General features: G+C 37.5%; 4 protein-coding genes and 6 non-coding genes across 19 annotated transcripts; 7 read left to right on the top strand and 3 right to left on the bottom strand.

Annotated features, from left to right (window-relative positions):
- Positions 1 to 11845: 11845 nt before the first annotated feature.
- LOC148928539 (small nucleolar RNA R71) lies at positions 11846 to 11952 on the top strand. Its single transcript, XR_016129710.1, has one exon. It is a non-coding gene; the product is annotated as a small nucleolar RNA R71 (small nucleolar RNA).
- Positions 11953 to 14883: 2931 nt separating this feature from the next.
- Positions 14884 to 15813, bottom strand: LOC148928538 (uncharacterized). Its single transcript, XM_089056705.1, has 2 exons — positions 15486 to 15813; positions 14884 to 15272 (listed from the first exon to the last, which is right to left on the bottom strand). Exons 1-2 carry the CDS (start codon positions 15811 to 15813, stop codon positions 14884 to 14886), a joined length of 717 nt encoding a protein of 238 aa, XP_088912831.1.
- A 4365-nt stretch (positions 15814 to 20178) lies between these two features.
- Positions 20179 to 23409, top strand: LOC125197407 (CBS domain-containing protein CBSCBSPB5-like). Its single transcript, XM_048096144.2, has 14 exons — positions 20179 to 20366; positions 20653 to 20827; positions 20905 to 21037; positions 21116 to 21286; positions 21356 to 21431; positions 21534 to 21647; positions 21737 to 21803; positions 21876 to 21981; positions 22048 to 22106; positions 22166 to 22269; positions 22338 to 22471; positions 22564 to 22649; positions 22911 to 23000; positions 23109 to 23409. The coding sequence occupies exons 1-14, from the start codon at positions 20188 to 20190 to the stop codon at positions 23283 to 23285; spliced, it is 1671 nt and encodes a 556-aa protein (XP_047952101.2). The 5' UTR covers positions 20179 to 20187; the 3' UTR covers positions 23286 to 23409.
- A 69-nt stretch (positions 23410 to 23478) lies between these two features.
- Positions 23479 to 23560, bottom strand: TRNAS-UGA (transfer RNA serine (anticodon UGA)). The gene has a single exon. It is a non-coding gene; the product is annotated as a tRNA-Ser (tRNA).
- A 1614-nt stretch (positions 23561 to 25174) lies between these two features.
- On the top strand, positions 25175 to 25294 carry LOC125197705 (U5 spliceosomal RNA). The gene has a single exon (XR_007172232.1). It is a non-coding gene; the product is annotated as a U5 spliceosomal RNA (small nuclear RNA).
- Positions 25295 to 25437: 143 nt separating this feature from the next.
- On the top strand, positions 25438 to 25557 carry LOC125197708 (U5 spliceosomal RNA). The gene has a single exon (XR_007172234.1). It is a non-coding gene; the product is annotated as a U5 spliceosomal RNA (small nuclear RNA).
- Positions 25558 to 25701: 144 nt separating this feature from the next.
- LOC125197709 (U5 spliceosomal RNA) lies at positions 25702 to 25821 on the top strand. The gene has a single exon (XR_007172235.1). It is a non-coding gene; the product is annotated as a U5 spliceosomal RNA (small nuclear RNA).
- A 3106-nt stretch (positions 25822 to 28927) lies between these two features.
- Positions 28928 to 31905, top strand: LOC125197020 (nuclear transcription factor Y subunit C-1-like). 2 transcript variants are annotated; one of them, XM_048095710.2, is made up of 2 exons: positions 28928 to 29668; positions 31631 to 31905. In XM_048095710.2, exon 1 carries the CDS (start codon positions 29061 to 29063, stop codon positions 29664 to 29666), a length of 606 nt encoding a protein of 201 aa, XP_047951667.1. In that variant the 5' UTR covers positions 28928 to 29060; the 3' UTR covers positions 29667 to 29668; positions 31631 to 31905. The 2 variants fall into 2 exon arrangements, with proteins under 2 accessions (XP_047951667.1, XP_047951666.1); XM_048095709.2 differs by having other exon boundaries at positions 28931 to 29668; positions 31662 to 31905.
- A 521-nt stretch (positions 31906 to 32426) lies between these two features.
- Positions 32427 to 32500, bottom strand: TRNAI-AAU (transfer RNA isoleucine (anticodon AAU)). The gene has a single exon. It is a non-coding gene; the product is annotated as a tRNA-Ile (tRNA).
- Positions 32501 to 39014: 6514 nt separating this feature from the next.
- LOC125192295 (peroxisomal ATPase PEX6-like) lies at positions 39015 to 42745 on the top strand. Of its 9 annotated transcripts, none has more exons than XR_016129067.1 (7): positions 39019 to 39238; positions 39431 to 39501; positions 39620 to 39778; positions 40213 to 40363; positions 40450 to 40550; positions 40631 to 42056; positions 42161 to 42745. XR_016129067.1 is itself a non-coding variant. In XM_089057677.1 (6 exons), the coding sequence occupies exons 3-5, from the start codon at positions 39602 to 39604 to the stop codon at positions 40432 to 40434; spliced, it is 309 nt and encodes a 102-aa protein (XP_088913803.1). In that variant the 5' UTR covers positions 39044 to 39238; positions 39431 to 39501; positions 39598 to 39601; the 3' UTR covers positions 40435 to 42056; positions 42161 to 42745. The 9 variants fall into 9 exon arrangements, 1 of the variants encoding a protein (XP_088913803.1); XR_016129068.1 differs by having other exon boundaries at positions 39044 to 39238; positions 41942 to 42056; XR_007171357.2 differs by having other exon boundaries at positions 39020 to 39238; positions 40213 to 40550.
- The last annotated feature ends 8526 nt before the right edge of the window (positions 42746 to 51271 follow it).

Here is a 51271-nt window from a genome sequence, read left to right as displayed (position 1 = left end):
TAAAAAGACCAAATTGCCCAAACACCCCAAAACCCTCCAAAAGGGTATTTTCGTCACGAAACAGTGGAAAAGGACCATTTTCGAGATAAACACTTAGTGCAGGGTTGTCTGGGAATATTTTTAAAGTCCATGGTTCATTGGCGAGATAAACGCATAGTCCAGGGACTATTTTTATAGTTCACTCTAAAATTTAAGGAATCAGATTACTTTCTCAGACAGAATCCTGACAACCAAACATGACCAAAAAGATTTAATAATATCTAATCTTAACCAAAACGCGAATACCTCAACAATAATGAAACATAATAATAACAAAATAAAAGAGAGATCGACTAAATCTAACGCAAACTATAATCGCGGTAACAAGCGGGCCTCGATGTCTTCCTCTTCGGCCCTTCTTCTCTTGGGCCCGCGTCCTTGGCTGCTACCGTTTCAGGTTGACTCATAGGTGCAGTTGTCTCGGCATTGTGTCCGGGCCAATTGATTGCCGTCTCTGCCATAACCTTTGTAGTATGTACCTTGGAGTCCCTATCAGGGCGCTTCGAGTTCAATTAAATTATAGTAGTATTAATTTGTATAGAATTAAATGTTCATTTACAAATTAACTGCCCTTTGTTTGTATTATTTTTAGATGTTTGTATTTTTTGAAAATCGAAAGTAGTGGGCCCCTTGCCTCCATTGTCGTCATTGAGTGTACCGGCATGTATAGATGTTGGAGTGGAAATAAGTTGACATATTGTATAACAACTCCACCTAAGGTGCTTCACAATGAAATTCGAATTTACATTTCACTCGAATATGAAATGCACGAACACGTTCTACACGTAGAAATTATGTTGTACATTAGGTCTAGGACAATAAACAAAAACACACTGGCAACAGAAAGACTTCATGTGCTAGTCAACAACCGAGCAAAATCATGATCTTCTTGTTTATTTAATTTTTGTTGGATTTCTTTGATGTATTAATTGTGATACAAAGATACACTAACCGGGCGTAATACAACCCAAATGAAGAACGAAGATAAAAGTACAATAAACTGAATTGAAATAACAAAAACAATAATCAAAACTATAAACCGTAAAGATATAAGCCGAGTCGAGGAGTCCTCTTTCCGCAAGACGAGATACGCCCCGGTAGTGCTCTCGGATTGGTGCGTCGTCCCCAAAGATAAAACGGCTTCGTCTTGTTCGTTGCAGCACTGCAAACATAACAAGCTCCGGCGAACTGGATGATGGCGAGGGCAGAGCTTCAATGGAAGACTATGCAAAGAGAGGGAGAGAGCTATGCAAATGATATGTTTTCTTGTTGTGTCTAATGTTGTGTAGAGAATACAATGGATGCATGTCTATTTATAGGCCAAGTCCACTCATGTGCATTGATGGATTCAACGGCCATTATGTGTGCCATGATGGCTTTGACTGAACCGCCGGGGGGTTACTAGCCGTTACGGGAGCTAGATGAGACTGATGCATCACGACAGGGTTCATCATGAACCTTTTGGTAACACAATACATCGGGGTCCATGGGGACCTTTTGTCACCCGCTATGCGTCGGGGTCCGTCGTGGACCTCTTGGGACCCGCTATATGTCGGGGTACGTCGTGGAACTTTAGCACCCGTTGTGCACTTGGGTCCACTATAATTATTACACGTAATAATTCATCTTATTAAATCAATGTTTAATAACGTTCTCTCCACCAATGTGGGATAATTAAATCTTTTAATTAATCCCTTGGTTTATCTCATAGCTCCTTTATAGCACACCACTGTGACAAACTTTAATTCATAATTTCTCACTCACCGGGAATTGGTTTAGAGAGAATGAATATACCACGGACATCTAATTCAAAAGTAGATCGTCGCTATTGCATTTAATTTTATAAAATTAAATGTCTCGTCACATTTATATTGGTCAAAGTCCATTGACCAAACACGATTCCAACACTTTTAAACTTAAGTGATGAATATTTTAACCTAGTTATCTTTGTTACTTCAATTAATAAAATGAGTTAATGATATGATTAAGCTACTAGCTAATGGATTACATACCATATTTTAAATTTGAGGATAACAAGATTGATCTTTCAACGGCTCAAATAGAGAATGATAATATTACAGTTTATTACTTCAAATTTGTAGAGAGTTATATAAACTAAATAAGTTGGAATTTAAAATGTTAAAACTACAGTTAACAAAATATACTCCACATATTTGCTAATTTATCAAATATAACACAACCTAAAGTTTAAACCACTACAAAGTTCATATTAGAATCTTTTACTCTGGACTTAATCACTTAAAAATCGAATGATGAAGAAGGTGCAGCAATGACAAGTCGAAACATTGCGAATTGGGTAAATAAGAGGCCCAAGCATTTCGACACGTCTCTACAGTCTGAATGATTGATGGGATGTAGGATTGGATGTGTTGGAATATTTGACTCACTTCAAAAAAAAAATTACACTATAATTTTTTTATTTTTGTTGTGTAAATAAAGTCTGTTTGCACTTTGTCGTGAAGGGATGACAGGTTATACATGTACGGTTCTATTGAAATCATGGTCAGTCAATGCAATTAAACAGAGTTGTACAAGTGACAGATTATTTAATTTTGAAACAATTAAATAATTTATAATCGATCTACGCTCCGAGTAGATGGTTGTGGTATATTCATTTTTTCTAAACTGATTCCCGGTGAGTGAGAAATAATATATTAAAATATGTCACGATATATGGAGATATGAAATTAATTAATTAACTTATTAATTTATCTATTTTGGACACGTAGACAAAACAATGTGGCAAATTAGCACACGGACAAAGCTTCGCAGAATGCGTGCACATTGATCGTGTCATCCCGATACATTTCTGAAATGGACAACTGCGTGAGAGGTGTCTAGATACATCCGTCAAGGTTCATGCTCCATGATTGACGTTTGTAACGTCAGTAACGGCTTGTAACTACCGGCAGTTACAGATCATGTCACACATAATGGGTGTTGACTCCATCAATACCAATGAGTGGACTTGGCCTATAAATAGGCATGCATCCTTTACATTCCACAGAACCATATTGCAAACCAAGCATATTATTTGCATAGCTCTGTCCCTTTCTGCGCATAGTCTTCCGGCGAAGCTCTGCCCTTGCCATCATTAAGTTCACTAGAGCTTGTTCTGTTTGCGGTGCTGCAATGAACAAGACGAAGTTGTTTTATCTTTGGGGACGACACGCTAATCCGAGAGCACTACCGGAGCGTATCTCGTCTTGCGGAAAGAAGACTCCTCGACTCGGCTTACATCTTTATAGTTTACAGTTTCGATTATTGTTTTGTTATTTCAATTCAGTTTATTGTACTTTTATCTTCGTTCTTCATTTGGGTTGTATTATGCCCGGTTAGTGTAACTTTGTATCACAGTCAATAATTTCAAGAAAAACCAACAATCGCAAGACGAGATATACTTGCCGTTGAAGAAGGAGTTTGGACTTTAAGCTGAATCTAAAACTTTCGAAACTAATACCTTAACGTGGAGATGGATCACATCGCTGCTTTTCTCGACTCTAACACCGACGTGCCCACTGTTCCTCGTTGGGTCCCTGCTGTGTCCAAAAACCCCCGTCGGGTCTACGACGTTATCCTTGAACACACAAACGCCATGGGCACTAGCGAACCCATTTGGGTCGACTGGTGCATCCACCTTGGGTGGCACCGATGGTTCCACATTAAGTGGTTCCATGAGATCCTTGATAGGATCGAGTGTTGGACCCTTCAGGGTCAACACGGGTGGTAGGGCCTTCGGGGCCAACACAAAACTGACGGCTCCACTATTAGTGGTCCTGTGAGACCACCCTCCAATGGATCAAGTGTTGGCGCCTTAGGGGCCAACACAAGAACTTGTGGTTCCACGTTTAGTGCCTCCATAGAATCCTCTAATGGATTGAGTGTTAGAACCGTCGGGTCCAACACGAGAGTTGATGCATTTGGGATCAACACGACTGACTCCAATGTGGGGGAGAGACCTCATGAAGGTCAATGGACGGGAAGTCCTACTGGACATCTCTCGTCGTCCCATGGAAAAGGTCCTTGGGCGTGTCCCATTAGTCCCAAGGGACATCTACCGCTCATCGGGAGACATTTGGCTCTCGTCCGTTGATGCACTTTTTATTTGCACTATAAATACCTGCAAGTATACAGAGTAGGTATAGTATAGCAAAAGGTTAGTACCGGGTATCGAACACGGGGAAGATGTACACAAAGTGTCTATCTTCTACTAGAACTCAATTACTATCTGGAGAAACAAGAATTTTTGGAAACTTTTGAAAACAGTAAATATTAAAAACAGTAAACAACTAAATGCAAGCAAATCACGGAGAGAAAAGTATAGAGATAAGGGGAATTCCAGGGATGTGCGTTCACTTTTATGGTTATACAAATTCCAAACTACAATACCCTAGCACAGTTAATACTTTGAAAGGACGAGTCACCTAGCTTATGCTCATGCGATACAAACGTTGATTACTAACATTAGGGTTGTCAATCCTAACACGTAACTCCAAAAAGCTCCTAAGACCCTTGAAAAGTCCTCATTCTCAATTAACAGTGCCGTATTAAAGGAAGCTAACTGTAGTGTCTACTAAGTGGATCTAACTCGCTAGAACTCTGTCACAGTTATGAAGCAAGTTGTATTGAATCATACATAATTGTGTCACTCAATTATGAAGCATCATGATTAACTTAGGGAAGAAACAAAGTAAAAACAAAACGGATATTAAATAGAAAACGGAATTGTATAACCAAAGTTGCTACTAACACATCCCTAGAATCCTATGAGTTTAGTTACACATGACTGAATAAACTAAAAACATAGATTGAAGGGAAAGCAATCTGAACATAAAACTAAAGCAAATAAAATCCGTAGGTTGAATCCTTGTCGTTCTTGATGTTCTTGAAATCCTTCTTCAACTCCTTGCACAATTGAAGTACTCTAGCTTTTGATCTCTATGAATGTGTTCTTGTTGTGTGTCCAAAAAAAAAAACTTCTTTTTTGATGAAGCTTGAGGTCCTATTTGTAGGGGAAGATTATTCCTCATCATAGAAGGAAAAGAACTTCAAAATTTGGTAAATCTTGGAGCAAATCTAGGGCTGGTCGGATTCGCCGCCTTTCTCCGGCGGGCCGCCGCACCTTGGCCGGCGGTCGCCAGGCTGGAGTCCAGAGAATCTGACCCTTCGGTGGCGGACCGCCACATGTCCTCCGGCGGTCGCCGGGCGAGACTCTTCTCCTAGCGTAAATTTCCGAGACGGGCCGCCACATAACTCTGACCGCCGGGCGCCGGCGGTCGCCGTACAACTTCGCGGCGGTCGCTGGTCGCCGTCTGACTCCAGATTTCCAGACTATGCGTTTTTACTCCCCTTTTCGGCTCAAATATGCACATTTCTCACAAAACACGTCAAAATACCAAAATGTATAGAATATGCAAATAATGGACATGTAGAGTGATTTTGATAACAAAAACGGACCAAATAATGGCCTTAAAATAGTGCAAAATCCGTGCGTATCAACTCCCCCAAACTTACATTTTTGTTTGTCCTCGAACAAAACACTAAAGACACAAGAATAGACGCACGGAATGCACAAGGACTAGACGTCATAATTGCCTCAAAAGATGAAAGAATAGATTAAGCATGGATTAATACAATCAAATCAAGCAAGGCTTAATAGTGCACTTTCATTACTAACTCGTGGAACACCTTGAATTCAAGCACTCACATGTGGCAAACTTCCAAAGATGGGAAGTGTTCTTTCTCTCACTCTCAAAGTGTATAAAGGTAAAGTGTAAATCACTCAAATCATGCATCATGCAAAGTTTACCATAGGCTTGCTCAAAGTCTAATCCCTCCTCTACTCAATGTGATTAAGCATCAAAAGTCCGAAAGGTCTTTCTTTTCGGTTGTAACGTAGGCTCTTTGGTAGGTGAGGAATATTTGGCTAAAAAGTGACTCAAATATAAAAATATCCCAAGTAGAGTTAAGATGACTCCACTTTTCTAAAACTTAAGGCACTTCTAACACTTTATTTTTCTCCTTCAATTTACTTTCAATCCTTTGATTTTATTTTCTTTTCACAACCTTTCACACATTTTTTTCTCTCTGTTTTTTTTTTTTTTTTTTTGCACATCCTTTTTTTTTTTTTCTAAGATCAAGCACATATTTGGAATTTTTCTCAATTTCACAACTTGTACTTTCTTAATATTAAGCACACTACTTTTTATACTTTCCTCCTTATCTCTCCAATTCCTTTACAAAAGAAGATAACAAAAACTATACTAACCCAAGGAATTGTCCCCCCATTTATTTTGGCATCCAAAGAAAAGGCTTAAAAGCTCAAAATTGGCTCCAAAGGAAAAATTTGAGAGGGTCGAAAATTTTTGGATATAAAAGTAGCTAAGAAAAGACGGCCTAACATCCTCCTAAATCAACTTAAACACTATGTAAACTTAGGCAGACTAGGAGCAAGTTCTAGAAACATATACATGCATACAGATAAATCACACAAGAAGGAATTTAAGGCTCAAATCTCACAAGGTAGAAGCACGATTCAAGGCGAACAAGCAATTCACTAATTATGCACCTTTTCACCCAACCATCATATCAAAACGTTAAGCCACACTTAAACATAGATGGAATATAATATCATTGGCAACTCGGTCTAATGTGTCCCTAAGCATGCGTGTTTCTAAGTTCTTCATGTTATGTTCATGACATGGATTCAAGAAAACATTTTTAGAACACAAAAATCTCCTACGGGATTTTGGAAAAATTAAAGCAAAAACAAACAAAAAGAAAACCCTAAACTCACGGTCCACCACTTCATCCCTCCAAACTTATTTACAACAAAGTGTAAAATAAGTTTGTAGAGTCGGTAGGGACGTGAGTATACTACTGAAAAAAAACATACCCTGAAAAATTTCGCGTAGAGGTTGAGCGGGGCGAAAATTCGAAGAATTTCGAAAAATCGCGCTGGAAAATTGTGCCTAGGTGGCGGTCCGCCGCAGCTGTTCGGCGGTCGCCGCACGTCAAAGATGCTTTCCAGCGTTCAGGTGGCGGACCGCCGCAGAGTTTGCGGCGGTCGCCACGGAGAGGTCAGAACCTGCGAAAATTTTTGCAAAGCACAAAATTAAACCAAAACCAAAAATACTTAAAATTAAAGCAAAAATTGTTAAATCAAGGAAATAAATCGTCTCAAAAACATCCAAAAACATGGTACAAATGCTCATTTAAAGTCATCGAGCTTGACTTCTTCAATCTTGATGAGGTGGAGGGAAACGGGCGCTAAGATCCTCGAAAGCTCCAACGAGGTACGTGATATCACTCCTCATTGTCTCTCGTTCCTCTCTAGCTTCGGCGGCCATCCTTCGGAGCTCTTCATATTGTTGACGCCGATGAACGTCTTCCAAACGTTGTTGCTCCCAAAATCCTTGCTCCCCCGTGCGCCAATCGCCTTGAGCCGTCCACCCTTGGCGGTTGTAGGCATTCTCCGCTTGTTGCTCCGCCTATCGATTGTCCCAAGCGTTGGACATGTTTTGCATATAGGAGAAAATTTCTCCTAATTGGGCGGAGGTGTTGACTTGAAACTCCTCTTCCGGATTTGGCCTCCCGCGGCGGCGGTTCGCTCTTGTCCGGCGGCGATGTCCTTCCACTTCCTCTTCTTCTTCTTCCTCTTCTCGTCGTGGTTGGGATTGCGGTGGTGGCGGTGCTGCACTCCTTTGAGCTTGTGAATGCTCCGCGCCTTCTTCATAGTTATCAATGGCATCAAATGCGGAATCCTCATCGGGCTCAAATTGAGGAATGCGAGAGGGAATGTTCCTCTTTCTAAATTCCCCATTGACGGGGTTAGCCTCGATAGCTCTCGGTGGGCGGGTGTGTCGAGCTTCCAATTGGCTTGGTTTGCCCAAACATCGACCTTGGTCAATTGCGGGAGTGGAACGGGAAAGTGATCCCCCGCTACTTGCATAAAATACCCTTGACCCCAATGATCGGTCTTCAAAAGCCCCACCGAAAATAGCACCTCATAAGTGATAAACTTTTCTCCACCATCCTCCGTCATACCGGCAAAAGAGACCCCCAAATGTTCGCCAATTGTCGTAATCAATCCCCCACAACAAATGACGCCCCCGTCTTTCTTCGTGATCCTATCCACATAGTAAGTAAAGAGGGTCCCATAATCGATTCCCTTCTTGTTGAGTAGGCACCACATCACGTTGAGCTCCGTTTGGGAGACACTTCCCCCATCGATACGAGCAAACATAAGCTGAGTCATAGCACGATGGAGGTACCTCAAGACGGGGTTGCGAATTGATGAAGACTTGGCATAGCCCGCTGCATGCTCTTGCTCATTTGTCATCGCCCCCCAAACCTCTGAAAATTCATATTCATTGTCCTCTTCGGGGTTGGGATCGAAGCAATGAAAGACCCCACTAAGCTCTTCCATGGTGAGCGAGTGCCAACGGTTCCCTAGGCGGAAATCGATGCTAAGTGGAAAATTTTGGCGGCGATCCTTAGTAACCTTTAGCAAGCTTAGGAACTCGAGAGTATACTTTCGAAACGATGGCCACTTCCTTTGGAACATGTAGACGAGGCCATTCCCATCACCCACGTCGCACAACTTCCAAAAATCCTCCATGATCCCCAAAGTTTGGAGAGGGAAATCGTGGGGATATCTAGAAGGTGCCGTTTCTCGGGCCGACACTTTCTTCCACATAGCCTTTTGCTCTTCCGTGGCAAGACTAATGCCAAAGTTCTTTGCATTCTCCGGTTTCCCTTTTGATCCCATTATCCTACAAAAGAAATTACACTCTTAAAAGAGCATCAACAAGTGGGAGATCAAAAGTTCCCCCAAACTTGCATTCAACCAAGTAAAAATCAAGAGATAAGAACTTATATGCAAGCTTGAGTAAAATAGCATCCTAATTTTTAGCATAATAACATTTTAAGCAAAAACAACCAAATTAGGACACAAAAAATCATCCCCCAACGTGAATTCATCCCCCATGCAGAGACGTATCAACCAAATATCCATAAAAACCAACAATCTCTACAAAATCACAAATATTGCAATTCATGGAAGTAATAATAGCCTCACAATGCTATGAACATGATTGCTACTTTTAAACTCTAAAAACCAAGAGAGAATCATCATTCACAACTTAATAATCACCAACCAAGCAAATTTTTAAACCATAGAATTCAAAAATTCATACACATAATCATCCCCCATCATGAATTAAGAGATTCTACTGAACAATTCACCCAAAATAAAGCACAATCCATGGAAGAAGTAAAGAAAAACCCAGAAATTGAGTTAGGATTCATACCTTTTTGTGGAGAGAATTTGTAGAAGAAGAGCTCTAGACTTTGAGAGAATTGAGAGAATGATAGTGTGGGTGTGTGATTTGGTGATTTATATAGGTGGGGGTTGTGTGCAAGGAAGGAATTTGAGAAGGAATGTGAAAAGGAATGGAAAACATACCTTTTATGGTGGAAATCCCGTCTCTGGACTGCGTGTGGCGACCGCCGCGTCTCTCGTGGCGGGCCGCCACACGGGCCTTCGTAAACAGCAATCCTGGCGGGCCGCCGCGGCCCGTGCAGCGGTTACTCTGGCCCGCCCTAAGCCCGATCCTTCCTGCACATGTTAACACACGTGTGGCGACCGCCGTGCTTTAAGTGCGGCGACCGCCACCAAATTTTTTTTTTAATTTTTTTTTTGGCTTTTTTTTTTTAACAGAACAATAAAAAAACGAGAAAATAAAAAAAAATAAAAATAAAAATAAAAGAAAATTGGGTTGCCTCCCAATAAGCGCTTTTGTTAAAGTCGTTAGCTCGACTTGAAGTGGCCCACTAGTTGGGCGGATCAATAACTCGAGTGTTGAAAATTGGCATAGGGAGCAATTTGGTCCCTAGCTTCTTCCACCACTTGTACTTCCCCTCTTTCGTTTTGATGACGTATATCTCGGGGTCCTCTTTGGGTGTTTTCTTTCTCTTCTGTTTCTTCTTCTGTGGAGCAGATGTAGAAGAATTAGCATCACCCTTTTTAGAAGAGTGTCTTACCTCTTTGATAATGTAGATAGTGGAGGTAGAAGGATCCTCCGCTTCAAAGGGATCTTTGGACTTGGTCAAGTCGGTAGCCATGACTGCTCTGCACTGTTGTTCCATTTTTGCCCGCTTTGCCTCCTCAAACTTTAGCATCTCGCTCTCGATCTTATAGGTGGATTGACCATGATTATCACTGATTGTGATCTCGCCACGACCTACATCAATCAAAGCTTTGCAAGTGGCAAGAAAATCTCTCCCTAAGATTAGAGGGACGTTCTTGTCTACTTTCATGTCGAGCACAATAAAGTCGGCAGGAAAAATAAAATCATCGACTTTGACTAAGACATCCTCAATCATACCTACAGTCTTGATGGACGAGTTATCGGCCAATCTGAGTGTTACATCTGAAGATTTGAGTGGCCCGATGTTGAGCTTTTCGTAGTACTTCAGTGGCATGAGATTGATGGATGATCCTAAGTCGCACAGTGCTTTGTCAACCTTCCCTTCTCCAATTCGGCACCTAATGATGAACTGGCCCGGATCTCTTTGCTTCACTGTCCGTTCCTTTTGGATGATCTCGCTGCAATGATGCGGTAGCTTAAGGTCGGCTTTAGTCGGTTTTTTTTTCCTCATTACCGCCTCCCTTAGTAGCTTCGCATACTTTGGTATCTCCTGCAATGATTCAACAAGTGGAATGTTAGTATGGACTTTGCAAAACATGTTAAGGAATTGCTTGAACTGCTCTTCAAGCTTGAACTTCCTCTTTGGCTGAAAAGGGAGTACAATCCCGTTGTGCCGCACAAGCTCCTGCTTAGTGGACGATTCTGCCGTCTCAATGGCGGGCCGCCGCGGGGTGTGCGGCGGTCCGCCGGCGACTGGGCAGTCCTGCGTGGTTGACTCTGCCGTCTCAGTGGCGGGCCGCTGCGGGGTCTCCGGCGGTCCGCCGGCGACTGGGCAGTCCCCAGATTTCTGCTTTGCCACCCACTTCTTGTTAATATCATCCACTCTTGCTGCTGCCTTTGCTCTATCCTCATCTAACTTCTTCTGAATTTGCTCCATTTGAGTGGTAATATTGGTTACAGCTGCCGAGATTGTGTTCATTCCTTGCTCGAGGTTGTTTATCCTTGCTTCGACCACTCCGATCTTGGTGTCATTAATCTTCCTATCTTGCGTAATTACCTCCAAAATCTTCGTGATTCCTTGTTCATACTTGTCTTCCTTCTTCATCGGCTCAACCACTTCTCCTTTGCTAACATTAAATCCTGCAGGGGGTTGCAAGTAATTATTGTTAGAATAAGAAAGATTTGGGTCTGGACGGTTCCCATTATAATTATTGAAATTACCGCCCCCCTGATTAGGGCGATAATTGTTATTGTAGTTTCTGGGACCGCCTCCTTGCACGTAGTTGATTTCTTCCACAGTTGATATGGCAGTTTCGGGTGCATTGACCGCCACTATGGAAGTTGCCGGAATTGGATCTTCCTTCCTCGAGATGTCCATTTGATCAATCCTGACTCTAAGTTCTGCTAACTCCTTAGCAAAAGAACTTTCTTCGGCCTCTTCTATGGCTGCTACTCTTCTCGTGGCATGTCTTTCCTTAGAACACCCCCGACTGTTGGTGGTGAACTCCTCGATCACCGCCATGGCATCCTCTCTTGTCTTTCTTAGAAATCCTCCATTTGCCCCTGAATCAAGCATAGCACATATTTTCTCGTTAAATCCATTATAGAGGATTCCTACCTGATGGTCTATGGAAAAACCATGGTTTGGGCATTTTCGAAGAAGAGCTTTGAAACGAGCAAATGCCTCATAGAGGGGCTCGTCATGGCCTTGTGTGAACTGAAAGATCTCACTTTTGAGCTTCAAAATAGTGCCTGGCGGGTAGTATTTGTCGAGGAAGGTAGCTACGATGTCCTTCCATGTGGAGACCTTTTCTGGTGGCATACACTCAAACCACTCCTTAGCAGAATCAATCAATGAGAATGGAAAAAGTCTTACCCGTATGGCATCGTCGTCGACACCATTTAATTTCAGAGTGTTTGCGATTTCCACGAATTTGGAGAGATGGCGGTTAGCATCTTCAGTCGCCCTACCTGCAAAAGGAGTTTGCTCGACCCTTTGGATAAGGGGCATGCGTAACTCAAAATTGTTAGCATCAATACGAGGGCCGTTAGGAAAAGTGATCATATTCCCATGATTGAACATGTTCATCACAGGTAATGTTTCTCTGTTCTTCTTTTCCATGGCTTCTCGGGCTGCTCTCTCCGCATCTCTCTCATCCATCAGCAACTTCACCATCTCCTGCAGCTTCTCAATATTTATTCGGTCACCCATTGTTCCTGATCCTTTTTCACTTCTTATTATTCTACGAGTTCTTTCAAGTTCTAAATCAAGCGGCTCTAAGATGTACTTCCCAGAACGCGTTCGCATACAAAACCTGCAAGACTCGAAAATAAAAAAAACAAAAATTAAAACAAAAAGCAATAAAAATCCAAAGTAGTAAAATTATCGTTTGAAGATATCACTCCAAAGTGAATTGTCTTCCCCGGCAACGGCGCCAAAAACTTGATGGCCTTTTTATTTGCACTATAAATACCTGCAAGTATACAGAGTAGGTATAGTATAGCAAAAGGTTAGTACCAGGTATCGAACACGGGGAAGATGTACACAAAGTGTCTATCTTCTACTAGAACTCAATTACTATCTGGAGAAACAAGAATTTTTGGAAACTTTTGAAAACAGTAAATATTAAAAACAGTAAACAACTAAATGCAAGCAAATCACAGAGAGAAAAGTATAGAGATAAGGGGAATTCCAGGGATGTGCGTTCACTTTTATGGTTATACAAATTCCAAACTACAATACCCTAGCACAGTTAATACTTTGAAAGGACGAGTCACCTAGCTTATGCTCATGCGATACAAACGTTGATTACTAACATTAGGGTTGTCAATCCTAACACGTAACTCCAAAAAGCTCCTAAGACCCTTGAAAAGTCCTCATTCTCAATTAACAGTGCCGTATTAAAGGAAGCTAACTGTAGTGTCTACTAAGTGGATCTAACTCGCTAGAACTCTGTCACAGTTATGAAGCAAGTTGTATTGAATCATACATAATTGTGTCACTCAATTATGAAGCATCATGATTAACTTAGGGAAGAAACAAAGTAAAAACAAAACGGATATTAAATAGAAAACGGAATTGTATAACCAAAGTTGCTACTAACACATCCCTAGAATCCTATGAGTTTAGTTACACATGACTGAATAAACTAAAAACATAGATTGAAGGGAAAGCAATCTGAACATAAAACTAAAGCAAATAAAATCCGTAGGTTGAATCCTTGTCGTTCTTGATGTTCTTGAAATCCTTCTTCAACTCCTTGCACAATTGAAGTACTCTAGCTTTTGATCTCTATGAATGTGTTCTTGTTGTGTGTCCAAAAAAAAAAACTTCTTTTTTGATGAAGCTTGAGGTCCTATTTATAGGGGAAGATTATTCCTCATCATAGAAGGAAAAGAACTTCAAAATTTGGTAAATCTTGGAGCAAATCTAGGGCTGGTCGGATTCGCCGCCTTTCTCCGGCGGGCCGCCGCACCTTGGCCGGCGGTCGCCGGGCTGGAGTCCAGAGAATCTGACCCTTCGGTGGCGGACCGCCACATGTCCTCCGGCGGTCGCCGGGCGAGACTCTTCTCCTAGCGTAAATTTCCGAGACGGGCGTACAACTTCGCGGCGGTCGCTGGTCGCCGTCTGACTTCAGATTTCCAGACTATGCGTTTTTACTCCCCTTTTCGGCTCAAATATGCACATTTCTCACAAAACACGTCAAAATACCAAAATATATAGAATATGCAAATAATGGACATGTAGAGTGATTTTGATAACAAAAACGGACCAAATAATGGCCTTAAAATAGTGCAAAATCCGGGCGTATCATCCGTGCCTTAGAATATGTCGAGAGACATTTGACACACGCTAATCCCTTGGAAAATGTCAGGAGACATTTTGCACTCGCCCATTCCATGGGAGATGCGGAAGACATTTTGCACCCGTCCAGGTGTCGAGAGAAAAATGTCTTCAATATGAAGCCACCAGCCAAGAAGCTTGGTGGAGCCAACTTCATCAAACATGCTAAAGGCAACATGGTCATCGTGGTAACTGAAGAAGTCAACCACAACGAGAACAAAGGCTGTTGGCATATCGACACGTGCTCATGAATTGCTAGAAAGCCAGAATACATAAACAAAGCTAGCATGCTTGGGAGGCATAGCATACACAATCCCATTATACATAATCGTGACACGGTATGAACAAATTCCAAAAAAAAACTACAAAAGATTAGAGTTGTGTCGATTCATATACCATCATCGGATGTAAATGCATCGACAACTCAAGTAGTTCTAACCCTACAGATTAGTTCCCTCAATTGATATACATTAAGGTAAAACATCTAAAATAACAGCTTCATTTAGAACCACAAAAAGAAGAAACCGGGGAACAAGTGCTTGATGCTTTAAGCACGTAAAGCATCTCATCACCTTCCAAAAGGTCAAAAACAAATGCTGCACGAGCAACCTCAGGCAACCCTTGAGAGAGATCCATAAGCTCGGGCTCCATAACTAGCTTCTTAGAAGTATAGAATTGTTGTTTATGAGTTAAGCTCGCAATATCTTTCAGTTGATCAAACACTTCAGACCTCTTGGTACTGAGATCGAATTCGTACCCAATCCTAGTTGAAATCACTTTAAGTCGCTCATTTGTGTCGGTGTGGATCTGACTCATGAGATGAAGGACTCAGTCCATCTTGTCTTCTATTTTCCTTTTCTTCACAACTTTCTTTGCCACCTTCACCCCAGCCCGAGACCCAGACCCAGTCCCAGACCCTGCTTCAGCCCCAACCCCAGCAGCAGATCTTGCCCCAAAACCAGTAACGGACTGGCTCTCATCTATCATCTCCGGGAGAACACCATCTGGGAAGACTTCGCCAGGAAATAGCTCTTCGAACGTCATGGGGTGGGATGTACCAGCATCGTCAGGTTGGTACTCATTAGTACCGTAGATTCTTCCAATTGCATCCCCAACGTCTACCGTCTTTACATCCTCGGCACGGTCCTTGACGAATATCTCCTTCCAATCTTCTATTTGAGGCCATGACTTGTTCCTCATGTACTTTGCATGACTATCTTTGTATGGATATTAATAGTCCAACTTATAGACATTAGCAGATACAAGTAGCTAAGTATTTATCTTTAAATATGCAGAAACAAATAGTGAATACCAAATGCAAATAGATAAGTTATTGATAATCATTGTTTTCAAATATACAGATACAAATAACCGTAGAGGTAATGTCAGGTTAAGGGAAAAAATTTTATTTGACTACACGAAAGTATCACATACCTTAACAAATTGAGCCCACTGGTCATCATCACACTCAATTTCGTAATTACCATCCGAGTTGAAGCCAATACCATTGTGGTTAAGCATCACCATAAGCGACCCGCAATTCCTCTTCCAAGTTGTTATCTTCAAATAAATGTGGGGGTGAGGGAGGATGTCCGTTTTGGAAAATTCACGCTTTATCGCCTCCTTGATACGTGTTAGATAACCTGCTCGGTAATCATTATCTCCCCTCCACTCGTTCGCTGCCAAGTCCTTCAACGTAGCCATAAGGATCTTTTCCTCGTAAACTGACCAAATACGCTTGGACACGTCGGTTTTCATATTCTTTGTGGTGCCCAAGTCATTGCTGCCTGCAACCGGATTGCAACCCATTAACAAAATAACAAGCAATCGATGCGGGTGAAGTTTTGACCAACAAAATATAATGTAAAACAGCATTACCATCTAGTATAGGGCTACCATCTTCCTCGTTAACTCCTATCTCCTATCTTTTGAGATGCCATTTAAAAAACAAGCTTTGAAGAGATTCAACCCAGATACTGCAGCCAAAAAAAATATTCAAATAACACACCTCATCTTCGACAAAACTTGACAGTTGATTGGTATTATGAGTAATGAGTAATGACAGTTGAACCCAAATACTGCATTCAAAAAATTATTCAAATAACACATCTCATCTCAAATAACACATCTAACTCCCCATCTGTTTGGAATTATGAGTAATGAGTTTACATAGATGATGAAACTATTGCATTGTGCAACAAAACACCATTCAATTACCGGTTGCAATGACATCAAACACAACATAATTTCAGATAGGGTTTCACAGATGACAAATACACACGACATAAACCGAAATAATCCACCTATCTGAAGTGAGGTATGCTCGAAACTAATGAATAGAAAACTAACATGTGTAGATTCACACAAAGTACGTTATCGGAATTTGATTTGTGGTTATCGATCCCCAGCGGCGGTGTTGTGTGAAATTCAATCTGGGAGTGGCGCGCTCTTCAATTTGTGGGCGGGTGTTTTAATTTGGGATTGAAATGAAATAAGGTTGCTTAGGACAAAGTTTGCAATAAGCAATTTTAATGAGGACAGGTTTGTCCAATGAAGTTGCTATCAGAGGTTTGTATAAGCTGAATCAAAGCACGTATAAGTTATATTAGCTTGTGAATCAGGACAACCAAACCTCACATGAGATTTGGGTTTTAAACAACAATCATGGAAAGTCTGATTGAAAGAACCTTATCTGACCCAGCCCCATCATACCAATCAAATGAACCCTCACATTGGTAAAATTCATTTATTTTTATTCTACTAAGTACTACTCCAAGAGGATGGAATAGTGGGCTATTTTAATTAATAACCAAGAAACCAAGGCCCAAACTTGAAGTTCGATCAGAATATAGAAATAGGGTTTAGGGAGACATAGACTTGTATGGGAAATTTTTAATTAATATACCCTCCATTCAAAAAAAAATAGGCAAAGTTATAAATGACACGAATTTTAATGCATAATTGGTAAAACAAGAGAGAATGAGGAAAAATATAGTGGAAGTAGTGTTAGTAGATTGTAAGTTCACATTTCGAATGATGTGTATGATTAGTATTGGTTTAAAACTTTTCATTTTTAGAATTAGTCTAATTTTGGTAGACGGCCAAAAATGGTAAAACTTATCTATTTTTTGTGGACGGATGGAGTAATCAAGAAGTTGAGGCTCAAAATTTGAAGTCCTAGTAGAATAAAGACTAAAGTCCAAATTTGGTATTTACATTTGCTCTAGAAAACTCTTAGGTCATTTGCATTATGTTTGTTAACTTTTAGTCTCAAATAATATGCTTTGGTCTAAAGTTAACATTTTCCGTTAAGCTTCACGGTCAAACATGATTTGACCAAATTAGTGACTTAATTATAAATTTAATTTGTCAGATTAATCTAATCAATTTAATACTAAAATTTATAATATTTTTTCACCTATAATGTAAAGGACTAAATACAGACTTTAGTTCAGAATAAATCATAAACACGATGCTTCCTAAACATGAAAGAATCAACCCCGATGCTTGTGGATGGTGTGTGGTCGGCGGCCGGCTCCGCCGAACGGCGTTTCTCTGGAGCTGGCGGTGGGGTCGGCCAACCCAACTCCTTTAGCTCTGCCCTTAGTATATATATATATATATATATATATATATATATATATAGGTCCATGATCAATTGAGATTTTGTAGGGTAATTGATAAATGAGATGCAATATCAGTCACTCATTTTTATTAAATGAGTGGTCCAGATTTTGCCACACAAAAAATATTTTTAGATTAATTAATTATGAAAGGGTAGAATGGTAATTTCATATTTAAATTGGATTCTTCAGCTTGTGTACTCACTCTCCTTCCCAAATACTGTCGCTGATTTCCATCCCAGCGCCGCCCCCAAAATCTCTGCCACAATCTCCGTTGGTGACAAGCTCCCCAATGCCACCCTATCCTACCTCGACGCCTCCGACGAGCTCCAGACCGTCTCAATCACCGACCTCACCGCGAATAAGAAGGCAATTTTGGTCGCGTCCTCCGCCGCCGCCTCCTTCATCCGCGCCCTCAGCAACACCGCCATCGCCTCGCTCTCCTGCGTCACTCTCTGCCACGTCACGTTCTCCATCTCCATCCTCCTCACACACTCCTCCAGCTCCATTTTCCTCCTCCCTGCTCTCGAGATCTCGTCGTCTCTCTGCTTCAGCAGAGACTGGATCTTCGAATCGTAACTCCTCACCAGGAGCGCCGTCTGCCGCCGCTGCTCCTGTAGCACGATTCTCAATATGTCCGTTCTGTTTCGGTTGACTAAAATTGCAATTAGTAATTACTTCGTTTTCTCTTCAATTTGAAAGCAAAAAATGGTTGATTTGATTTGTGAATTCATTTGTTAATTATGTGGGTTCGATTTCTCTAAAATCGAAAGCAAATTACAATTAATTTGTGAAATATATGGATGCAGTTTTTAATTGATTGTGTTGCTGGAATTTTTAAGTTGCGTAGATAAGGTGTTTGTGATATTGCCTAAAATATTATTGTTGACATGAAAATGTTTATTTTTGGCATGAATTATATAGCTCGTTGATATAATAACGTTTGTGGTTGACATGAATTATATAGGGTGTTGGCATAAATTTTATGAAAAATGTTGTTGACATGAATTATATGTAAAACGTTGTTGTTAACATAAATAATATACGTCGTTGACATGAAAATATTTGTTGTTGACATTAATTATTTGTAAAATGTTATTGTTGATATCGTAGTTGACATAAATAAAGTTTGTTGTTGACATCGTAGTTGACATAAATAACGTTTGTTGTTGACATCGTAGTTGACATAATGTCTCTGTAGTTGACATCGTGCGAAAATGACAATTATACCCCCTAGTTGACATAATGTCTCAGTAGTTGATATTGCGCGAAAATTGTTAATGAGTGGCTGAAAATGCATCTTAGTTCTCAATTAGGCCCAAAAATCTCAACCTAACAAGACCCTATATATATATATATATAGGGGTGTGTTAGGGTCCTTACAGCATCTTAGCGTAAAACACAGCACAAATCACAGCCCTTGGATTATTAGATTGGATGGCTGTGATTTGTTACATTATGATACTAAAAATCTACATTATTAGGCGAGGTACATTATTAGACTAGAAATGTACATTGTAAGACTAAAACTGTACATTTCTAAACTAAAATGCTACATTATTAAACTAAAATGCTACATTATTATCCGAGCTACATTATTAGTCTAAAATTCTACATTATTAGATGACACGTGGCATTAATCTAACCATTAGATCATATGATCCAATGGACTGCAAGTGCTTTGAGTTTTACTTATACTTAGCGTTCTAACCTGAATACATCCCTATATATATATATATATATGCAAAATCCATAACTAAAATCAAATGTTATCCATATGTTTATAAATTCTATATTCATAATAAATTCTAGCACATGAAGATAGTGTTAGTTAACTAGATACACTTGGTATGAATTGTTAACAGTATTTACTTTTACAAGCTACAACTTGTACAAGCTACTTGTGATCATCTTTTAATTATCACTGTCCCATTTATAATTAATTGTCTGTATTACTACTATTGTTCATATTTCAATTTCACTATTTTAGCAAATGAAAATTTCATTTCTATTTCCATACATGTATATTATACTAGTACAACTAGTTATTAATGATTTATTCTTCCATTTAATAAGTTAAGTAGTGGAGTACTACATTTCTATTTAGCAGAGTTTTAGAAGAAAAAATCATTGTTTTAATAAAAAGAAAATCCTACTCCTTTGTATCCATGAAGAAACAAAACAATGCATGCCCCTCCCAAAGAAAGAAAAAATCATTCCAAGGCTTGAGTTTCTCCATTCCTTCTCCATCCCAACAAATTCCAACCCCATAAACAAAACAAATTTCCCAGAAAAAAAAAAAAAGAGAAAATAAAAGAAAAGGAATATTCAACATCAATCCTGCCTCTTTGGCTCGTAGCAATAGCCATTTTCACGGTTAATAGAGCTTGCTCACCCCTGGTAATTTCAATCCATTTTGCATGCATGCATCCGGATTTCATTTTTTATTTCTTTTTTCAATTTGATTTTATTAATCAATCAATACAGGAGGAGTTGTTAATCGGAGTAAATGATGACGAGTCAAGGGGGATTGCCATCGTCCACCAAGAGAACCTTGTCGACGTCCTTGACTATGCATCCACCTCCCCGCAAGAAATCCCTCGCCGCCTCTGAAGGCACCGGAGCCTTCTTGGGCTCTCCCTCTCACCGCAGATCTCAATCTCTTTCCCTATCCACTCCCCGCTCCATGTATCTTCTCTAATTATTTCTCTTTTTGCATGTTATTTGTGTTTTGCCACAAAATGCCAATTTATAAAATTTGTGAATGATGAAATAATTATGTGTTCATAATTGCAAACACGTACCACATCAGACAGTATCAAATTAATGTGTTGTTGACGGTCCTAGCAATAAGTTTAGAATATACTCAATTTTTTCTTCATCTCCCATTACAACTTTTTATGCTTTAGCTACAAATTGAAGAGAAGCAATAGTTTTAGTGCTAGTGAAAGTACTAAAGTATTGTGATTGACAGAAACAGGGCATTGTCAGGGGAGAGGACGGTGAAGAGGCTGCGTATGTCGAGAGCTGTGACAGTGCCTGAAACTACAAGTATCAAAGAAATCTGTCAGAGGATGGCTTCAAGAAGAGTTGATGCATTGTTGCTCACTGATTCCAATGCATTGCTCTGCGGAATCCTCACAGATACGGTATCAACGTTCGTTTATAATGTTATTAATGTTTCTTCTTATTTCCTTTCTTAATCGTAATGTTTGTGTCAATGAAGGATATAGCTAAAAAGGTCATCGCTCGAGACCTCAACTTGGAAGAAACACCGGCTTCCAAGGTTATGACCAAGAACCCCGTCTTTGTCCTCTCCGACACTCTTGCTGTCGAAGCCCTCCAAAAGATGGTTCAAGGTAGCTAGCTACTCTATGCATTGCCATTTGCAAAATCATGCTGCCTCAATATTCCTTTCTCCTGATGTTTGTTGACAGGAAAGTTTAGGCACTTACCTGTTGTGGAAAATGGCGAGGTGATTGCGCTGCTCGACATTACAAAATGCTTGTACGATGCCATTGCCCGCTTGGAGCGTGCAGCTGAGAAGGGGAAGGCCATTGCAGCAGCTGTTGAAGGTGTCGGGAAGCAATGGGGACCCTCAGCCTCTGGTTAGTCCTTCTTCTATGTCATCAACGAGATACGAGATTTTTTATTGATGTTGCTTCTGCAATTTGCAGCTCCCAACACGTTCGTTGACACACTTCGAGAGCGCTTTAAACCCTCCTTGTCTACCATAATTTCTGAGAATAGAAAGTAGGTAATATCTTCACTTGTAGTACTATTTGTTAATTCCTTATGTCAGTCTTATACTATATGTAACAAAGATAATTTTTCTACTTATTTTGTGATGTTTAGGATTGCTACAGTCGACTCAACTGACACGGTGGTAGCTGCTGCAAAAAGGATGCAGGAGCAACGAGCAGGCTGCGTTGTCGTATCAGTCGATAACAAACCTCAAGGAATACTAACGTGAGCTAATAATGAGATTAATTAACATAGAATATGCATTATAAACTATGTGGATTTTACTCTTTCTTGTACTTGGCATTTTCTCTTAGTTCAAGAGATATAGTGAGGAGAGTCGTCGCGCTCAATCTTCCGGTAGAAACCACTCTAGTTGAGCAGGTAAGACTTTAAATATTTCGCAACATTTGGATTTACCGACTAGCAATTTGAGTTGCTATTCTTGAGGTATAGGTGATGACTGCAAATCCAGAATGTTCATCAATTGATTCTACTATAGTTGAGGCTCTTCATAGCATGCATGATGGGAAGTATATGCACCTAATAGTAGTTGATAAAGGTAAATATCCAAATTAATCACCCAAAATTAACATTGTTTGTAGACTAAATAATCTCATTACTACAGATGGACTGCTTGTAACTGTGATTGATGTGCTCAATATAACTCATGCGGCCGTGACTCAGGTTTGAATTTTACTATTGCCAAAAACTACAACGAACTTGACACTTTTGCGTATTTTTAGGTTGGTAGTGCTGGATTTAACAATGAAGGTGCAAGCAGCATGATTCAGAGCTTCTGGGACTCTGCGATGGCGTTAGGCCCTGAGGACGATGATGAGATCCGGAGGTAGGTGCGTTGTATCATTCTTGCGGATTGATTATCTGTTGCTGATTTTTTCCTATGATTTTCGCAAGTGTGGCTTCGACGATGAGGCTGCAATCTGAGGGAGGTGAGACTGCTCTCTTCTTTCAGCAAAATTCTTCAGCGGCCAACGTTTTCGCTTTCAAGATCCAAGACAAGAAAGGAAGGATGCATAGGTTCATTTCCGGTGAGTTTTTCAAAACTAGAAAATGATTGCATGATGATGTATAGAGGATTCGGCTTAATGGCAAGTGAACTAGTCGGATCGTCGTCTTACAGATGATTCCCACATGTCGGAACTCATGACGGCTATCCTTCAGAGAGTTGGAGCTGAGATTAATCGCAACAACCTTCCACAGATTCTGGTAAACTCTTCATTTCTCGAGTGGTGTTTACTTTAAGTGACGGTTTTGATATTGGAGTATTCCTCAAAAGGCCTCATATGAATCGAGTTGGGGTAGCTGTTATATATGCTTGCAATTCTTAATCATTCTCCGATGTGGGATATATGGTTTGCAGTTTGCACCCCATTTCATTCACTATTTGAAGAATAAGATGGTCAAACGAATGAAAATTTAATCAATTCATCAAAATAAATAGTGTGTTACATTTCTCATCTATGGCAGTACGAGGATGAAGACAAGGACAAAATCGTCCTTGCATCCGACAGCGACCTCATTGCAGCCGTGCACCATGCAAGGCTACTCGGCTGGAAGGTAGCACCTTGTCACAAAAAGATAATTTAGCGACAACGCAGCTAAACTGTAGAGTGTATTTTTAGTAATATATACTGCTCCTAATGAACACCACATTGTTGATGGCAGGGATTGAGGCTATATTTAGACTACTCGGGAACACTGCAGAGGGCGTCCAAGTCAAGAAGCATGCAGTATACTCAACACGATGCATCGTCTCAATCATACACCGGCAGCCTTGCAGCCGGGGCAGTGCTAGTCACCGTTTTAGGCGTCTATGCGGTGTTGAAGCGAAATCGGAACTGATAAAATTGATTTGTTTTTGTATGAAGATATCTACTTGCTGGAAGCATAGATTTATATCTATATGTGATCAATTGATACATAATTTAAACCGAGCTTATATATGCAGCCTCATTGTAATTGAAAATTTGGACTTAGTTAGATGCATAATACTGTATAAAATGTGAAACAAACAAAATTGGATTAAAAATGAGGTCGTCGACAGCAGGGTTCGAACCTGCGCGGGCGAAGCCCAATAGATTTCAAGTCTGTCTCCTTAACCACTCGGACATATCGACTAATTTGACTTAGGAGTGCTGCACATTGTATTCCTTAATTCTTTAATACACATGCTCACAATTAGAAAATTTTGTGCCACAACTATAGTGATATTCCATATATGTTCTCAATCCACAAATCGATATTAACTTCACACAATATGATACATTTTTTTAATGAATACAATGATAGTATTCAAAACAAATTAGTTGTAGTTTTATAATGAATTGATATTTTTTTTTACGCGGGGTATCTTTTAAGTTGAAATGTAATGATTTAGTAATTTTCATTTGGAGTGAACGAGTTCAATTGATATATCAGTTGATGGTACAAACCATATCAGTTGTCAGTATAAAATATTTTAGTTCAATTAATATATTTTGAACTATCAATAGATAATTCTCAGAGTTCGATTTTAAGATATAGTAGTTATTAAATGAACCATATCCACCAAAATTAAGATTATTTAAATAGTAATGCACCTCCACAATGTATCCCTAGTTTGATCATTTTTCCTAGCATCTCTAGTCAAAATATTATTCACTCTAAACAGGGAATTGTGATAACTAGCTTCTCAATCATGAATCATTAAATGGACTTATGGGTATTGATTTCTTGCTCAGCCAATAAAACCCAATCGTGAAGATACAAATGCATCTATGCACTTTGAAAATGGAAATTTCGAATTTGATTTGATTACGTTGAAAACTAAAATATTCTAACTTATACCAATAAAAAGTTACTGAAAAGAAAGAAAATTAAATCGTTAGGCATCAAATTCCAATTATATAATCACACAGTGGACGACAGAATTTATTGGCGATGATTTGTGTACTCCTAGACTTTTATCTTTAAAAAGTTACGAAGTTGGGTGTTCGATTGATAAGACTAAATCTCATAATTAAATATGTATCATGTTTGGTTCATAAGATTGTCCTCCACAATTTAATCCTAGATGGATAGTCTCATGATAATTAGTCATACCCCTTCCCCCTCCAATTAAAATAATTCCAAAAGTTAATCTTAAATGGATTGTCTCATAATAATTAGTCATGGCAACCGAACGCCACATCAGGTACTAGCATTATACTATATTCTCCCACCATCTCAAAGACATGTACGAATTTTTATAAATAGTACACTACTAATAGAATCATTATGATATAGTATTTGTTTTCCGCTGTTTGCATTTACAAATTTTATTATCCACATACCACAATTAATGAAAATAATAATTTATCACATAACTTATCACATATTATTATTTATTAATTTAATACATGGATAATTGGATATAAAAAAATAAATAAGTCATTCTTTTACATTGTAGATATGTCGGTACACTGATGGTTATAGGAGATCTTTCAGTCGATACTTTAGTAGAAATAAGTTATAGATATTCTCAACCAATATAGGTGTAGAGTATCTGTAGCGGATTGTTGGAAGTATCGATTCGAAGTCACTTTCTATCTTAGAAAACTGCTGACAATAGACTGTGATAGCATTGAATGGATCATGTCGAAATAAGTATTGTTTGCTGGTTAAACCAAGAACGAGATTTTGATGTTCATTTATTTTTTAAATCTATACAAGTAACACTGAGCATACTGTGTCTGTGTTGGTCGTAAACATGCAGTTGCGCGTCGAGCAGATAACGAACTAATCTTTCGCCTTTTACTAAGGAATATCGTGTGCTTGTTGCTTATAAGCGGCATACGCCACTTTTTGGAGGGGTGTCTTCTTTCAAGGAGGCCGTCTAAAAATAGTGTCCTTGCTTTAACGGAATTACCATTATCTAAAAAAAAGTTCTAATCAAGACTAATTCGATTTATTTCAGTGCATTAAATCTATACAAGTAACACTGAGCATGCTGTGTCTATGTTGGTCGTAAACATGCAGTTGCGCGTCGAGCAGATAACGAACTAATCTTTCGCCTTTTACTAAGGAATATCGTGTGCTTGTTGCTTATAAGCGGCATACGCCACTTTTTGGAGGGGTGTCTTCTTTCAAGGAGTCCGTCTAAAAATAGTGTCCTTGCTTTGACGGAATTGCCATTATCTAAAAAAAATGTTCTAATCAAGTCTAATTCGATTTATTTCAGTGCATTAAATCTATACAACTAACACTGAGCATATTGTGTCTATGTTGGTCGTAAACATGCAGTTGCGCGTCGAGCAGATAACGAACTAATCTTTCGCCTTTTACTAAGGAATATCGTGTGCTTGTTGCTTATAAGCGGCAGACGCCACTTTTTGGAGGGGTGTCTTCTTTCAAGGAGGCCGTCTAAAAATAGTGTCCTTGCTTTGACGGAATTGCCATTATCTAAAAACAATGTTCTAATCAAGTCTAATTCGATTTATTTCAGTGCATTAAATATGGTCAAACAATAATATATTTGGAAAATAATTCATATAGAGATAACAAGAAGCTCAAATACTGGACATAGAATATAATATCTTAAACACAAAAAATAAATTCAAATTCAAAAGATGCCCGAATTTGATAATATAGATTAAATGTTAAAATCAATATTAATCACGATAGTGACCTTATTAATATTCTTTAAACACTTATTCAAATCTTTCTTATCTTATTAATATTCTTTAAAGACTTATTCAAATCTTTTTTAATCTTTTGTCAATGCCAACAAAAATCTATAAATATAAGAAGAAAATCAGTTCACAACTAATCAGCTCAAAAGGCTTGTCTAACAGTCACATTGTTAAATTTAAAATTTCAAAAATTAACAAGAAAATAACCTTTAAGTTCATCTTCCCATTCTTATGATATTTTCAGGAAGCACAATACCCACATTCATGCTCTTCCGCAAGGACAAGCTCATGGATCCCACCATTCTATTATTCAATGTAAATACTTCAATTACTAAAAACATTTCTACAATATAAAGATACATTAAAATATAAAAAATACATAATTAAATCCTAAAAAATAAAAATTGCGTAATTGAAATCCTAAAAAATAAAAATACATAATTAAAATCCTAGAAAATAAAAAAACACATAAGTAAAATCCTACAAATTAAAAATTACATAATTAAAGACTGAAAAATACCCCCGTGGAAGACTGGTCATCTATCTCCAATGTTCTTCGGAGACCCCGTATTGTTGCCACATGTGTTGCAAATTGGTCGGGAGTCATGTTAGACCTATCGGCCATATTGAGTTGACCCAAGAGGGTCCACAACGAGTTGGTCGGGGGTTGAGGTGGCACAAAGAGAGCGGGAGAGGGATCGGGGGCGGATGGAGTCGGGGCGCGACGGCGGTTGGCCGTCGCCTTCTTCCTTCCTTGCGGCCGGCGGGAACTGCTCGGGCCAGCGTCGGGGCTACCCAAGTTAGTTCCGACAAGCTGGGTAGCCACCTCATCGCAGGCGCCGTCGGATAAGACTACCGACCTCGACCGTTTGCTGGAGGAGCTGGAGGAGGATGTTACTACGCCGCTTCTATACTTCTCAAGTGCACCTCCTGCCAACAGATGATGTACTTGAACGGTTTGAAATTCAAGGATCGGTAGGTCGCCAAGGCGGGATGATGTCGAGCTCGCTCTTGCCGCTCCCCGCCGACCGCTCTTTCTGGAGGTGATACCCCTGGAACTTACAGATTGTGTCGTTGGCTCTGAAGATGGAATTGCGCACCATACTATCATTGCGATAGATGGTTCCCCTGTTCCCCCTGGCCTAATTTCATTGTACATACGAGTGGCGTGGAACCAAAATCTTTCCTCGCTTTGGTTCGTGCCAACCTCCGGATCTTCAGAGACTGCCAGGTAGGCTTTGAATAACTGACTCATCTCCGTCGGAGTGTATGGGGTGCGGGTATCACGAGTAAGAGAAGTAGAAGTAGGAGTAGGAGTAGAGCTGTCGCTCCCTCCCAAGCCGGATTTGGGTGCCCACTCGTATCGCCCATTGGGGGCATCTTGGTCGTCCACCGGGTAAGGCCGGTAGCCACCCGGAACTTGAGAACCTTGGGTTTGAAGAGGGGCTTTGAATTGCGTTTCCGGACTAGGGAATGGTTGTGAGCCGAACCATTCGTGGTTCCAACCGCGGGAGTCGAAGGGGTGATCGTCGGAGCTGGACATTGTTTTTGTAAGAGTGAAAGATTGAGAATTGATGAGAGAATTTAGATGAGAGAATAGATGAGAATTGTGTAGTGTGGTGGGAATTTTTTTGTGTTGAAGTGGAGGTATTTATAGATGAAAATGTGAATTTTTGGGAAAAAAATTTGAAAAATAAATTAAAATTGTGTAGATAACGGATATAATTTATTGGGAAGTGGAAAAATCTTTTTTTTTTTTTATTTAAAAATGATTTTTTTATATTAAATTTCAATTTTTTTAAAAAAAATATATAAATAAAAACCGAAAATGCCAACGGCTAAGCCGTTGGCTAATCGCAGCCCGCCACGTAAGCCTACTTAGCGGCACAGACGACAACGTGTAGCGGCGAGCAGCGTCGCCTTGCCAGCGGCACGGACGGCGTCCGTCGGCAAGGACGACCGCTGTGGCTGCTCTTATCTTCCATTGTTATGCATCTCGATTGATTTAGTTTGTCAATTGTATTGATGATCCCTTATTTTCTGTTTCTGTATTTACCTTCATGTCTCTTCAATTTGAATTTTCATACCATATTTCGTGCTCCTTGCACTCTCATGTGATCACCAACTTCATTCACTTATGCAATGCACACAGCCTTGCTTCCATCTTGAACTTGATCTTTGCAACGTCGTCAGTGGCAATGACGAGAGGTTTGGACGGTTTCAACGAGTCCAATGGGAGGTCCAAATTCAGTGGTACAACTGGCAAATCCACAGGGTCGCGATACTGGCAAATTTCGCCGTCAGCCAATCAGAGTGTCCAATGCCAAAAAGTCTGAAAGGTCACGCCTCGGGCTATAACATTCTTGACTTGATCTTTGATGTTGGAAAAGTGTTATATTTTACTTCTTCCATTAACTCATCACACTTATATTTTATTAATTACTATAAAATTAATAATATATAAAAATATAAAATCATTATACTACTTTTTCTATTTATTTTTCACTATATTTATTAAAACTTGTGGCACTAAAAACAATATCAATTAATGGGGTTACGCATGGAGTACTACGAGGGCATCCCAGTAAACTCCTACCAATCATACTCCACCTTCATAGATAAGGTATAAACCATTGGCTCACATTTTTCTCTTTTTTTATTGCATATAACAAAAAGTAAAAAAATTAAAATATTGGGACTAAAGAATCTAACAGTTGAATTTTAAACAATATCTAAATACATAACCTGACAAAAATCGAATTTAAATATACTATCTGAAAGAATACCCAAAAAAGAAGAAGAAAAACACTATCCCCACTCCCTTTCAATCGTAACCATTGTACCATTCGCATCAGGAAATGTACATCTTCTTGGACGAAGGAAATTACACCCATTAATACACCTCCCTTTTTCATTATTAAATCCAATTAAAAAAAGAAGAAGAAATTCCCAATCTGAAAGAGGCAAAATGGAAAACAACCCGCAGCAGAGCGGCGCGCCGGCGCCGGGATATCCGTCGCAAGCGCCGTACCAACACCTCCTACAGCAGCAGCAGCAGCAATTGCAGATGTTCTGGTCGTACCAGCGGCAGGAGATCGAGGGGGTGAACGATTTCAAAAACCACCAGCTGCCCTTGGCGCGGATAAAAAAAATCATGAAGGCCGACGAGGACGTCCGCATGATCTCCGCCGAGGCGCCGATCCTCTTCGCCAAGGCCTGCGAGCTTTTCATCCTCGAGCTCACCATCCGCTCCTGGCTCCACGCCGAGGAGAACAAGCGCCGCACCCTCCAGAAGAACGACATCGCCGCCGCCATCACGCGCACCGACATCTTCGACTTCCTCGTCGACATTGTTCCCAGGGACGAGATTAAGGATGACTCCGCCGCGCTCGTTGCCTCCCCTGCTGGAGTCACCGGTGTGCCCTACTTCTATCCGCCGATGGGGCAGCCGGTCGATCCCGCGGTCTACGCGCAGCCGCCGTCGCACGCGTGGCAGTCGGTGTGGCAGACGGGGCCTGAGGATGGCTCGTACGGGAGTGGTGGTGGTGGTGCCAGTGGAAACCTCGACGGTTGAGGGTAATTTGCTCTATTTTATTAAGTTTTTATGTAGATCTGGTGATTCTGATTCAATCGGTTTTTACTTCCTGATGTTAAGGTCAAATTTGGTCATTTTTTCCCCTAATTTGATTTCTGTATGCTAGTTTTATATGTGAATAATTTACTAATGGAGATTTCACTGCTTTCCTGAATTCGTTTCCTAAAGTTATTCAATTATTCTGATTTCTGAGCATTCTGCATAAAACAACATTAAACATAAATGCATAAGATGATCAACATTACTAATGGAGATGAAACATGTTGACCTTTTAATTGCTTAACATCGGAGTATATCTTAGAGGGTTCTGTATACTCGTGTCATCTCCGTAAGTAGGATAAGTTTTGTTAGTTAGAATTGGTTGGTAAGTTTTGTCGACTAGTTGTGAATGAAGTCTTAAGCAGGTCTCCTTAAGCTATTGCAGTCAAATCCAGACACAACTTATCTGGGTTGCAGAATTGTTATGGCTTCTGTTATACTCTGTTTTTTGAGCTTCCATTTTGCTTGCTTCAATGCCATCCTGATGCGATTATTATTCAATTTTGAATTTTTTATATGGATTTATACATGTTGCTGTATGTGTAGCTACTCTGTAAACATTCTTTGATTGTATGGACTATGGAGTTGGTGTTCTCCATAAAACACTGAAAATTATCAGAGGCTCGTTGGTCATGAACTTTCATTACATATACATTGACCAGCCTATTTAGGCTAATTTAGTGACAAGCAAGTCAGCTTACGAACTTAATACTTCTAAACTGGAAGCTGTTAGCCATAGACTTGCAAGAAATTATAGTATATCGGTTTGATAGTAACTGTTTCCTTGAACTTTGAAGCACATACTAGTCTCTAAATCTCCACATTATTTCACATTTCCCCATAAATATCTTGTTGTGGACTAAGCTTATGCATTGCTATGTGTACTGTAGCTTCCTGAATCAAAATTGTCCATTTGATGTTATTAATATTTACATGATCCAACTGTCATTCAAGAGGCTTCTGGTGAACTTCCTCTTTTCCGTAGGTGTGTTTCTCTCATTCCTGGATGCTTAGGCATTATGGAATCAATTTCTTCATGCAAAACTCTCAACTGTCTCACAGCTTTGTCTGCATATAATTTAGTTCTTTTGCATGTATTATATCCATGCCTTCATTCCTCATTCAGTTTTTCACTCCACCCATGCTATGTTTCAACTTTCAGAGTAGCGTTATACAAACTGTGCTGTCTCAGTCACCTTTCTCTACCTGTATGCTGTAATCCATTTGCATTGCATGATCAATCTGAAAGATATACTAGAAGAATGAACCCGATGGGAAGCTAAGCTATAATGTCTGTTGGTAGTTTTCCTAAACCATCTTTGTAATCAGATTCCTGGTTTTCCCTATTTGCATAGGCAGGCTACCACCCTCGAGATCTTTCTACCACCTTCTTTGTGTCTTCCTCTAAATTCGTCATATTCATTTGAAGAAACTAAATGCGATGTATCATTATGTGGGGATAAGAAACATTAAGGTGTTGTCGATCGGTAATTGATTTGTTTCCATAGTAAATGGAAATCATTTTTCATCTGAAATTTCCAAATAGTGATTGGAGAATTTTTATCAGGAACTGATACTCACAAAGAAGAAGGATGTGGGTGGATCGACCATACATAGTAAACATGAGTTACAAAACATGCAATTTTTTTGGCACCGTTTGCTGTTCTAGAAACTTGTACAATAGAATTATTTTGTTCTATTCTTTTATTGACTGGATGTTAACAGATGGCACCCTCATCCCTAAGATTCCTGTAGTTTATTGTGTTGGTGTGATTGTTGTTGCTTGCTTTAAATTAGAATGTTTGCGAATGTCTCTACTATGGTAGAGTAGTGTTAGTGTAGCCTATTAACCATATCGAAGTTGTTTTCTTTACTCGTATTTTTCTCGCATGAATGATGCGCAGACATCAACGATGGTGCTCTTGTTTCATGCAGTTGAAAGAAGTGATGTTGAAGTGGTGAAGTCAGGAATTTGATTGTCATCTATGATTGGGGCTTGAATTCTTGGTGAGGATAAGGTGAAAGAAGATGTATTGTTGGTTGTAGGAATTTGTATAAAACTTGAAATCTTGCCTACTAATGCCATCAAAGAGCATGTGCAGAATGTTTCCAGTGATTTTCATCGATACACTGAGCTGATTCTTATTTTTTTTGGTTAAAGTCGCCACTTTTCTCTACCTATCATATGGCTTTCTCTTATATCTTGTTTTATCTCAGACTCCACTCCACACACTATTGTGGATTTATACAGCAAGTATTAATTCAACATCAAACTGCACCAAAAGTTTGGCAAAATTTCAAAAAGTTATTCTCCATTTAATTTTAAACACTTTGTCAAGTTAACATGTTGACCGAAATTAGTGCATTTGTTTTAGAAATTTTGATGTTTTGGATTGATGATTTAATCCGTGATCGTAGTTGGGGCTTCATTTCCATCACATTAGAATTGTGAATTGTCACACAGCTTTCAATAGTATTGCATCCTTATGATATTAAATTACACGTAACCATAAAAGAAACAAAATCAAGAAAATTTACACTTTATAGGCGGCTAGCTAGCTAATAGAAGGAATGATCAAATTTATGAAATTCAGACTATGGAAAACAGGCTATGTATAAACATGCAATGGAAAAGTGCAAAAATAAAATTATACTACTAATAATTGCAAATGAAATGAAAATTGAAATTTAAATAACAATTGGCCCATGCAGGTTTCGAACCTGCGACCTTCGCGTTATTAGCACGACGCTCTAACCAACTGAGCTAATAGGCCATCTTGTTACGATATTTAATGGCTACTTTTATATAACTTTATGTTTTCCTTGTTTATTGATTGCCAACCACGTAATTCCAATTTCAAATTACTCTGAACAAGCATTTATATAAATAACATTTTTACTTCAAACTAGCACAAGATATTTCTTCATTTATTTTAGGCTCAAAAGAACCTAATAGTTGTCCTATATCGATTTACATTTTACTCCCACGGTCCCACAAGAATATTCACTATTTCCTTTTTAATCCATCTCACAAGAATATGCATTTTCTAATTTTGAAAAGTCTTTTTTCTCTAATAAGGTGAGACTCATTCTCCACTAACAATACTTTAATTACTTTTTCTCTCTACCTTCTCTCTTATTTTATCAATTTTACGTTAAAACCAGTGTCAAACCCAAAATGCATATTCTTTAGGGACAGAGGGAGTATGTATATTTATATTCTAAAAATTCAATGCAGATATGAAATGCCATTTTTAGTTTTCCTTTAAACCGATCCCATATTTTTATTCTTAATAAAACCAACAACTTAGCTCCGAATTTAGACTAACTAGTACTCCCTCCGTCCGCCATTAGGAGTCTCATTCATGGACGGGCACGGGTTTTAAGAAATGTTAAGAAAAGTGGGTGAAAAAAAGTTAGTGGAATAAGTGTCCCACTTGTATATATTAGTTTTAAATGAAATGTGAGAGGAATGAGTTAGTGGAAGGTGGGACCCTATTACCATTTATGGTAAAAATGAACCGGGACTCTTATTCGCGGACGGACTAAAATGGAAAAATGGGACTCCTATTCGCAGACGGAGGGAGTATCACCCACGTGTGATGCACAACCCATTTTCTTTTATTTAAACTTAATTGAGAGTAACATATAAAAAATGCCAACTAGTGCCTCATCAACTACATTTTCAATCAACTTGATAACGTTGAATAGGAGTAGAAAATAAAAATAAAATAACAATTCAACATTAACTGCAAATCAACAATTTAATATCAATGAACTGATAATTAGATTTTGTAATAATCTTGCTAGGGTCTATGATAAGACCAATGATATCTAAAAAATAAAAGCGGATACAATGTTAATAAATAATACTCCCTCCGTTTTAGATACTTTGGGACACTTTGATTCGGTACGGGTTTTAAGAAATCTACTGAAGAGTGAGTTGAAAAAATTGGTGGGATGTGAGTCCTACTTTTAAAGTATTAGTTTTATAATAAAATGTGAGTAGGAATGAGTTAGTGGAATATAAGCTCCACTACCAAAAATAGTAAAAGTGAAGTGAGACAAATTATATGGGACGGACCGAAATGGAATAATAGGGCAAATTATCTAGGACGGAGGGAGTAATAATAACAATATCGAAGTATACAATAGACTCATATGAATGCATGCTTATCGAAAAAGAGTAATAAATTGATGTAATTATAAGATGATTGACCATCTTCAATTTACTTTGAAAATTGATTGATTTGTATACTATTATTGATAAAGAGTAATAAATTGATGCAATTATAAGATGATTGACCGTCTTCAATTTACTTTGAAAATTGATAGATTTGTATACTATTAACTTTATGTTATTTTCATAGCTATAATAAATGTCATTTTTATTACTCTATTCGTCTCTGAAAATTTGTCACTTATTTTCATTTCTATTCGTCCCTAAAAATTTGACATCTTTCTTTTTGTTTTACCATTTTTGATAGTGGACTTCATATTCCACTAACTCATTCTCACTCATATTTTATTATAAAACTAGACTCATGTGCCATTAACTTTTTCAATTTACTTTCATTAGTGGGCATGCATGAAGTCATGTACAGTTGACTAATTCTCGTGTTATAAATATATTAAAGAAATAAACATGCCACTGTTTTTATATTATAGTTTACCTTTATTGTCCTCAATAACTTACAATTTTTTTTTTTTTCAGTTTCGCATTTGAAAATAAATTAACAGATATTATTAAAAGTTACAAATCATAGTCCTCTTATAATCATAATTTTTGGTAACCTCTATTTTAATCTATTTTAATAATTTAAAAATATTCAAATTATCCCATAACTTAATAAATACTTTAAAAGAAGGTTAAAAAAGAAGGTTAAAACTCGTCTTTTATATATATATATATATGTATAGATAGATTCGACCAATTCAAACTATACATATACTATCAAATTTGGCCAGACTCAAATTAGGCATACTAAATTAAGATGCTCAATGAAGACAACGGTCAGGCGGGATCGGCCGATCCCACCATCATCACCTCATCGGTTCATGAATGCTGCTGAAAAATACTTTTAATTGGTTCGTGACACCCCATAGCAGTGCCTCAAACGTAGATAAACACAGGAGTGAACATAGAAAGAAATACACATAAATCATCAACTTCATTGAGAAAGAATGAACTAGATTAGAAATATCAAGGTTGGAAATTTGGAAGCAATGGCAGAAAAAATAAAAACAAGAGGGTACAACTATATTCCCCAAACTATGAATAGCCTAATGAAGAAATGCTTACTTGTGATAGTGTAAGACGCAAGTTCGAATCGTCCTAGGCGTGTTTTTGGCTATTCGTTATTGCATTTTTGAATACTATTTGTTAATTGTTTTACTACTATATGATAGAATTTAATCATTTACTAATATTTCTAAGTTTCTTTCTTGTATTTTTCTTATACTTTGTTAATTGTTTTACGTTTATTATATAACATAGAATATCACCATTTATTACTCTTTTCGTCCCTAAAAATTTATTACTTATTTCCGTTTTCGCCCGTCTCTAAAAATTTGTCATTGTGAGCTGAGTTAACTGCCGATTCGAGCTCAGGTGTGAGCTAAGGAAATTCTGGTTCAAGCGCGGAAAAGGCGTGAACTGAAACACGTTTTTGGCTCTTGCCACAAGTTTTAATCTCGGCCGTTGGATTGAGAATTAGTTAGGGGAATTGAATCCTAGCCGTTGCTTTAGAAGTAGCCGTTGATTACCTTTTTCTGTTGTGTGTTTGTTATCACCGTGAGTGATATAAATCTTCTTCAATCTTTCCCCAAATTGTATCGAAATATTCACCAGAAATAGCAATAAACAAGATTCCTCTTTCACCTATTGTTCGCGGTTCTCTTCTTCTCGTTACTCAATCATCCCGAACAACGCACCAACAATCACCTTTCACTTTTACCATTTTTTGTAGTAGATCTCACGTTCCATAAACTTATTCTTACTCACATTTTATCATAAAACTAGTAATATATAAAAGTAGGATCCACATCCCACTAACTTTTTCAATGCACTTTCTATTACATTTCTTAAAACTCGTGTTAGATCAAATGGTAATAAATTATAAGATAATAACTTATTATTTATGGTATCTAAGCTTGTATGATTAAAGATAATAACTTATTATTTGTTCTCCTGTTTGTTGTTACACAAAAAAAAACATGTATAATTGGATATAATCTTTAATAATTTTGGTTTTAAATTATGATCATATTTGAAATTTTATAGAAAAGACGATAAATTTTGTTTTATTTTAAATATTGAAAACTCTTTTTATATAAATTTTCTATGGGATGTGATCAAATGCAAATAGGGCTGACAATTTTTGACACGACACGATAACACGACACGAACCGACACGAAATTAATGGGTTGGGGTCAGAGCTTATCGTGTTCGTGTTCTTATCGGGTCGACCCATTAAGGACACGAAAATTTCATGTCGTGTTCGTGTCGGGTTCGTGTTATCCGTTAACAATGCGTGTTCGTGTTATCCGTTAACACATAATATTTTAATATTATTATTCTTATTAACACATAATATTTTAATATTATTATTCTTATTATTTTCATTTTTCAATACTTATTTTCGTGTCATTAATGGGTTCGTGTCGTGTTGACCCGAAACGGTTCGTGTCGTTAATGGGTTCGTGTCGTGTTAGTGTCGTGTTCGTGTCTGAGAGTAGCGGGTCGTGTTCGTGTTCGTGTTTGAGGTTTTCTTAACGGGTCGTGTTCGTGTTTGTTGTTATCGTGTTCGTGTCGTTATCGTGTCGACACGATAACGACCCGACACGCACGATTTGCCACCCCTAAATGCAAACCATATATCTAATACAAACTCAAAACTTTAATTCTAGCCACTAATTATTATAGATCTGTGGTTAATATTTCGTAGATTTTCTATCTTAATAAAAGCATGTATTTTGTCAACATAGGGTATTTTCGTGAGTTGATTTTTTGAACGATTCAAGAACTTCCATTTTAAATAGTGAAAAAGTTTCAACTAATAACATTAAAAATAATCTATTTTGTATATAGAATTAAATGACACACTAGAAAATTAAAAACTGAGAAACATCAAATTTTATATCTTCAAGTTGATTAAATTATTTATCGCACCACATCTAAAATTTCAGGATCCGCCACTAATCTAGTGGATATGAAGATGGGAGCTTGGAGGATTCTGCGAACAGAATTTTAGAGAAGAAGGGGCGCTTGTTAAATTAAACTTAAATTGAGGTTGGGTATTGTAAATAACATTCATATTATATGGTTATTTTGCATTTAGCCCTTCATGAATGAGTTGGATTAGTTTTTTTAAACATTTTAAATCATTGTTCTTTTTTTAGAAAATCTTATTTAAATCTATGAAAGATCATTTAAAATTTAAAAATTATATATAATAAAATAATTATTATATGTATATATAATAATTATACACTCCATATAATTTTGAATACATTTGATTCCACAAATTCTATATTTTGGATTGGTTATTGCTCAATGGGATATTTATAGGGGGAAAAATCTAATCCTCTTTCAATTTCAAACTATGACCAAACTAGCAACAAAAGTTAAAATCAAATAAAAAGGTTATAACAAAAAATTATCTTTCACCTCAATATCTATTTTTATATTTACATTATACAAATCTATAACTATATAAAAGGCGAATTTTTGTCTTAATTTGAATATTTATAAATTCTGGATATGAATTTAAATTTTTATAGAGATTCCAACTTTAATGCAAATATTGGTTAGAATTTAGTTTTTTAATAATAATGATAATTTATTTATTGTGAGAATGCATGAGCATTACAAATTGATGTCCTTCATGTTCATAGGTAGTTACGGTGGAAAATCCTTTCGATTTTGACCAAATAAGATACTATTACCACTACTAAAATGAATTAAGACAGGAATTACAACTAAATCACAAATTAATGAGCCAACTATTTTATAAGTGACGCAATTGCATGAGCCGTTACATGTCCAGTGTCCATTTGAATTCATTAAAAAATTAAATTTCTTATCATAAATGGATGAAATTGAAAGGCTTTAGAAAAGCATCCAATTCATTTGTTTGGACTATAAATATATGATATTAGTTGATAAAATTTGCTTGGTTTTAGGTATTCTTGTAAATTTTTGAACGTTCCCATTACAATATTTTCTAAATTAGCATCAAATTTAAATATACTATGTGATACTCATGAAGCTCATAGAGTTAGACATCTTATCGAGCGAAGGGCTGGGTGGCGGTGGTGGCATACTACACTGAGTCGTAGTAGCCTTTCCCTTCGTCGCTTTAGTCCCCATCAGGCAGCTTTGAGTGCAGGATCCTTCTCTGTCATGTTGAGGTCGACGGATGGAGTTCGGTTCCACCGCTGAATTAGGGGCTCATCTGGAGAAGCTTCCAGACATCGTAGTAATTGATAACCTTCTTCCGGAGCATTTCGTACTCACACTCGATCGTGCCATTTGGCTTTTGAGCGCTGTACTTTTCGGTGACCCGATACCATAACACTTGATACTTATGGGAGTTGCCGATGACAGGGTCCTCAGAGACATCGATAAAGAGCTTCACCAAGAACAACGTGTCCTCAGTGCTAGATTTATGAGGCTCGGTAGCATCAGTCGCCGTCTACTTGCCCTTTCCATGACTGGTCACAGTCTCTATCTCATTTATATCATCAATTGTTAGAGGATTTTGATGCATTTGGGACGTCATACTCTAGCATCATAATATCCTATCAAGAAATGTTAAAATACCTTTGTAACCTTTTCTGAATAAAAAATAAATAAACTAGCACCACCTAACAACCATAACTGAATTCACAAGCGTTGAAAATTGTCAACAAAATACTAACTGCTTGTATTATGTACGGTTCCTTGATGTAATAGTAGAATAAAAAATATGCAGAGACAAAATGTGCTGATTATCATTATTAGGTAGTAAGAGCACAAATTGAAGAAACGGTATGTTGGTAAAAATAAAAAATGATACTATGGTTTTTCTAATAGCAGATGGTATAGAAAAAACAAGAAGTTTGTATTTTCCCCCCTCATACTAAGAAAGCACTTTACTTTTTAGCCAGTTAATTTCTCACAATTAGAGTACTGTAAATGGTAGTAGCTTTTTTCATTTTATATAGGGTATCTCATAATATAGCCTAGAGTTTGATGGGCTTGACACTTGGAACATTAAAGACCAAACACTTACAAATGAGATTAAGCTTATCTTTTACTTCCCCTGTCACGACACATAACATTTTAGTAATATGTTTCCATCAACGCACTATGATTCTATAAATAATGAACAAAGACTTGTTGACAATAGTGAATAGTTGAAGAGTTTCTGAAATATTTTGAAGGTGCAGAGAAGGTGGTTGGATGGGCTTTAAGTCCTGGAGCTGAAGCAGATTCCACAGATTCTAGGGTTGTTTTGTCTATAGAGAGGTAATAGCAAGTTGAACTAAATTGTTAATGATAGAAATCCATGGGTTCCATCCTAAAACCAATTGGTTATAGGAGGAGGGGCTCAGGAGACTTATATAGTAATTTCAGTTCACTTTGTACACCGATGTGGGATAATTGTAATATATTTTTTTAGTTTCAATTGCCAACTGTTAATGAAACCTTTTGTATCAGCATCCAGTACGGAATCGGAATTCTAAAATGCAATCCAGAATGATTCCAAAAGTTCAAAGAAATCCCTGAAGGTCCTACTATGCTTCTTGATATTAGATGATACATTCAGTAAAGCTATCTTTTTATTTATTCGTCTGAATGCTTGATTATATCTTTAGTTATTACAGTGTCATGTTTTGGGATTGCCAGGATGTTGCGACTGAGAATGAGTTTGAGAAGAGACTTGTAGCTGATGTAATCCCTGGTGTGACTTATGATGATATTGGAGCACTTGAAAATGTCAAAGATACACCGGAAGACTTGGTGATACAGCGACCTGAACTTTTTTGCAAGGGCCAACTTGCAAAGGTACCATCTCTATTGATTTTGGGTTACGAAAATTGGTGTGATTTTTTGTCCTCACAAAACCTTTTCATTACTTCCACTTGAGGATTCGTTGTGACTTTAAATTCATGGTGTTATACTGATTTTCACATCTGAATGACAATGTGGTCTATTTCTACTGTATTCTGGATATGTAACAACAGGCTTAGGTACAGGACAGTAAACATTTGCTCATTAACTTATCTTTGATCTTCTCAAATATTGTCTCTCTTCCCTGTCTGGAATATGTTTGAGTTACTGATAAATACGTTTGTCGATGGCTAGTAAAATTGCTCCTAGTGTCATATTTGTTGATGAAGTATGGCTCGTCAATTTTTGTTTAATCTTTCTCTCCACATTCAATACCAGTTCTCTAATTTTGTTTACTCGTGGCCTTTTTATTCTCTTCCTGTTGATAGCATGCTGGGAAAATGAAAAATGAATTTGTGGTAAACTGGGATGGGCTGCGGACAAAAGATAAAGAACGTGTTTTGGTACTTGCTGCCACAATTGATGAGGCTGTGATTAGGCACGCAGGCAAAGCAGGTTCAGCTATCTTTTGAACATGTGGTAATGGACACAAATATTATAAGTTATCGTTGATGTTTGGATATTGTACCACGTACTTCTCCATAGATTGATGGTGAACTTGCCAGATATATATGCTACCAACAGAGCAAAGATACTAAGAGTGATACTAGCAAAAAAAGACTTCCAGATGTGGATCTCGATTCAGTTTGCAGGAAGTGATCTTAAGGTTAGGGTTCGGTCTTTTTCTTGATGAATTCTTTGTAGAACTCGGCTGCCTATCGATAATATTTCTGTTTTTCCTTTTAGAATTTGTGTGTGACGGCAGCACATCGACCAATTAGAGAGATTTTGGAAAAGGATAAAAAGCTAAGATACACATTCATTGGCACATAAGGGTTTAACCAATGTTTTAAAAATCGGATCGGCCGACGAACCGGCGTCGTTACTGGTTCACTGGTTCAACCGGTTCACTGGTCGAACCATTGGTTGAACCGGAATATATAATAAACACATATATTATATATTATTAAGAAATTTAATATTTTTATGTATTAAAATAGATGATGTTTATTAATTTAAGAAAATTTATTTCATAAATTAATATTATAATTAAATACGAATTAGGTATTAAGTTTAGATAAAAATATCCATTGATGTCAATAGCTAGGGTATATAAATTAAGCATGTAATATAAAAAATTTATTTATAGTAAATAATGAATCTTATATGGTACTAATAATAATATAGATGGTAAGTAGAGCATCATTAAAATATAGAGGATGATAATTATTTATATTATAATTAACAATTATATTAAAGAATATAAAATTAAAATGAATTATTAGTTTTTTTAGATAAAAATTTAATGGTTAATGTATAAAAATATTTGATGTTCAAATTGTTCAATGAGCTCATGTGGTGGAGTGGTAGAGGTCTTCTTATGTAGAAGAGAGGTCATGGGTTCAACCCCCTACCAACAACAAATTTTAAAAATTTTTAAACAAAACAATATTAAACCGGTTTCCGATTCACGGTCCAATCGGTCCGGCCGGCCGGTTCTACCGGTTCACAGCAGTTCAATGCATTGGTGGTTTAAAGGAGTGAACCGGACCGGACTACCTACCGGTTCGCGGTCCGACCGGTCGAACCGGCCGGTCCGGTCCGGTTTTTAAAACATTGGGTTTAATATACTAAGGGTTTTGTTCTTGATACTAGTGTATGTACTTTTTCTTTTTTAGCCTGTCCCACAAGAGTATACACTTTCCAATTTTTGTAAACTCTATTCTCTCTAATAAGGTGAGACTCATTCTCCCCTAACAATACTTTAATTACTTTTTCTTTCTACCTCTTTCTTACTTAAACAATTATGCATTAAAATCTGTGACCAACTAAAAGTGCATACTCCTATGAGACGGAGAGAGTATCAATTATTTGAGGGAATAAGTTAACAACTATCCTATTTATGTACACAACCAGTTTCCAAATGCAGATTGCCCATGCTAGCCATACCAAAATTTCTGTGTGTATATATGTTGTCGAAAAAGTTTAACCAAAGTAGATATGTTGGATTATTAACCATTCCCATTTCTGGAAATTCTACTGTCGAGTTATAATTAGTCTATAACAAGATCAAGAAGCTGCTCTTGCTGAAGGTAGACCTCCACCAGCATTGAGTGAGAGCACTGATATACGCTCACTTAATACAGAAGACTTCAAATTTGCACATGAGCGGGTGAGTAAAAAATTATCGAAGCTAATACTACTCGCAGTGTACCTAGTCTTGGTGATGGTTCCGTGAATTAATCTTTTAACATTCAACCATTTTGGCAAAAAAAGGTTTGTGCAAGTGTCGATAAACATGACCGAGCTTCTTCAGTGGAATGAGCTTTATGAATTATGGTGAAGGAAGCAATCCCTCAGCTACTTCATGTGATTACAACTGACATTTGTAGAAATGGCGCTTCTCTCTTCTTCAACTGTATCATCTCTCTCAACCGAACGATTTTTTATTCTGGATTTGGTGTGGAAGCCACATCAATTGTATACCTTGTACATTGTGATAGTTTTTTGTTGAGATGTGAAAGGTTAGAATAGCCTTGTTGTAAGTTAAAATTAGTGGCGGCTCGCTCCGCCTTTGTTTTGTCTCCCCCACCGACGAAGATGTTATCCCCTCATTAGAGCATCCACAATGGCGGCGAGCGGGCCGGCTAGCCGATTCTCGGCGCTGGCCGGTCTGCTCGCCGAACCATTGTGGGAGGCGAGCGCTAATTCGGCGAGAATATAGGCGAGCGCTGGCCGATTATTGGTCGCTCGCCGATTGGCTCACCGACATTGTAAGCTGGCGATCGGCCAGCGGCTTTTTTTTTTAAAATTTCTGAAACACTATATATACGCGATTTGAACGTCATTTTCATTTGCACCGCTTGTTGATGCACTATTTATTAGCACTAAAAATACCTGCAAGTATACATGGTAGATCTAGTATAGCTAAAGGCTAGTACCGGGATATCGAACACAGAGAATAAGATTGCAACTGACTACCATATACTAAGCATCATATACTATCTAGAGACACGGAGGTTTTAGGTTGATTTATTAAACTAGACAGAAATAAATAAACAAATAAAAGGAAGCATAAAAACAATGATACAAAGCAGGCGAGTGAATGTAGAATTTTAGGATTCAAAACACAATTGACTTCCTTGAATTACGGTCTTTAGAGTTATTAAGTCCGTCACTTAACTAGATTAAACCCCCTCCCGAGGTGAGAAATCTGTAGATTAGGTGTAATAATTGAAGTCCCCTTCTAATTCTTAGACCTAACTCCTAAAAGATCGTTAAGACCAATGACCTCACGTGAAACTTCAACTCTCCCGAGTTCTATTGCATTAAAGTGTGAGTTATCCCTTTTCCAAGTCAACTATTTCGTCTCCCGAATACTCTAATCAACTCTAACATGTGTTCAAGAGGTAGCTAATCAATTGAATATAGAAGGCACAAGGATAAATCAAATAACTGCAAGAGCCCCCAAACTTAATTATTTGTTTGTCCTCAAACAAAACAAGAGAAAAACTAATAAAGAAACACGGATGCTAAGAACTAGACTTCATAGTTGCCTCAAAAATTGTAACAAGAAATAAAGAGTTCGACAAGAATACATATCAAATCATGCAAAGCTTATTAGTGCATTTTCATTACTAGCTCGTTGATCACCTTGAAGTACATGCGCTCACAAGTGTTTAGAAGTGTGTTTATCACTCGCTCTCAAAGTGTATAAAGTAAATAATATATGTTCTCAGATAATGCAACATGCAAAGTTTACCATAGGTTTGCCGAAATCTAATCCCTCCTCTACTTGATGTGATTAAAATAAAAAATCCGAAAGGTCTTTATATTAGGTTATAATGTAGGCTCTTTGGTAAGGTGAGGAAATATGGCTAAAAAGTGACTAAACCCAACATAGCAAAAGTGATCAGTTTCTACTACATCAAACTCAACACCCACCTACAATTCGAATCTCAGTAAATTCTAGACATTGTCTAAAATTTCTTCTCACTACCCAAATTCCTTTGATTTTTTTTTTCTTTTCTTTTCATTTTTTTTACATCCTTTCTTTTTCTTCTTCTTTTTTTTTTATGCACAACCAAATATCTCATTCAAACCATATATATCTATGCACTTTTTACAAGTAAGCACACTACTTTTCTTTCTACCTTATCTCTCCAACTCCTTTTTCAAAATATATAAACTAAAATTCCCCAAGAGTATATGGATATTCCCCTTTATTTAGCTTCCAAAGAAAAAGGCTTTAAAGGCTCAAAGTGGCTAGCTAGGGAAAAAATGTTTTGAGTACGGTCAATAATTAGGATATAGAAAGTAGCTAAGAAGGATGGTCTGACGTCCTCTTTTATCATTTAAACACTATGTAGACTTAGGCAGACCAGGAGCAAGTTCTAGAAACAAATACATGAATGCAGATAAATCACACAAGAAAGAAATTTACAGCTCAAGTCTCACAAGTTATAAGCATGATTAAAGGCAAACAAGCAATTCATTAATTGTGCATATTTTCACTAAACCTTCAAATCAATGCATCAAGTCAACTCAACCACCACATAAAAGAAACTTTTTATCACAGGCAACTCGGTCTGATGTCCCTAAACATGAGTATTTCTAAGTTTTTTGTGTTATGCTTATGACAAGATTCACCTCGGGTTTACTATAAAAAATAAAATAAAAAAAAACTAACAAAAACAAACTAATCTAAAACTAACAAAAACAAGCAAAAACAACTAAACTCACGGTCCTCCACTTCATTCCCCCAAACTTATTCAAAACTACGTTAAGAATAAGTTTGAAAAGTCGGTAGGGACGTGAGTAAACAAAAAAGAAAAAAAGCAAGGAAAAAAAATGATACCAATGTTGGGTTGCCTCCCAACAAGCGCTTGGTTAACATCTTTAGCTTGACGTTCTTTGAAGCTCATAAGTTAGTCCCCATTCTCGGGACTTTCTTTGGGATGCCTTTTGTACCTACAATTTCACAATGTGAGTATAGAATGCAGAAAATTATAGTAGAGTACAATGCATAGTGGCAATCCCCCAAACTTTAATCACATTAAGGTATAAAATATGCAAACCAAATTATCTACCTTAACATGATCATTTTCATCCCCCATATCTCTATCCCCAATCAATTGCAAGAATTTTCAAAAATAGACCAAGATCAAGCAAAACACTTAAACTCTAAATATACACAATTCATGCAAGATAAAATAGCCTCACAATGCTATGAACATGAATTATGTGTATCAACAATCAAGCCAAAATGATATTCAATTTTTAGCAACAAAAATCAAACATACTCAAGCACACCCAAAAATAATCAATTCCAAAATTCCAATACTCACAAATTCACCATGAATTAACAAAAGAAAAGCATCACCACCGTCAAATTCCGATTCATTCTATCAACATAAATCAACAAGATAATCCCATGGAAGAATTCAAGAACAATGCTTAGAAATTATAATTGGAACGTACCTTGTGTTGGGGAACGATTTAGCTCAAAAACAATCAATAGAAATCCTAGAACTTTGGATGGAGTTAGTGAACTTGAAGTGAGGGTGTACGCACATTCAGAGAAAATATGAGATTTGAATTTTTTTTTTTTTTAAAACTAAGAAAAAGGAAAAGAATATATATATATATACATATAAACATTTACGTACAATACTAACATAGACAAACTAAAAACTAAAAGAAAAAAGAAGAATACAAAATACGTACAGAGAGAAGGAAAAATAAATAAAAAAAATAAAAATAAAAAAATAAAAACTACCACAGATCCACAATCTAATAAGAAAACACATGTATATTTGTACCTCATTCGAACTCGACGGAGCTTATTGGAGAGTAGAATAATCCATTATTGTGCTCCGTATTCTTCTCAGTGCTTTTCTTAGATTGCAGCCCTCGCAAAACAAAGAAAAAAAATCAAAATAAAACTATACAAAATATTACACTCTAAATTAGTATTATCAACCGTTCTACAATATCAGCTTAAAACAATAATATTCCCCGGCAACGGCGCCAAAAACTTGATGCACTATTTATTAGCACTAAAAATACCTGCAAGTATACATGGTAGATCTAGTATAGCTAAAGGTCAGTACCGGGATATCGAACACAGAGAATAATATTGCAACTGACTACCATATACTAAGCATCATATACTATCTAGAGACACGGAGATTTTTGGGTTTGGTTTATTAAACTAGACAGAAAATAAATAAACAAATAAAAGAAAGCATAAAAACATATGATACAAAACATGCGTAAGAAAGTAGAATTTTAGGATTCAAAACACAATTGGCTTCCTTGAATTACGGTCTCTAGAGTTATTAAGTCGGTCACTTAACTAGATTAAACCCCTTCCCGAGGTGAGAAATTCGTAGATTAGGTGTAATAATTGAAGTTCCCTTCTAATTCTTAGACATAACTCCTAAAAGATTGTAAAGACCAATGACCTCACATGAAACCTCAACTCTCCCGAGTTCTATTGAATTAAAGTGTGAATTATCCCTTTTCCAAGTCAACTATTTCGTCTCCCGAGTACTTTAATCAACTCTAACATGTATTCAAGAGGTAGCTAATCAATTGAATATAGAAGGCACAAGGATAAATCAAATAACTGCCAGAGCTAACAAGGAAAATCAATTTAATATCTTCACCAAAAAAATCCACAAAAGTTGTTCTACTCATAGACAAGTAAAAACTACAAATAAAGTACGAGACATGAAAGAAATTGATAAAACCCAAGGTTGAATCTTCAATCTTTAGTCTTCTCTTGCCTGGATCTGCAGAGCTCCGCTCCAATGGAAGATGGATGATTATGTGTGGTATATGAGATGGAAGAATGGGTAGAGATGGAGAGGGATTGGAGGCTCTGAGATGGAGATTAAAATTAGGTTTAGAGGTATTTATAGGCTGGAAAAAGGTTAATTTTCGTGGCCTTCAAGATATGGGAGAGATTTGGCTTCACAATATAATAATTTATTTTCTTCCGTGAATTTCCGCCTAAATTTCCGCCAGCTTTGACTGCACTGCAAAACGTTCGTAGAATAGTCATAACTTTCTTCACAGAACTCCGATTGAGACGTGCGAGATATCCACGCGAAGATCTTTCGAAGAGGAAGAGAATGATATGAATAAATCACTTATTGGACTCCAAATCTGATGGCAGAATGGGCTCGAATAGAAGCTGCTGCACCTTGGCCTTTTTGCACCTTTTTTCTATCTTTTTCTATCATTTATCAACAAACACATCAAAAATATCAAATGTATAACATATGCAATTTAAGAACATAATTTGCATGATTGAAATTTAAAACGAGTCAAATCTAGCCCTTAAAAACATGCAAAATCCGTGTTTGTCACTTGTTTTAACGAGTTTTCTCTCTGTCTGAATTTCTGTACAAGACCAATATCGCGATATGGAGAACAACAACGACTCTCCTCCAGCCAAGCTCTGCCGCCACGCGCGTCTACAAACGCAGGTGGACATGTGAAAAATCATAGGTGAATGGAAGGTGGCAACTGACCCTGTGAAGAAGGGGCTTCTTTTTTATTTCCTCCAGAGTATGCGGGCCACAATAGCGGCTAGCGCACGTAGCGGCGACGGCGGCGACGAGGAGTGATGCGGGGCTCGTGTGTGGAAGCTGGAGGGGTTTTTTTTTAATTATATAATTTTTTTAATGTACTTTTTTATAATTTAAATAAAATTATTGCACTTTCCCATATCTGTGTCATAAATTTAATTTCGTATTTTGCGTCATTTTAATTTATTTATATTTTATAATTTTGTTGGCCTATGGCTAGTCTATTGCTTGTCCTGATGATGTGGCATGAGGAATTTTAGTGCTGATGATGTGGCAGGAAGAGTTTGTGGCTAGCCTATGGCTAGCCTATTTCTATTGTGGATGCTCTTAACCCCGGCCCGAATTCAGGCCCCAAGTCCCCTCCCCTCCCCCCTCCCCCACGTCATCATTCCTCTAATTTTCAGGCCCAGCTCACAACTCCTATAACCCTCCAGTCCCCATCCATGCCTCATCCAGGCCACAACTATTAAATTTCATTATTCACAGTTAACCACCTATTTTACGCGTGACATAAAAAAACGCTGAACAATTAAAACACGAAAAATTAATTTTTCTGTTGAAAATAAAAAAAATTAAAAATTACAAATCCTAGAAATTAAAAAATACAAGTCCTAGAAAAATTCATTTGTGCGCGAAATTAGGCGATCGTCACATGGTGCAACTGGAGCTTGAACTCCGACATTGTCGAGGTATCCCTTGATGTCAATTCTGTTAGTCGGCCATCCGCAAGGTACCACTCATATCCGATATAGAGTTAGATATCCTATCCATAGAAGGATTGGATGATTGTGGCGGCATTGTAACATCCCTAACCTAATAAATACATAATTTTTGCATAAAAATATAATTATATACTTCAATATAATATGAAGTATACATATGCATGGCAATAAAATTATATATAACTTAAGAATTTATTGTAATATATCATAATGAATGAGTAATATTACGTAGGGGAGTGATCAATTGCTAACTAATTAGCAATCTAAAATTAAGACTAAATTTTAGCCGTTAGATTAGAAGATCTAGTGTATGGGTATTAATGTCAATTCTCTCTCATTAAAATCATCTTGAAACTTTAAATTTACGTAACTCTCTCGATTTAAATTATTTTTTCGCAAAAAATATAACAAATTAAAGATAATTTTATAAGGATTCCAACGAGATCTCAATTGCATATGTTTCGACGACGTTCGGATGATGAAATTTGATGTTTTTTATTTGATTTTCGTAAATGTTGATAACCAAATTTTTATCAACAAATACATCAAAAAATCTCAATAAAACCATGTAAAAATCTCAATAAATATGTGTTGATATTTTCTTGTACTAGTGTTGATATTCTTATGTCATATTGTTGATATTTGTAATACACTATGTTGATATAAAAAAACATTCACAGAAATTATCATATGATAACATAATGTCGATATTACCCTTTTGTTGATATTTTGTCTACTATTTATTGAGATTCGTAAGATTTAATCTCATCTACTCATTTTAAAATTTAAGGGTGGAGATTTGGTCTTGATTTTGGATTAGAATGCTATAAGTGATTTTCATGCATGTGAAAAGGAGTACACGTGCAATTACGAGATGTGATACATGTGATTGATGCTTAGGTGCTTTAATAGTGACTAGTCGGTTTAGCCGACTTTAGTTTCTATCGTGTACATATATATAAATTGTTATAGATGTATTTATTGTGGGGGGAGATGAGGTATAAGAAAAAAAAGGAAGAAAATAAGATAGGAAGTTTTGGGGAAAGGAAAAGAAAATTAACGGGTAATGCTCAGAAACAAAAGATGAGCTTATTTTTATGGAATTAATTCGCGCACACACTCACACTTTTAGAATCGAAGATTGTGGATGGGAAGCATGAACAAGTGCTCAGCTAGAAAATTACCTTGTCGTAATCAAGTGTGTATAAATCACACTTTTAATTTTACATATTTTATGTGATTGATTCCCATATGTTAAATTGGAATGAATATTTGAATTATATGATGCGAGATTAAATGGCTATATGTTATTTGATATTGATGGTGGAATATGATATGGACATGTGAGTGGTGTTTTTAATATGTTTTTATATGGCATTAGAATATCTTGAATCGTTGGATTAAAGAGGATATGTGACAGTCTTGCCCGGGGTTCTACGAGTCATATTCAATGATAAAGGACCTACGGGTCAAAGAAAATGTGCAAAGAAGGTCAAAATGCAAAGAAGGGCCTTCGTGGGAAGGTCAATACAAAAAGGGGCCTTCGTGGAAAGGTCAAATAAATTTAAGGGACCTACGGGTCGTATAGAATGGAAATCTCGGGCAGATACCAGACTTGATTAGTCACATAATATTAAAAAGGATCATAAAGGCACATGCATATGAATATGAAATTGTTTATGATATTTATTGTTTCTAATTATAGACATTATCTTTAAAGAATATGCTTGATATTTCTGTGACGTGAAATTAAAGGTGAAATTTATATACACTGAGTTGTGACTCATATAAACCACTAATATTTTTCAGGAATAAGATATCAATGATACTTGGGTTGATGTGAGTTACAATTATTATAAGGGTCAGCGGCTGACACGTTTTGGCAACCTTCTCCTTCTCATCATTTTTTGCATGTAGATAAATGTATAACATATAGAGTGGTGAGAATGTCCGACTACGATTTAGAATGTTTTGAAATATGTACTTTTTAAATGTTGGTTTTTGAAATTATATAATATGTGTGTTTTATTTACATGACGAGTGGTTTATTTATTTTTAAAATTTTAAATTTATTTACTATAAGTAGCTATGTCAGATAGGGTTGGGTGTCACAGGCATAGTGGGGTAACTCGTAGCGGTCTTCCCCTTCTCTTTCCTCTTTGTCGATTTAGTTCCCATCGGTCAGTGATAAGTCGTATTCTAAGCCTTGGTTACTGGTCAGTATGTCGTGAATTGCATGTATTATCTGCAAAACAGTTGCTCAAGTGTGCAGGATTAAAGAATCCCAGTCAGTAGGAGACGATTCAGGTGACGCAAGTGAAAAGGGCGCTAGAAGGGTGCAATACTGACCAGGATGCATGCCAGAGAAAAGGCTCGAGATGGAGAAGAAGGATAGCTGGGATGATCATTAACAAGGGCATAAAAGTCAAAACTTGAAGGAAGTCTACCCTAAAAGCAAGGGCAAGCCTCCCTATAAAAGAAGCCACTTGGAGAGAGAGAAGGAGTTCGGCGTTTGGTTCTCGGTTCTCAAATACACTTAGTAGAATTCTCTCTAGAAGATCAGTCCTTCAGCATTGTCCAACCTCTAATTCCTCGCCACAGCTATGGTCACTTGACGTCCAAGAGTCTGCCGGAGAAGTCATCGATCCACCGTTCCAGCCAGTTGCTGTAGTAGTATAGCAGTATCATCACCCGGAGTGGCCAAACAATCGTTATTTTGCTTTCTAGTTTAATCTTTACTTGTTTTCGTCGTTGGTTTTGTTGCAAACACTCATCGCTGTTGCCTTTTGAAGTACTTTGCGAAGTTCCAACTTTTTAATTATGAAGTTTCTATTTCGTATGTCGCTTTGGTTCAAGTTTGCTTCATTCTGCTTAGGAAAGTTAGATCTAGTTGTTGCTTTTAATTTCTAAGTGTTTTCTTATCTGTAGTTGTCGATCTGAAGTTGTAGTTATGTTCTAGTCTAATCTTCGTGCTTGAGTCTTCGTGTTGCATTATAATCAACGCCTTGCATGTTAGTCAGTAGAAGTAAAATTGCAGTTTCACGTTTATTTTGAGTTTGAGCATTTTA

This window comes from Salvia hispanica, chromosome 4 (assembly GCF_029641045.1).
Source record: "Salvia hispanica isolate PSC_SH4W2 chromosome 4, Shi_PSC_v1, whole genome shotgun sequence".
Taxonomy (NCBI): Eukaryota; Viridiplantae; Streptophyta; class Magnoliopsida; order Lamiales; family Lamiaceae; genus Salvia; species Salvia hispanica.
The sequence above is the reverse complement of the archived record's forward strand: the minus strand, read 5'-3'. Positions and strand labels throughout refer to the sequence as shown.

Bases quoted from the DNA above. Each gene is read 5' to 3' on its own strand.
- LOC125197407 (XM_048096144.2), top strand. From the start codon at position 20,188: ATGATGACGAGTCAAGGGGGATTGCCATCGTCCACCAAGAGAACCTTG. The intron at 20,367-20,652 runs GTATCTTCTCTA...TGTGATTGACAG, and splicing joins CTATCCACTCCCCGCTCCAT to AAACAGGGCATTGTCAGGGG. The intron at 21,038-21,115 runs GTAGCTAGCTAC...GTTTGTTGACAG, and splicing joins CCTCCAAAAGATGGTTCAAG to GAAAGTTTAGGCACTTACCT.
- LOC148928538 (XM_089056705.1), bottom strand. From the start codon at position 15,813: ATGAAAACCGACGTGTCCAAGCGTATTTGGTCAGTTTACGAGGAAAAG. The intron at 15,273-15,485 runs GTGATACTTTCG...ATCCATACAAAG, and splicing joins GGCTCAATTTGTTAAGGTAT to ATAGTCATGCAAAGTACATG.
- LOC125192295 (XM_089057677.1), top strand. From the start codon at position 39,602: ATGTTTTGGGATTGCCAGGATGTTGCGACTGAGAATGAGTTTGAGAAG. The intron at 39,779-40,212 runs GTACCATCTCTA...TCCTGTTGATAG, and splicing joins GCAAGGGCCAACTTGCAAAG to CATGCTGGGAAAATGAAAAA.
- LOC125197020 (XM_048095710.2), top strand. From the start codon at position 29,061: ATGGAAAACAACCCGCAGCAGAGCGGCGCGCCGGCGCCGGGATATCCG.